Source organism: Malus sylvestris, chromosome 10 (assembly GCF_916048215.2).
Source record: "Malus sylvestris chromosome 10, drMalSylv7.2, whole genome shotgun sequence".
Taxonomy (NCBI): Eukaryota; Viridiplantae; Streptophyta; class Magnoliopsida; order Rosales; family Rosaceae; genus Malus; species Malus sylvestris.
The window spans coordinates 21,775,110-21,845,255 of record NC_062269.1 but is presented as its reverse complement, the minus strand read 5'-3'; the positions used below and the strand labels follow the sequence as shown (position 1 = coordinate 21,845,255).

General features: G+C 39.7%; 6 protein-coding genes, 1 long non-coding RNA gene and 1 pseudogene across 14 annotated transcripts; 1 reads left to right on the top strand and 7 right to left on the bottom strand.

Moving 5' to 3' along the window:
* The window catches only part of LOC126586820 (uncharacterized), a 1,925-nt pseudogene extending 826 nt beyond the window's left edge, over nucleotides 1–1,099 (bottom strand).
* Nucleotides 1,100–2,798: 1,699 nt separating this feature from the next.
* LOC126586815 (eukaryotic translation initiation factor 4B3-like) lies at nucleotides 2,799–5,337 on the bottom strand. The gene is made up of 2 exons (XM_050251766.1): nucleotides 3,982–5,337; nucleotides 2,799–3,159 (listed from the first exon to the last, which is right to left on the bottom strand). The coding sequence occupies exons 1-2, from the start codon at nucleotides 5,169–5,171 to the stop codon at nucleotides 3,051–3,053; spliced, it is 1,299 nt and encodes a 432-aa protein (XP_050107723.1). The 5' UTR covers nucleotides 5,172–5,337; the 3' UTR covers nucleotides 2,799–3,050.
* A 1,982-nt stretch (nucleotides 5,338–7,319) lies between these two features.
* LOC126586816 (probable magnesium transporter NIPA6) lies at nucleotides 7,320–11,599 on the bottom strand. 3 transcript variants are annotated; one of them, XM_050251767.1, is made up of 9 exons: nucleotides 11,017–11,590; nucleotides 10,770–10,826; nucleotides 10,579–10,669; nucleotides 10,324–10,484; nucleotides 10,091–10,218; nucleotides 9,855–9,992; nucleotides 9,244–9,336; nucleotides 9,000–9,123; nucleotides 7,320–8,227 (listed from the first exon to the last, which is right to left on the bottom strand). In XM_050251767.1, the coding sequence occupies exons 1-9, from the start codon at nucleotides 11,138–11,140 to the stop codon at nucleotides 8,133–8,135; spliced, it is 1,011 nt and encodes a 336-aa protein (XP_050107724.1). In that variant the 5' UTR covers nucleotides 11,141–11,590; the 3' UTR covers nucleotides 7,320–8,132. The 3 variants fall into 3 exon arrangements, with proteins under 3 accessions (XP_050107724.1, XP_050107725.1, XP_050107726.1); XM_050251768.1 differs by lacking the exon at nucleotides 9,244–9,336 and having other exon boundaries at nucleotides 11,017–11,594; XM_050251769.1 differs by lacking the exon at nucleotides 7,320–8,227 and having other exon boundaries at nucleotides 9,244–9,350; nucleotides 11,017–11,599.
* A 1,345-nt stretch (nucleotides 11,600–12,944) lies between these two features.
* On the bottom strand, nucleotides 12,945–13,734 carry LOC126586819 (peptidyl-prolyl cis-trans isomerase 1-like). Its single transcript, XM_050251771.1, has one exon. The coding sequence runs from the start codon at nucleotides 13,658–13,660 to the stop codon at nucleotides 13,142–13,144; it is 519 nt and encodes a 172-aa protein (XP_050107728.1). The 5' UTR covers nucleotides 13,661–13,734; the 3' UTR covers nucleotides 12,945–13,141.
* A 3,129-nt stretch (nucleotides 13,735–16,863) lies between these two features.
* On the bottom strand, nucleotides 16,864–21,398 carry LOC126586814 (uncharacterized). Of its 3 annotated transcripts, none has more exons than XM_050251763.1 (7): nucleotides 21,350–21,398; nucleotides 21,158–21,265; nucleotides 20,899–20,957; nucleotides 20,011–20,395; nucleotides 17,609–19,171; nucleotides 17,267–17,476; nucleotides 16,864–17,153 (listed from the first exon to the last, which is right to left on the bottom strand). In XM_050251763.1, exons 5-6 carry the CDS (start codon nucleotides 18,878–18,880, stop codon nucleotides 17,273–17,275), a joined length of 1,476 nt encoding a protein of 491 aa, XP_050107720.1. In that variant the 5' UTR covers nucleotides 18,881–19,171; nucleotides 20,011–20,395; nucleotides 20,899–20,957; nucleotides 21,158–21,265; nucleotides 21,350–21,398; the 3' UTR covers nucleotides 16,864–17,153; nucleotides 17,267–17,272. The 3 variants fall into 3 exon arrangements, with proteins under 3 accessions (XP_050107720.1, XP_050107722.1, XP_050107721.1); XM_050251765.1 differs by having other exon boundaries at nucleotides 20,011–20,390; XM_050251764.1 differs by having other exon boundaries at nucleotides 21,086–21,388.
* A 1,320-nt stretch (nucleotides 21,399–22,718) lies between these two features.
* On the bottom strand, nucleotides 22,719–40,658 carry LOC126586812 (uncharacterized). Its single transcript, XM_050251760.1, has 2 exons — nucleotides 37,673–40,658; nucleotides 22,719–23,106 (listed from the first exon to the last, which is right to left on the bottom strand). Exon 1 carries the CDS (start codon nucleotides 40,560–40,562, stop codon nucleotides 38,913–38,915), a length of 1,650 nt encoding a protein of 549 aa, XP_050107717.1. The 5' UTR covers nucleotides 40,563–40,658; the 3' UTR covers nucleotides 22,719–23,106; nucleotides 37,673–38,912.
* On the bottom strand, nucleotides 27,413–56,477 carry LOC126586808 (uncharacterized). Of its 4 annotated transcripts, none has more exons than XM_050251752.1 (21): nucleotides 56,202–56,477; nucleotides 55,912–56,085; nucleotides 55,303–55,398; nucleotides 54,994–55,063; nucleotides 54,753–54,886; nucleotides 53,833–53,973; nucleotides 53,595–53,719; nucleotides 52,539–52,707; nucleotides 52,340–52,438; nucleotides 52,069–52,146; nucleotides 51,924–51,983; nucleotides 51,629–51,786; nucleotides 51,192–51,390; nucleotides 32,661–32,746; nucleotides 32,460–32,564; nucleotides 31,453–31,530; nucleotides 30,048–30,136; nucleotides 29,667–29,815; nucleotides 28,118–28,239; nucleotides 27,919–28,026; nucleotides 27,413–27,535 (listed from the first exon to the last, which is right to left on the bottom strand). In XM_050251752.1, exons 1-20 carry the CDS (start codon nucleotides 56,307–56,309, stop codon nucleotides 27,996–27,998), a joined length of 2,271 nt encoding a protein of 756 aa, XP_050107709.1. In that variant the 5' UTR covers nucleotides 56,310–56,477; the 3' UTR covers nucleotides 27,413–27,535; nucleotides 27,919–27,995. The 4 variants fall into 4 exon arrangements, with proteins under 4 accessions (XP_050107709.1, XP_050107710.1, XP_050107711.1 ...); XM_050251753.1 differs by having other exon boundaries at nucleotides 55,912–56,079; XM_050251754.1 differs by lacking the exon at nucleotides 55,303–55,398.
* On the top strand, nucleotides 49,231–50,404 carry LOC126586822 (uncharacterized). Its single transcript, XR_007610910.1, has 2 exons — nucleotides 49,231–49,363; nucleotides 50,203–50,404. It is a non-coding gene; the product is annotated as an uncharacterized LOC126586822 (long non-coding RNA).
* Nucleotides 56,478–70,146: the final 13,669 nt, after the last annotated feature.

Sequence of the window (70,146 nt, the reverse complement as noted above, 5' to 3'; positions counted from 1 at the left end):
AAATTCATATTTGGCTCATCCCTATGGTGAAAGTCATTCTTACTTGATTGCCAATCACAGTTTACACTTGAGTGTAAACTTTTTTTTTATAGATATTCTACAATGTGTCAAATCGTGATTTGCGAAAGAATGAATGACACAATCCAACACGAACGCGATTTGCTTAATGAATAACTTACTGATGTGGGCATGCTGTAGCTTCCAAGAAGGGCATTGGCGGCATTGGAGGCAACGAGGGCAGTGGTGGCAGTGGCGGCAATCGAGGCATTGGGGGGAGCCTAAAAGGCGGAGGGCTTGCCGGCGTCACTGATTTAGGCAGAGGGTTAACCGGCGTTACCGGTGCAGGCACAGGATTAGATGACTTGGGGCAAAATGACATGGGCTGAGCAGGCTGAGTGAGCAAAGAGTCCACAACATACATCCCCATGTCAAACATTCTAAACACAAGTCTAAGATTTTGAGCAGGACCAGCACTAACCACACAGCCACTCCCTGTGCTTGAAGAAATCTGAGCATAACAGCCGCTCAAATCTGGTGTCCCATCAAACCCGATGGCATAGTTTCCAAACCAATTTGTAGTCTCTTCACTTGTACTTTAACTCCTACAAAAATCAAAGCATATAAGTTCAGCATTAAGAGTCTAAGTAGAGAATGTGATTAAAAAATTCTACTATGCTAGTGTATAGCGGATCATACTAACAAATCTACAACTGCGGATGTCTTACTTTCTTTCGGCTTCAATCGCCGAAAATAAATTAAAAAGGAGAATGTAGTATTAGGAATTACAGAGTAGGGAACTCACCGTAGATGGGGTAATCAAAGAGGGATCTTTCACCATCTTTGCATTGGTCACAGAAGACAGTGCCACTCACCATTGTATTTGCCTGAGCTGCATCAATGGCTACAAACAAAACCAGAATTGCTACAAGAAAGAATTTCTCCGGCCAATCCATGAGAGAGAGAGAGAGAGAGAGAGTGAAGAACTAGGAGTGAAAGCAAAATGCTTATATGCCAACTCTCAACTGCCAATATTTATGGTGAGTGGAAATGGAACACTATTTTTCAAACTAGGAGGGACAATTGATAGTACAGACTTGCAGAGGTACGTTTAAGGCTTGGTTCTAATAACCCCATATTCTTGGTTTCATTACAACTAATGTTTGAATCACAAGTGCCATGGACCAACAGTTAATGGCCTAAACCATCTACATCTAGAAATTAACTTAATGTGCATGAGTTGGAGATTTAATTGCAGTATTCCATGCATGAGTTTTGTCAAATAAGATGGCGGATTCAAACTTGGAACCTCTTTAAATTTTGATTGAAAGTCACAAGTGATACTTACGGTTCATGATAATTAATAAATTTAAGTACTGATTTTAAATTTACCAAATTTATGCTTACGGTTTACGGTTTACTTCCAATACTAGTTTCGATCAAATGTTTATTTTTTGTTGATTTGTATAACTTAGCATCCATGTGCAATAGTATTACAATCATTCTGTATCAAATCTATGCATGTGGATTCTAAATTATACGTAGTAATGAGACCTAAGTCTCGTTGTAAACCTAGCCAGTTACCTCCAGTTACGCAAGTCAAAAGTTGAAAACGCTTTTCATGTGAACTTCAACTGAAATTAATAGTACAAGTAAATTATAGGGTACCCTAAATTATATGAGTAAATATTGTTTTTTTTTTAACAAACAATATTATTTATACTAAGAGGAGAGGGTGAACTTAGCTCACAATGGGCTAGCAATAATGTGATTGAAACTCGCATTTTGAAAGAATCAGACCTAAAATCTCACTTACAAATGAAAAAGAATACCAATAGACTATTAATAAGTTAGACGAGTAACCATTGTTAATTTTGAGAACTGGCAAAGAAAACACTAGTCGGTGGGCCTGAGTTTTTGCTTTCTAGGCAATAAAATAAAAAGTCCATATTACCATTATTAGAGACGTGGGTCGGTTTGCCGCCAGATGTATCATATGAATTCCAAGCAGTTGCTGGTTGGAAGGTATTCGTTGGCCGTCAAAGTAAGCACCACACATTGATGAGATCATGAGAGAGAGAGAGAGAGAGAGAGTGATGATTTGCAAAGCCAGCCAATACACATCTGCAAAAGGTATGGCCTTTCTCTTGTGTCTGTCCATGTGATAGCTAGGGCACATGAAGACGGTGAACTTTTTATTTTGATGTGTGGGAGACGAAAAACACCTCGTTCTTTTTTAGACAGGACGTCCGTTTCAGTGTAAAAAGAGTTCAGAGTTTAAATTACAGTTTCTCGATGAGTCAGTCATTTAAGTAAAAAATGGACAATTAAGAATGAATCTCACATTAATGAGAGGAGGGGTTTTGCATGAATTTATAAGTAAATTAAACTACTCACCATATGAACGCTTAATTTTATAATGAAACCTCAACTTTCTTCTTCATGGACGTCGTGCATAGAGAATCACTGCCTCAAATTTTGCTCATGGTATCTATTACATTATTATATGAACCAGTTATTTTCAATATAGCAGAACAAATGCAGGAACCCAGAATACATAAATGCAGTAAGCTATAACCCTCGTCCTGTATCGTTCCCTGTTCATCTCGCACCAAGCAGACATTCAGCAACATATCGATCACACAAACAGAAACCTACAAAGTTATACAACATCTCATGTCAAAGAAAAGAAGAAAGTTATAGAGAACACCTGAAAACTCTAGATTTACTTGATCACAACTTCAAAACCAAATTCTGCACACCATGCACAAGCGCTCAACAAATGTGGGAACCGGGGGAGCTTTAAGGGTCAAAAATAATAATTAGAGTAACAGTACTCAATCTTAAATACAACATACAAACAAATCCTATGAGCAAAACTAGTATAACTGTTTAAAAAGCCTACAAAAATCGTCTCAAGTTCAATGTTATAACAGTTGCAGCAGGGAACATAAATTATAGAAACTGAAAATTCAACAGCCTCATGGATCCAAGCTCTCTAGTAACCTTAAATCTTTTCCCATGCCTTACACCGAACTTGTAAAACCTCCTCCTCAATTTTCATCAACATGCTCATTCCCTGGTTCAATATGCCCGTTCTCTGACTCAACATGCTCGTTCTGTGCTTCCTCAGAGTTGCTCCTAGTCTCACTTTTATCAGCACTGCACCCAAAGAAAACAATGAGGATCAAATTTTTAACAAAATCTGAAAATAGGAACACGTAGTTAGAAGCACATGCAATCGCACAGTGACAAGTTACAAAGTTGAAACTAACGGACGAGGAATGCATGGTTGCATGAGCCTTAAACTTTAAATGATTACGTTGAAGATGGTTATATCCTTCTAGCCCAGTATTCAGAAATTAGCTTATACTAGCAACCGCAATTAGTGCGTAAAACACCTTCTTTCTTTGTGCAAACAGCAGAAGGATACACATCTACGGATCACCGCTCAACATTCAAAATATGTAATAAGGTACAAAATGAAAAAGTGCCACTAATTTAATTTTGTCTATGCACACACATGAGACGGATCATAACAAAACACCTCAGAAGTGGATTTCAATTCATCAAACCACCAAGAATTTCGTAAACACCAATCAAGAAGATAGCAGACAATGGTCAGCAGAGTAAAATTCTTTTGAAATACAGAAACATTGTCAAGAGTTCAATAAGCTTCCTTTGGACATAGATGTGTAAATGAATGCCCTACATCTCCCCCACAAGGTTTAGAGAGTTGACCAAAACTATCCCTTTATACAAAGAAAAACTGAATGACACACACACACACACAACATAAAACCAATATGCGAAGTCACTGTTCCATCAAGCAACATTTCCCAAAAGCTCATTCAAACAATTCTAACAGCAACATACAATCAAAATCAACATGCAAAAGTATAGAAAGGATCAAACTTTACAACTAAGCATCCTAACTTCGAGTATTTCAGATTCCCAATCAATCATATTACTGAAATAACCAACCTCTGGGGCCGTGAATCAGCCGAATCAGGCTTCCTCCAAGCTCTCTCAGTTCGATCACCAGCACGCCCATTTCCCATCCCAAAACTCCTCCTCCCAAACGACTCGCTGTTCGCTATCTCCGTCACCTCCTTAATCTTAGCAGACTCAAGCTGCTCATCAATCTCCTTCCAGTCCTTCCCTTTCTCCGCCAACACCTCTTCCCTCGGTCTTGCAGCACCAAATGGGTTAGAGCCCTTGGGCTTCGGTGCAGTGGTCGAACCTGGTGAGGTCTCGTTGCTCACAGGCAAACTCCTCGGCTGCAAATTAAGCCTGGGCCTCGCAGTACTCTCACTAAGACCACCATTACTCTCCTCCCTCTTCTTCCCCCAAACATCAGAATCCGCACCACCGCCATTGGAAACGAACCCAACTTTTCTCTCTCTATCAAATCCAGACCCACCATTAGTCTCCTCCTTCTTCCTCCCCCAATTATCAGAATCAGCACCACCATTAGATGGGAACCCTACTTTCCTCTCCCGATCAAACCCGCCATCACCACCGCCAAATCTCCGTCCCTCCGACGGCATGGAGCTCTTATTCGACACCCAGCTGTTGGATTCATCAGCCTTCGACTGTGACCCACCAAAAAAACTACCTCCAGGTCCTCCTCTCTCCCTCCTCTCAAACCCATTTCCCGGCATCGATTTCTTCTTGGCGCCCCAATCATCAACCTCATCCGCTCTCGAAGGCTCATCTCGGTTCGATTCCCTCCCAAACCCACCTTCCTTCCTCTGACCCGAACCCCACTTCGACTCCGAAGACTCGTCACCATTGGAATACCTGCTGTTTCCCCGATCGCCCCCATAAGACCTGAACCCGCCGCCGAGCCGATTCCGATCAAGCTCCTCGGCTGTTCGCTCGCGCGGACCGGTCGGCAAATGCATCCGGTCCTCGGGCGTCAGGCCCAAGGGATGCTCCGCGGGCTTGGGTTTGGGCGCCCCAAAGTTATTGAACTCGGCGAGGGAGATGGTCTGTTTCTTCTTCTTGGGCTTGGTGGCGGCGGCTGCAGAGAGAGATGGGAAGTCAGCGGAGGGCGGCTCAACGGCGCGTTGTTGTTCCTCTTTGGCTTGCTGTTCGAGTTCGGCTTCCTGCTCCTCGGCGGCAAGGGCCCAGGCGCCGGGCTTGGCCCACGGAGACACGGTGGCCGCCATGGTTGCAGTGGTAGCTCTGTGGAAAACTGAAAAGGTGGCTCCTTTTTATTCTCTTGCGCGAAGTCGGTTTTCGGGGTTGCGTTGTGAAGAAGCGGTGAAGGGGTTCTACGAATATATAGGGTAAGGGATGGGGATCTGATCCGACGGTTGGTTGGAGTTTATGATTTTCCGAATCCGATGGGGAATCTGCGAGGTTTTTTATTTTTATTTTTATTTTTTTGGTTTTTTGATATGGAGAGGAAATCTGACTTATTTATTTTCAATTTTGGAAAATTTTATTTAAACCCATTTAATCTTTTTTTACACCCAACTTAAATTTTAAATGTTAATTTTATATTTTACCCTATTGCATAATTACTATTAAGTACAAAATGAAATTAATAATAAAACTCAAATTTATCAATAAACCCAAACACTATAATTAAACCCTACGATCACTCTTTTTTTATCCTAGGTTCATTCTAGCTAAAACCCTAATAGCTGTCATAGAGAAAAATAAGTTTTTTTTATTGATGGATGGTGATTTTGAAGTTTTGAATCCTCCAACCAAGGTATGACTCAATTTATGAATTTTTTGTTGGTTTGATTTCAATTTATGAATTGGCAAACCATGAGTTGCAATTAGAAAACCATGATCTGACTTCGATACGATGAGCAATTTCATTAGCCTTAATTGCAATTAGAAAACTATACGATTCTGCTCAACCTTGGTTGTTTCCAGTTTCTCTCATTGTCAATTCCAACATCTAGAAATGACTAAAGAGTACGGGGAGGACAACTTAATCACACAAAGTGAAGCCTTTCTCAATCAAGTAGTTCTTCGAAATTGCGAGGACTCTCTAAAGACACTTCAAACTTGTGATGACATGCTCCTTTATGCTGAAGAACTCAACATTCCAAAAAGGTGCATGGAATCACTTGCCACAAAAGCATCTACTAATCCTAATTTGTTTGGATGGCCTGTCAAGGAGCATGGCGGCCCCATGCAAAGTCCTGGTGGGAGTGTCCTGTGGAATGGAATAAGTACGGGGCCAGACCAAAGAAATCAAGTTCAGATTACAGGAGGAGCTTCCTCCCATCAAATTTAGCTTCTAAAAATCAAATGGGTGTAAAAATAAATTCACATATTGAATTGAGTTTATGGGGGTATATTAGGTATTAAATTTGGGTTTAAAGAGATATTAATAGTTTAATTAAAAATCAAATGAGTGCAAAGAGTAAGTTGAGTGTAGAAATAGGTTAGATGGGTTTAAATAAAATTTCCCTTCAATTTTTCCTTATTAGTATCTTTATGGTGTGAGGCGAAATTTCTCTTATGCAAGTAAAATGGTACTTGAAATGCACTTTTAAAGTTTTTGCATACAAGCAAACATATGATTCGATTACAACCTCAAATTTATTGTATACAAGTTAAAAACTAATAGTTTATTAGTATCTCTCATTACATATGACATGATTAAAGTCTAGAATTTTTTGCATACAAACAAACATGTGATCCGATTACAACTTCAAATTTGTCGTATTCAAGTTAAAGACTAATAATTTATTAGCATCTCTCATTACATATAACACGATTAAAACTTAGAATTCCCCGTATACAAACGAAAAGGGGACCTGATTACAACTTAGATTTTCTCATATACCAAAAAAGGGCTAACAAATTTAGTGTAATTTCTACACATTTTCAAATTTGAATTGGGAGTATATTTTTTTGTAATGAGGGGGATACCTTACAATCTCTGTTTCCTCTATCACGAAACAAAAGGCTAGTTGGTTCAACATGGGGTATTTTAGAACGGAGGTGCTAAAGTCATTATCTAAGAAAAATAAATAGAATTTTAACTTCGAAGGAGTTTAAAATATGCATTGACACACTTATACCCAAAAATAACTTATAATTTAACTGGTCAAGAGCGTTACCTTACCTCTAAGGTCTTTTTTGTTGAATTGAATGCATTCCATTATAAACTTATTCCAATTTTCCCATATGTGTCGATAGCCATAGGATTGAAATTGAAATGAGTGATTCCCCTTTTTCCCTTTTTCCCTTTTTACCTAGAACCCACTATTTATCATTTCTTATGGGCTAAAGCAATTTGGAAAGATTACATTCAAATTGTAAAATATTGCACAATCTGCAGATTCGGATACATGTAAATGGACATTTCACATTTGTGAGTGAAGCCATCCATGTCTTTTTTTTCTTTCAGAAAAAAGGTAAACTCATTGACAAGAGAACCCAAAATTGAAGAGTTTATACAAGATTTACATATTCCATGTAGTATTTGCCCGTTAAAACGTAACTCTGTCTATAGCTCTATTCTATAATCTATCAATGCCGGTATGACATACACACTAGAAAGAGAGGAAACAATCAAACTCATTCGGACATGAACGAGGATCATGAACGAAACTAGTGAATGAGAAGCTGAGCATCATTATGTACAGATGCCATTAGCCCGTCGTGAGAGATTGGACATTGCCAGTATCACAGGTCTCTCTATTCCCTGGTATTGATACAGAACTGTAACCCCACTCCTGACGGAGGAGGATTCAGGACTTAGCATTCAGAGGGGTGCCACAAACACACCTCACTGAGGGCCTCATCTGCTGGCCGATGAAGCACATAAAATTAACTCCGCAATCTGCTAATAGCTCCAATATCTGCCTAGAAGAAACCATGAGCTCCCCATCTGCAAACACTCTTTAAAGGGTGGTTCTATTGGCACCCAACACATGCTAAAGAAAAGAAATTATAAAACAGGCCAGCGATGGGATGGAGGGAAGGGGACGAATGGGGACGGTGGATGGGAGTGCAATGTTTGTTTAGAAGAGTAAGGGTAAAATGGTTAGCAATGTGCTGGATGCCCACAGACTCACTCCTATCAAAATGATAGTTGCAGCACAGCTTCATTGCTTGGGATTGCATTCTTCAAGATGATTGTTGCAGATTAATTGGTATCACGGTTCAGGATAATCTGAATTCTGTAAAGTGAGCAAACGTTCATCTTCAGAACTCTTCACTGAATCTCCTCTAATGTACCATGTTACAGTTCCTGCGATGAAGAGAAGAATTACTGTAAGTTCAAGTCAATACCCAATACAAAGATTTACCGTATACTAAGATTTAAAAGCACTGTGAAGAAGAGTTTCCTGGTACCAATTACAAGCAAAGAAAGTAAATATTATAGTCCACTGTAAGTGTAACTGTAACATGATCCTTAGTCAAACCAACGTGTTAATCACACTAACTCCTGAAACAGTTCAACCCGATAAAGAAACACCATGCAAACTATTTTTGTCTCTTTTGGTGCTCAACCAGAGTCGTAGTTACAATGGTGATGGAATGTTACCACATTGTAAATTTTATTCCTGTCCCATCATGAGGAAACCAAATATCTCGCAGCATCTGTTTTATGCTGTTTATTAGATCAGAATTTTTACTTGTTATATTGATTTGAATTTAAAGGAGAAATTAAGTATAAGAGTAAATTGTACAAATGGTCCCTTAACTTTAATCAAATTGGAGCAATGGTCCCTCAACTAAAAATCCATTATCATTGGTCCCTCAACTTATCAAAATGTGTAGCTATAGTCCTTTTCATCAATTTTGTCAAAATTTTGTCAAAATAATGGATTTTTAGTTGAGGGACCATAGCTGCACGTTTTGATAAGTTGAGGGACCAAAGGTAATGAATTTTTAGTTGAGGGACCATTGCTCCAATTGAGTTAAAGTTAAGGGACCATAGCTACAATTTACTCTAAGTATAATAAAGAGCCCCAAATCCCAGATAATACAGGTTAAGGAAACAAAGTCCATATATATACCTTGTGGTTGTGGAGCAGGTGGTTCCTGATCTCTTGTTGCATGGAGTATGATGGTTCCTGACAGCACAGTGATGAATCCACATATTTCAGAGGCTATGCTGCTTACATTCTGACCAGACCAATCCTGTATAGAATAAAGAAAACAACGTGAAATCGGAATCCGATGTCTTCATAATTGCATGACAAACAAGTAACAAACTAAGGCATCAGAAGGAAACCCCAGTATATAGATCAAGAAATCTACCTTGAACATTATTACACTAGCAATTATGGTCAGAGTTGTGAACATCACATAATATACTGGGGCAACAATTGCAGCATTGAATGTATCCAAAGCCTGAAACAAAGATGCTGGCAACATAAGTGATACCAGACTCAGCACGTAATTATTTATAATCCGAACTTCTAGAGAGATCTGAGTTTAAAGATGGCTGAAAGAGAATACCAACAAGATTATCATCCAAGCAGCATGTGATAAGCTGAATTTTTCAATAAGTAAACCAACTTAAACTTACTTTCAAATTTCAATTGAAAAGACTTTGAGAAATTTCCAAATTTATCAGAACGTAAATACTCTATTATGCTTTATCTACTGCTATTATATTGACAAGTTATATAGCAAATTGACACGTTATATAGCAAAAGTAGTATACATCAATTGCCCCTCCTTTATAGGCTAGGAACACGATGTAGTCAAAAGCTAAACAAATGGGCTGAACAGGATCTAAGAAAACAAATACAAATTAGGCATTGCAGGAAGAGCAGACATTTAGCAAAAAAATGGCTAGTCACCACATAAATGCTAGTGACGATGGTCTTGGAGGAAGGTGCCAAAATTAAAAGATCAATACTGACCTTGTTAAGGTAATTTAACTGTGTAACAACGCAGATTATTGCAACTGTAAGAAAAAACCATGTCTGTGGATAAGCTATCTGACTTACTCCCTCAAGGGTCAGCTTTATAGCAATTCCAATTGCCTTTATGCTTACAACCTGAAGTAGCACAATGTACAAAGCTAAGCACCTAACAATTTGAACATATAAGAACAAAATGACTATACGTACTTAGCAAACAAGAAAAGGATAGTTACCGTAAGTGAACCCATCAAGGAACAGATTCCCAAATAGACTAGTATGTTCGTTTGTCCATACTGAGGTTCAAAATGCAAGACCAAAACTAACACTAGGGAAATTGTAACTGCAACATAAATCAGAAAGGCTGTGTAGAAAGGAAAAACACGACAAGTTAAACAAGCCAATGAAGGTTTTCTGACAAGTAGCATTGAAAGAGAAAAGGACGAGATAGAAGTCATGATTCACGAACCTGTTTGGGTCGCCAGGACCCAGATTTCCTCTACAGAATTTAGACTATGCTCCTGAGGTGCATGGATCACAATCACAACTGATCCCACGATGCAGGTAAGACATCCCACAATACCCATTTTCGTTATTCGTTCCTTCAACAAGAAGTGAGCCAAAACAGCACTGGACAAATCCAACAAACCCGTAAGTTGGTAACACAAACTTTCAGACAATAATCAGCACAGAAATGAACTGAGTGTTATAAAAGTGCATTTACCTGACGATTATACTCAGTGCACCAAGTGGTGTTACAAGAACCGCCGGAGCATATACATAAGCCACGAAATTGGCAACTTCCCCAACAATCACTACCCAGTTGGAAAAATCGAAAACCGAATATCAATAACTCATATCTACTTAGGAATTCAGTCAAATTTTCTGCAGGGAAAGTGTTAGAGCTACACTTACTGGTGATCATGCCAGCCCACCAGAGAGGTTCTAGTAAGTATGTATACCCACCAACTCCTACACAACTCAAATTAGACAAATTATCAATCAAACAAATCAATGAGATCACCATAACAAATCAATCAGCCAGTTGGGTTTCTGGAACCCATCAATTAGAAGAATTTTTAAAAATTGAATCATTTGATTAAATATTTGTAATTTACTCCAGTTCACAATATTTTGGGGATTACATTCAACTAAAATTTACCTGCTCGGGTGCCGGCGGCGGCGGCGCTCTTGAGACCCTTCTTCTTCAGGATGAAGCTCGCCCCGATGAAGGCGCTCGACGCCATCGCCAGTATCAACCCCTTTGTATTCTCCGAAACCCCCATCGGTCTCTCTCTCTCTCTCTCTCTCTCTCTCTCTCTCTCTCTAGGGTTTCTCTCTCCTCTATTTCTCTATAAATTGCAATACGCCTCCAAAGCTCTCAAAGAGTAGAGAGAAAGAGAGAGCGAGCGATCTGATTGCGATTTGTAATTTCTACTAATTCTAAATATTTATTCCTGATTTATTTGCTAAGGTTGAAATCCTCTCTTGCTTGCGACTCGCAAGTTCCGTCGTCTTGTGGGAAGTTTCCGGTGGCCGTCCGGAACGAGGTAATGATTCCCTGCTTGGCGCGCTGGTTACCCCCATGTTGCGGGAGCAGATTCTCTTGGCCTGTGACTTGTTGCGGGGCCATACTGAAATGACGAGCGTGTCCTTCCTCTTCTGGCAGGCGCCACGTCAACGAGTGCAAATCTGCTGTGCCCAAAGTCCCTTTGCATACATCCAGATGTTGACAAGTGTCCTAGGACTTAACAACATGTTAACTCTGTTAACTTGACGGAAAAAATAAAAAAAATAAAATTAAGGAAAAATAAGAAAACTTCAACTCGCCTTCGCCGAAGTGGATCTCGCCGGCGGCAAATGGGTTTGGAAGCCATTTTGCGTTGGATCTGCTTTGGCGACGGTAGCAGTAGCTTTGTTCGGTCTTTCAATTTATTTAAATTTTAACGCTGTTAAACTCCAGTTATGAGGGAGAGGACAGGTGTCACATGCACAAGCTTGTGCACAGGCTGGGCAGTTGATTTATGGGCACAGCACATCTACTGCATGCATCCACTACAACGGGAGGGTTACAGTAAATCAGGTGATCAGTTGGATGACAGCGGCGGGCGGATGCGCCAAAAGGTGGACTGGGGGTTTTGGATTGGTGTTTGAATAATTTAAGTTTACTCTCCAACTTTCTGTGATGGTGTTTGGATTGTGTGAAAATTTAGATGCTCAGTTGTTCCTTCCCCATTGGATTTTGGAGTGTCCTTCTCCGCTAAATTTGTAGCAGGATTCTTGTTTTGTGTTTTTTTTTTTTTGTTGAGAGATAACAAAGACTGTATATATAACACATACGTGAGTGACCGTAGCATGCAAGGCAACCAAATCTCCAAACAAAAAGTAACACGTGTGGCAACCAAAGTATACACAAACACCGCAAGCCGTGGTGGCTATAGAATTACAAAAGGACTTCACCAAAACCACTGTTCATAATTCAAATCCAACTTTTCTTGCTCCAAAAGAGAATATTAATATATCTGAAATAAATATTGATGGTATGCATTGGATGGACCACCCCTAACGTTGACATAAGTCTACATTTATCACAAGTTGAGAAAATGACTAAATCATCATCTGCCTGCAAATAATCAAATATCTGACATCATCCAAAACCCACCCTTCCTATCTCTCCCTTCTTTTATGCAATAAAATAAAAGAATAGGAACACTAATAAAAATTATTAGAAATTTTTTAAATTTTAACGATAATGATAAAATAAAAAATAAATTAAATAGTACATTTTAGTTTTAGTGTAAAAATATAAATTTTAGTCAAAATAAACAGTACCCAAAACTTTTCATTAAAATTCTTTAAAAAAGAATTTACAAGTTCATAAACAAGTAATACAATAAGATACATTACTAGATTGTAACCACAAAAACAAGCTCTCCTCCAACATTTCATTTTCCAATACAAGTTATTGAAGATGCCAACAAGCACAACAATCCAAAATCATAAATTCATAAATTTGACTAAATTTCTAGCCACCCAAATTATCATAAACACAAGTGGATCAACAATTAACAAATAATAATTAAATGATAATTGAGAACAAGACCTATTTTATTTAACGATAATAGCTCATTTCAATACAGAATAAAGAGTCTGAGAGTCTCAGCAAAGAAACCACCGGAAGAGCATTATACGGAAAATTAGAAAATTAAAACCATAATAAGGTCCATAACCCAAACCCTAATACGACGTTTCCATCGTCCATACATCAGCTGCCCAAGCGGCGGCGTCTAGGATAGCTGGCCACAGTCGGCGATAACCACCGGCTTCGAGGTCATTCCCTGTCCAGATCCGACCTTCTCGATGTTCTTCACCACATCCAGACCCTCGATCACCTGCCCGAACACCACGTGCTTGCCGTCGAGCCACTCGGTCTTGGCTGTGCAGATGAAGAACTGAGATCCGTTGGTTCCGGGACCCGCGTTGGCCATGGATAATATTCCAGGTCCGGTGTGCTTCTTCTTGAAGTTCTCGTCGGCGAACTTGGCGCCGTAGATCGACTCTCCTCCGGTGCCGTTTCCGGCGGTGAAATCACCTCCCTGGCACATGAACCCGGGGATCACGCGGTGGAAGGCGGATCCCTTGTAGTGGAGGGGCTTGCCGGAGCGGCCGTTGCCCTTCTCGCCGGTGCAGAGAGCCCTGAAGTTCTCGGCGGTGCGGGGGGTGGTGTCGGCGAAGAGCTCCATCACGATTCGGCCGGCCGGCTGGCCTCCGATCGTCATGTCAAAGAAAACCTTAGGGTTTGCCATTGCGGTTCGTTCTAGAGGAGAGAATGAAGAGAGTGGGATTGGGGTTTGTGATGCGTGGACCAGATCACGAAGACGCGGGGGTTTATAAAAGGGTTTCTGCGGGGAATGTCTTGGTCAAGTTTGTTTCATCCGTTGGATTGAAAAACGTGGAGCGAATCCGAAGAGGGACGGGCTAACCGTGGTTGGGTCGGGTTTTTAACCGTGGTGTATTTTGGGATCCGAGGCTGAATGAAGTGGGTATGCTGGGTATATGCTTTTGTCATTTTTCGGATGAATTCAACTGTGATCTTATAATTTAACGTTAATTTTCATTTCAATAACGTATCATAACATGAGTTATTATTGAGTTAGAGTCTCACTTCTGAGTCTGATTTTTACAGTAATTTTCGTTCCATCGTTATAAAATATAATATTATAAAGTGACTCTTTCATAATTTCACTTTTGAGAGAAGATATCATTGTCGGATTTTTTTATCAATATCATATGATTAAGTGATTCAGACATTTAAAATTTTATCCAACGATTTACTTGTTTTGATCTTTTCAAAATTATAATAATATTTTACGGTTGAATGAAATTTTAAAAGTTCAGATCATTTGATTTGATGATCTTGATGAAAGAGATCTCTTCTCTACTTTTGAAACCATTTTTGCTTTCGGGTAAGGGTTCGTCGACACATGAGGAGAAGATACGACGCTATCCGGGGGTTTCGGGTGTGGATTTAATAAAAAGTTAACACTCACAATTTGACTGAATTACTGACCTTCTCTGGAGCAGATCCAACTAGGGGTGGGTTCGGTTTAATTCGGTTCGGTTTTTTGCCAAAACCGAAACCAAACCGAAATTTCGGTTCGGTTCGGTTCGGTTCATTTTTTTTCGGTTTTTTTCTGTTCGGTTTTTTTTCGGTTCGGTTTCGGTTCGGTTTCGGTTTTTTGTTTTTTTTTTCTTTCAAAAAATGAAAAACATTGAAATTTTAAATTTTAACGTATCCAACACAATCATAACACAAGCATTCTAACTATAATCAAAGACAATGAAAATAAACATTTAAAGTTGAACTAAAATCATCAATCAAGTCTTCCAAAGTCCAAACTAACAACATCACAACACAAAAATCGTACAAATGACTTAGAAAAGTTAAATTGTATGATGTTGTTCAAATATCAGGGTTGTTTGCTTGTAACTGCATGTTGACAACTTGATTAGTAAAAGAAATGCGTGGGTGGATTTATTTAGTGTGTGTTGGATTCTTTTCCATCACAAATTCCCTAAGTAATCTACCCGAAATAAATGTTTATAGATTCTGTTACATGTTATATGAGAGTAGATTTGGAAAAGAAAGCTGAGACAAAAGTAGACAGTGCTATGAAGATGGATGTAGGTACTTCAGGATGAGGTTTGGCTCCGGAACCTTATATGGGGGATAAATAATAGGTTAGGGTTTAAAGTTTTTATAGGACTTTTTTTTAATATTTTGAGCTTAAAGTTTGGCAACACATTGGGTTTAGCATATTTTAACTTACAAATTGGGTTTAGAAAATAATATCCAAAACAAATAATTAAATAAAAAAATTAATTTAATTAATTCGGTTCGGTTCGGTTTGGTTCGGTTTCTAGATCACTAAAACCGAACCGAACCAAAAGAATTCGGTTCGGTTTGGTTTTTTCAATTCGGTTCGGTTTTTTTGTTCGGTTCGGTTTTTTCGGTTTCGATTCGGTTTGGTTTTCGGTTTTCGGTTTTTTGAACCCACCCCTAGATCCAACAGTGGAGATTTCACGAGGTTATTCAGATGCCAACAAATATATGAAGCCAAAAGATCTGAAATTACGGATCAGGGGAACCAATTTTTATATTTTTATATTTATTAAATATGATTATACCCGTGGAGCATGGATCCACCAACCATGGAAATGTGGGTTGATGTGAGATTTTTAATGTGCTCGAAACATAGACATATACATCATATGTTATTATACGAAAAGATGAATACTTGAAGGAAAAAAAATCCTCTACTTATATAATAAAATATGATATACCGCATCATATTTTAGACATATTAAAAGATCTCTTTCGGATTGATCCAACCAACAAGCAGATTGATTAAGATTAGTTTGTTAATTTTCTTCATAATGGAAAATATAAATCAGAAATGAATAGAAGTAATATGGTTAAGGGGTCATTGTTCCTAAAAAGAGGAGGGCACTTTGTTTAGTAAAGTTAGGGGATTATCTTCAATATATTCCAAAATGGCAATTTTCGTTAAGTGCTTGGACATATATTCTCGTAGCATCATCATGTGGTCACCATTACTTGGACAGTCGTCTCAGTTTTTCTTTAAGATTTTTCCTATGAATCTCAAGTTTTGTCCTTCCAACTTTCTAAACTTGCGTATTTAGGGATATTATTTTTGTAAATTGATTTTCACCTCTTGGTAGCGAAATCAAAAGTCAGAATTGAAACCAGATGTGCAAAAAATAAACAAATGTATATAAAATTCTTTCACTGTATTTACACAAATATAGAAGTGGCACAGCAAGGACAATAAAACAATGTGAGGCACATCGCTGAGTATTGTAGTAACAATCAGAGTCTTTAAGGGAAAAGACTTCCATTTTTCTCAAAAATGAAAAATAGTCGTGGGGTTCACATCACGTCGAATTTTAACAATTCGAACTATTTATTTTTCAAGTTGTACTTCATAGATTAGCTTGTAAAATATTAACCAAATAAAAAATATCCTAGGCATCTAATTTAGTTCAAAGAAATTGACAACACACAATGCTCTTAAAAACATTGAAATTTCATTATGACTAGTAAATAGACAAATGGTTTCGAATTGAATTGAAATTTTGCAAAAATGATCTATGAATCAAGACTTACAAAATAGACGGTTCGAATCGTTAAAATTCAATGCGAAATGAATTCTACAATTATTCCCTATGTTTCCAAAAAAAAGAAAGAAAAAGATGTCTTTGTTTAAAGGGCCTGAATCTCATTACTCCGTCCCATGTATCTTCCCTTCAAATCAAAATTCGTGTAAATTACACGAGAGAGAGAGAGAGAGAGAGAGAGAGAGAGAGAGAGAGAGAGACTCTTGACGGAATCAACTTTGGCAAAGGGAAGGACAGGAAATTCGCACGCGACAATGAAAAATGGCCGACGGATTCAACAAAATCTTGCCCATCAATCATACAACACATCTTTCTTAAAAGCAATTCAATATATAATACAAAAAACAATGGCTCAACGAAACCCCACAATTTTATAACCAAAATGTGGAATATTTCTAAAGCCGTTCATCTGAGCCTTCCTTTTAAGTGATGCAGAGTTTTTACATTACATTGCAAAGCCTTACAGTTTTCGGTTTTCGCCTATATGCACAAGACTATCTCACAGAAACTCGTCAGCCTGTAATAATCCGGGATAAACGACCGATAATATCTGTTTCAAGGACTTCACAGATGGTTTGAGGAAAGCATGTCTCTCCGTCGCTACAAAACACATTACACGAAAACATCAAGTACTCACTGAACGTCCAGTAGCTTGGTAACAAACTACGTATTCAATGCAACTGGAAGACATGCAGATAAATGGGAGTTTTTACCTTTTACTAAATGTTTAACTTCCTTTGAAAAATCCTCTCCACACGACCTAGTACGGGTCTTATGCCACATATCTGCAGAACACAGAGTTCCAAGTGCAAGGCCATCTCCATTATTTGTAGCAGTAAGCAACAGATACTCTGGACTTCAATTTGAATCTCGTTTGATCTGTTAACCTCACACAGCTCTGTAACAATTGTAATTGCTTGGTCCTACATTAGAGATAATAACACATCCACATTAAAAAGGAACGCCACCTCAAAACTTACAAGTTATTGTAGACCAGATATAGTTTTGCATAACGAAACAAAAAGCTAATCAAAGAACAAAATTTATCGTCGTACCTGTAAGCCATGTAAGATCTCAGGCATTGGAAGCTCAGGAAAATGGTCAAGATCTACAAAACCAACCTCTTCTGCCCTTCTAGCAGCACCCTCAGCTTGTAAGGTCAGGAACTTCAAAAGGAGAAAAGTTATTCTGTAGATCTGTAGGGCAATAGAGTCAGAGAAATATGACTGAGAAATGTGACTGCCATTTACAGTTGCTTGAGTTTTAATAACCAGCGCAGTAGATGTGGTAGGGATGGTGGAGAATTTTGGTTTTGAAACACAACTGAGGGCAGAAAGGGCAAACCATCCACTTTTACTGTTGATAAATGAGGGTTTCTTGCAGCCATCAAATTCCTCTTTAAGGACAGAAGGACATAACAGAGGGGCACTAAGACTAGAAGGTTCTCCAGGCCTTTGAGTTCCCCTACTGATAAAGGCTAAAAGATGGATACTTTTCTCTCTCAACTGGGAATCCAATTCTTTCATAGACTTAACCCAGGAATTCCAATGTTTTGCTAGCACACACATTAGCATGAGAGTGTGCTCAGTTTCTTTAAGATCAGTAAGAGAAGTTTGTCTCTGCTGAGCCCGAGGTCTTTTCTTGTCATGATCATCAGATGGGAAATCCGGAGCACTTAGATAGTAAGAAATCATATAGTCTTTCTCTGAAAAGAAGTAAGGTAGTACTTTCTCCACAAGATTGGAACAAGCAGCACTGTCTCCTAATGACTCAACCATAGCTGTGATGACTGCCAAACCAAGTCCCCATATTTGCGGAGGCTTTTCCAGTTTCTTAGATGATGAGTTGGAATTTCTGTTATCAATAGTTTCGGAAGAAGACGTACCATCCAAGTATTCAGCGAACAAGAATCTCAGAGACGAGAGAAAGCCATAATTAATAAGCATTTCTGCACCCCGCCTAAAACGGGCAAGAGTAAAAAAGAAATTCATTATAACAGGCACAGACTCAAGAGAATTTTTATTTTGAAGCTTCAGAATCACACGCTGAAGCTGGAGGTGGTTCTGTATAATGGGGAACCAAGTGTTGGGAGTCAAGAAATTTCGAAGTATCAAGTCCATAGTAGTTAGGGAGAGGGTTCCATGCTCAGCAGTAGCAATACAGTTACAGAGAACTGGTAGTAGACCAAGACTCACATTAGATATTTTAGCCATGTCTTCGACAGAAATTATATCTCTTGCCCCAACCAAATGCAACTTATGACAACCAAACTCCACTGCTGAGAGAAGCAACATAAGTAAGAGCTTTACTACAGTGTCAACCCCCATAACTGATGGCCCGGTAACTAATGCTCTGAAATCACTCAACACTTAAAGGCCAGAACCTGGTGTTTTTAGTACGAGAATGCAAACAGATAAAGGCAGGCTTTTATGTGCATACATCATAAGATAGAGAAGCCATTCTGCTTGAGCCGCAAGGAAGTGAAAGATATCTTCAGAAGCGCTGGGTACTGGAGCTCATGATTCTACTGTGTTGTGGAAGCTCAGGCATATGTGATCTATGCATGAGAAAACAAGTTGATCAGGGATCCATCTCACTGTACTCTTTGTCTCCAGTGACTGCAGTAGCAGGTACACATGACTTAATTTCAAAAGAAATAAGATATTTGTAAAAGCAACAAAGTGACAAGAACTAAACTGTCACAACAAAAAAATTCATCGACCTTTAACACAAGGACAAAAATACCGTGCTGATCAGCATCTAGATGCTACTGTTGAAAGCAGGAGGCTTAGATCATGTGTCTTATCGAAGACAAAGTAGCCTTCACTATATGTCAAAACACTCAAAACCTCCTCATCTCGGTTTTTCTTGTCATATTCTTGATTTAACGGGAATGCAATGACTTCACAACCGTTCATTGTAAGATGAATAGAAATTAATTAAAAGAGTATTTCGAAATGAAATCCACATTCTCCAGTTACCATTACATGCTTTTACTATTCATACCCCGATTTTGAACAATACAAACTTGACACATCTTATATCATGAGAGTTACTACTCTAGCCGTAGGTCCTAGTTATTTGATTGCATTCTTCAGTACTTTAGTAGACATGACATAGGTATAGCATAGAGTTCACAGACTGCAATATCACTGATGCTGTTCAACTTCCAAAAGATTTGAAATGAGAAATCAATGTTTGAAATAGTTTTTACACAAACTTTACAGGTTCCTGTAGAATATTAGGCATTAACATTTGTTTAGCATCAGATGTAACATGTTTCAAAAACATTACATCTCTTACATCTGCATGATCCTTAAAATATCCAACCCTAAAATGCAGTTACAGATATTATCAGACCCCTTTCGTTGAGGGATTCCTCAACGGAAGGACACTGCATATCAAATTTCTAAAGAAAGCATCTAAAAGCAATTAGAAACTCTAAGAGAGTACTCACATCCTCCCCGTATACAGTTAAGACACTTCTTAATGCTCTCAGTGCAGAAAGCTTCGAACTTGTAAGCATCGCCATTGAGTTTGCAGCTTTCATGTGATGCAACATTGTTTCTGCAGTTGCCTTCGATTCTTTCCATTTTGAATAATCCCAAAGATCTAACCCCAAATCAGCACGTACAAATTTAAGATCAAATAAGTATGTATCTCTTCCAGTCACAAAAAGATCACCATCATCCTTGTGTTGGTAAGTCTGAAAAATATTTGATTCAATTAGGAACTGAGAGAGTTCTTTGAATGGTCCAGCACGGATTTCACGGCCTTCAAGCTGTCCTTGCAGATGATAGTAGAGATCACTAAGTATCAAATAGTTTGGCTCTTCCCCTGCACTGAAAATAAGATTATATATTATTCATACATAGGCACATACATAACACGCATTATTCATTGATTCCATTATCCACGTGGTAGTCTCAGCATTCTTTTGAGATATAACACAGGTTATTAAAAGAGTATATGTGAAACAAATAAAAAAAACCAAATATGGTATTCAAAGCCTATGCAAATTTAACCTCCCAAACTTATGACTGCATGTCACCACTTAGACGGTCTGTCAAAGACAAGAACTCAAAACTAAAGTATCACACATAACACAGCTCACACTATAAGAACACATTGACCGGAAGGGGCAGTTATAAATATCCAGAATCCTCAGGAGAGGTACTGTATAGAGGCAGTTTGTTGACTTACAAATGCCTTGTTCAAAAGTGGCAGTGCTAAAGGTTGTACCCAGTGCACAAGGCTCCCGCTTTACGCAGGGTCTGGGAGAGGTGAATGTCGGCTAGCCTTACCTAGAAATTCCAACTGAAATTAACAATAGCACACATGTTACCTGTAACCATGCTGTGAGTATTGAGCTAACAATTCAGAAAAAGCAGGATGACTTCTCAGCTGCCAATGAAGAAGGGTGAGAAGAAAGATAACAGCAATCAGATATGATGCAAATTATACAATCTCAATTTTACTAAAACGGAAAGTACTAAATAAGAGAATCTATGAAATTAGAAACTAAATTGAACCTTTTATGGGTTTCTCAGCATACAATCATCTTGGATTACAAATTAAGTAACACAATCAAGAAGGGAATGAACCTTATTTGACGTGTTACTGGACTTCTCAACTAATGACATAGACAAACTTCCTGCATCACCAATTGATAAGTTCACCATCACACAAGCAGTGATTACACTTGCAGCAACCTGTGAAGTTACAGAGGTATGAATATTGCATTCTAAAAATTAAGAAGCTATAAGCCACTTAGTATTAGGGTCCAGTGGTATTACTCTTCACTTGTAAGTGAGACGTCTTATTTTCGATTCTCGCCAAAGGCGAATTTGAACCACATTATTGCAAGCCCATTTTGAGGCTTAGCCACTCCCCCACCCCTTAGTGTAGATAATAGGTTAGTACTAATGTATGTCATGAAGCAGATTGAACACAATAATGCATAGGTGAGAAACTTTCTTATACAAAAAATGACTATTTCCTAGAGCAGTGAACTTAAGAGGAAAACCAAAAGCTTCAACTCATAAAACATAACCAACAAATTCACAGAATGTATGAAGATGAAAAAAGAAGTGATAAACAGCCAACCAAAGTGAAAACAAAACCAGAGACATAATTCACAAGTTAAAATTAATAGATTCGTAGAAAAATAAAAAATAAGACTAGAACTTACCTTTGCCCGCAAAAACAACTCAGGGTCATACTCACAATAGGTAAGTGACTTAGTCAGATTGCCCAAAACAGAGCTCTCACACCAGGCTAATAAAATAGCTTTAAGATCTGCAGCTTTTGATTTTTCTGATCTTACTGTATTTTGTATACTGTCTTGTGATTCAGGCAGTTGTTTTACAAATGACTCAGCATGTAACAGCTTTTTGTGCAGGAACATGTCATGCGCTATTATTTCCAATATGGCAGATTGGCACTGGTATCTGAATGACAAATCTTCAGCTTCTGTCTCAGTTGTATTTTCACGTGAAGGAGCTTCCACGTTAGAGGTTATCGAAATAGAACTGGACAATTTTTTCCAGAAATTTTCAGAGCTTTTGAGGCATTCCAAAATATTAGTGTACTGACCAGCACCTTGCCACAGCGCCCTTAGAAAGTTAAGAACATTCAGCAGCAATCGGGGATTGCTGCAGATTTAGAAAAAGAAAAAAAGGTTCAAACAGCTGAAAAGCGACCATTCTGAGAGATGACCATATCAATCCCAGAAAAGAAAAAAAAAAAAAAAGCACAATTTCAGGACTGCAAGGTAAATGATGAAAGACAAACCAAATCGAGAATTCATTCAGGAAAAAGTACATGTTGATGAGATCATTAGATTTTTCAATGTGATGCAAAACTGCATGAACAACACTTGCCTTTTCAGACTCAAAATCATTTGTTGGCAGCTTCAGACCACCACCATTACTCAGTTGGACATCCTTATTCACTTTGGTTGGTAATACAGCAACAAGAAAAGCAGGCTGCATGAATAAACAATTAAATAAGGAACAGCTAAACCATACAGCGGAGGAAATTGTTATCAGAATAGATCACAAAACTTGAATGAAAGGTTTCAATATAACTACATAAGTTTGCCTGGGGATGAAATGCATTAAAATTGCCACCATATGCACGCAAATACAATGCAATTCAATTAACTAATTCTTTGGTTGGGCCAAATCACTCTAAAACACTTTTTTTGTTTCTAAATTTTTGCAAAAGAATTTTTTTTCTTACTGATCAAACAACAACAACAACAACAACAACAAAGCCTTTTCCCACTAAGTGGGGTCGGCTATATGAATCCTAGAACGCCATTGCGCTCGGTTTTGTGTCATGTCCTCCGTTAGATCCAAGTACTCTAAGTCTTTTCTTAGAGTCTCTTCCAAAGTTTTCCTAGGTCTTCCTCTACCCCTTCGGCCCTGAACCTCTGTCCCGTAGTCACATCTTCGAACCGGGGCGTCAGTAGGCCTTCTTTGCACATGTCCAAATCACCGGAACCGATTTTCTCTCATCTTTCCTTCAATTTCGGCTACTCCTACTTTACCTCGGATATCCTCATTCCCAATCTTATCATTTCTCGTGTGCCCACACATCCCACGAAGCATCCTCATCTCCGCTACACCCATTTTGTGTACGTGTTGATGCTTCACCGCCCAACATTCTGTGCCATACAACATCGCTGGCCTTATTGCCGTCCTATAAAATTTTCCCTTGAGCTTCAGTGGCCTACGACGGTCACACAATACGCCGGATGCACTCTTACACTTCGTCCATCCAGCTTGTATTCTATGGTTGAGATCTCCAACTAATTCTCCGTTCTCTTGCAAGATAGATCCTAGGTAGCGAAAACGGTCGCTTTTTGTGATATTCGCTAGATTGCTCCGGTCATTAGTGTGGATAAGTATATAAATGGATAGAGATAGGAAAGCAAACACAAGATGTATGTGATTCACCCAGATTGGCTACGTTCACGGAATAGAGGAGTTCTCATTAATTGTGAAGGGTTTACACAAGTACATAGGTTCAAGCTCTCCTTTAGTGAGTACAAGTGAATGATTTAGTACAAATGACATTAGGAAATATTGTGGGAGAATGATCTCGTAATCACGAAACTTCTAAGTATCGGAGTGTGGTATCGTCTTGACTTGCTTTATCTGTCTCATAGGTAGATGTGACATCTTCTCTGGAAGTACTCTTCCTCCATCCAGGGGTGGTATCTTTAACTGGTGGAGATGCACAAGGTAATGTATCAATTTCACTTGAAGCTTACTTGTAGTTTCAGGCTTGGTCAAGCGCGATACAAACCATGTAGTAGGAGTCCCCAAGTCGCCGAGCTAGGTGATCTGCTGAAAGAGGTGACAGACAAGGTAAGCAATCAGAGCTCCGGCTGATTGTTCACATTCTCCTTATCTTGCAGGCAGCATGAAGGATAAAGAGAAGAAAAATGAGAAGAGATGATATGGGATACTTTTGCTTTTGAAGAAGTACCTTTCCACAGGCTTATTCTTGAACTGAGCTAGAGGGTTTTCTGGTTTCCTCCAGAGTATAAGGCCGACTGAAGAATTTGAGGGTCAAAACAAGTCCATCAAATCTAGAGTATGTTCGACCCTGCTGATATGGGATACTTTTGCTTTTGACAGAGTAATGGATGTATCGGCACGTGTGCTGTTACGCTTGTCTCCACATGCTTCCTTGTATCCTTCTCACTTGCCCTATCTGTTCCTCAGGCAGATGCGGTATCTTCCCTGGGAGCATAAGATGTTGAAGATGAGTACTCGAGAGCAATGCTAGGTAAGTAATCAGGTAAGGGATTCCAAGCAGTCAGTTCCTGGCTGGAAGCTTGATTCCAAGTGCTGACTGATTGCTCTCTTTCTCCTTGTCTTGCAGGTAAGAACAAGGCCAAAGGAAAAGACAGGGAAAAAGCATGATATGGGATACTCTTGCTTTTAACCCTGATGATATGAGATATTCTTGCTCTAGTATAGCTTGTTTGCAGAGGTATTATCGGGGGGGGGGGGGGAAGAAAGCTGAATATTTCGAAAGGCTTCGTTGGGAGTGCCCTCTCAGATATGAGGAAGGGTTGAGCATTTTTGCAGGTCTGCCTGTCCGTTGGGGATGGAGGTCGACATATATAAGAGTCTCCCTAACAACAAGTAGTAATGCTATTCCTTTACCCTGCTTGGTCATAGCACGGTAGTGGGAGCTGCCAGCTTCACATGTTTTAACTCTGTCAGAGCACTTTGAAAAAGTGGTCTGTGGTATCTGGAAAGCTGATGTTGCGTGTGAAGATTACAGACAAGCTTTATCCAAGGAGATCCGGCTCTTGAAGTTGGGAAAGTGGTGCCTCTTCGGTTTTCGAACAAGCAATCCTATCGAGGATCTGGCTCTAGAGATTCGGAGAACGATGCCTCTTCGATTTTTGAGAAAGCAATCATGTTGGGGGTCTGGCTCTCGAGATTCGGAGAGCGGTGTCTCTTCGATTTTTGAGAAAGTAATCATGTTGGGAGTCTGGCTCTCGAGATTCGGAGGGCGGTGCCTCTTCAATTTTGGAGCAAGCAATCTTGTTGGGAGTGTTTTCTCGAATGTGAGTAAAGGTTGGGCATGTTTGCTAGTCTACCTTGCCACGAAGCACAGAGGTTGACACACAGGGACTTTCCAATTATCCAGTAATGGTACTGTTCCTTTACCCTCTTCGATTTTTGAGAAAGTAGTCATGTTGGGAGTCTGGCCCTCGAGATTCGGAGGACGGTGGATTTTGGAGCAAGCAATCTTGTTGGGAGTGTTTTCTCGAGTGTGAGTAAAGGTTGGGCATGTTTGTCTACCTTGCCACGAAGCACAGAGGTTGACACACCAGAAGTCTTCACCAGAAGTCTTCGACAGAATGCCCATAATTTCCGCAAAGCTGAGTGTGCGTGTGACAGGTGCTGACAAGGCTGGAAAAGTAGGTGCCTCTTCGATTTCTGAGATCGGCCCTCGTGGTCTCTAAGCAGCCCAGCTTTTGAGAAAGCGAGCGCCTCTTCGATTTCTGAGATTGGCCTTCGTGGTCTTTGAGCAGCCCAGCTTTTGAGAAAGCAAACGCCTCTTCGATTTCTGAGATCAACCCTCGTGGTCTCTGAGCAGCCCAGCTTTTGAGAAAGCAAACGCCTCTTCGATTTCTGAAGCTCCGTCGAGTGCAGATTTTTATAGGGGCTGGCATTAAGTTCTAAAGCACACTTGAAATCCACTAGTAGAAGCTCCATTCTTGCACTTCTAAGATCTTGATTTGTCTGACCTCTTCTCTCTTCAACACCTTTGAAAATGTCTGGCCCCTCCGACCGTCGTTTTGACTTGAACTTTGTTGAAGAGGCAGCCTCGCCTTCTCCAGACAACATATGGCGCCCATCCTTCATCTCCCCTACTGGTCCTCTTACCGTTGGGGATTCCGTAATGAAGAATGATATGACCGCTGCGGTGGTGGCCAGGAACCTTCTCACTCCCAAAGATAACAGACTACTTTCCAAACGGTCTGATGAGTTAGCTGTTAAGGATTCGCTGGCTCTCAGTGTTCAGTGTGCAGGTTCTGTGTCTAATATGGCCCAACGCCTATTTGCTCGAACCCGCCAAGTTGAATCATTGGCGGCTGAAGTGATGAGTCTCAAACAGGAGATTAGAGGGCTCAAGCATGAGAATAAACAGTTGCACCGGCTCGCACATGACTATGCTACAAACATGAAGAGGAAGCTTGACCAGATGAAGGAATCTGATGGTCAGGTTTTACTTGATCATCAGAGATTTGTGGGTTTGTTCCAAAGGCATTTATTGCCTTCATCTTCTGGGGCTGTACCGCGTAATGAAGCTCCAAATGATCAACCTCAGATGCCTCCTCCTTCTAGGGTTCTGTCCAGTACTGAGGCTCCGAATGATCCCCCTCCGGTGCCTTCTCTTTCTGGGGCTCTACCGACTGCTAAGACTTCTCCTAAGCAACCTTTGTGAAGGCTCCCTCTTGTTTGTTTATTTTGACTTATGTATATGTACATATTTGTAGCTTATCGGGAATATCAATAAATGAGCTTTCCTTCATTTCAACGTTTGTGTTAAATACACCAAAGCCTTCTCCGCTAAGTTCTTTGAATTTTCTTTTGTTGAAGCTTTGTGAGTGGAGCATGTAGGTTGAGGTAATTGCAAGTGGACAAGGCAGCATTCACTTCAAAGACACGGAGTATTGAAATTAGGGTAATCGATTGCTAAAACAGCCCCAAGCAAAACACTACTAACACACTGCTTGCCAATCTAATCAAATATTTGTGAACGATAAGCTCGTACGTAGGGCTGCAAGATTGATTGGAAATTCCAATCCAAACCAAAAATTTCCGTTCCAAGTCCAAACATTTCGAAATCCAAAAATTTTGGATGGCAATTGGAATTCACCTATCCAATCTGAAAGTCCGAAATTCCGATCTGAATTTTCTCAAACTTATTACTATAAAAAAGCCATGCATATTCTTATTTTATCATGTTTATTGTTATATTTGGATATGCTTTATTTTGTATTTGTATAATTAGAAATGAAGAGTAATCATATGTACTATTTTATTTTATCTAATATGATTTTATCTCATAACACACATGCAGCGGCCTACAAATATTGCAAAAATTCAGAAAAAATATTGAATGGTGGATACATAAAAGTTTGAAAATTTTCAAAGTCTTGCAAAATGCAAGAGATACGAATTATATTCCAAAAAGAAAAAACAACGTTATAATTTGATAATGTACAGGTAAATACACAGTTACCGAAATGGAAGAACCATATAACTATAGTATTTACAAACGCAATGAAGAGAATGTAATCAATAACAATTGAGTATGGAGAAAGGCCATACAGGATTGCGAAAGAAAGATATCAAGGACACAAGCGCTGCAACAATAGGAATTGGTCTGCTAGCTGATGAGAAAACTGCTTGATGAAAAAATGGAGGACTGGAAGATATATCCTGAAAATAAACATAACTGAACATGAACTATGGACCTACAGTACAAAATAAAAATGCAACCATCATATTTCAAATGAAGAAAGATATCTATCACAGATGCATATAGTTGGCAAATACACAGAATACTCTATAAAATAGGTAAAAGAACACACAAGATTTCGTTATACCGTTCATTGCTCATTTTACTTTTTAAAGCAAGCTAGAGGGTTGGTTTATTTTTTAAACTTGTACCGTACATCAAGAACTCACTTTTGAACAGAAACAGAACACATCTGCGCATCATCTAATATAATCCCAAAAAATTGTAACATGTGCAACTTTAAAAGTCTTTCAAACATAGCATGCAATCAAAATGTGTATTCAACAAGCTTATTTCCAAATACCTTAGAAAATTTAGAGAGCATGATGAAAAGGATATCTAAAACGGAACATATAGCCATCTGTAGACCTTCAATCTCTGTTAGATCAATGAGCCGGCTGAAATAAAGTCTCTGCAGAAAAATGCTCTCAAATTAGTGATTAGAACAAAAACAACAGCAGGTCATTACCAAATAAGATTAAAAGATACATAACATAACCCACCTCCAGTGCTTGGGTAGTTTACTATGGATGGACGAATCAGACAGTAACCTATCCAGGATGACTTCATCCAACTTTTCAGAGTATGATACTGATGTAATAATTTTTTTCATCACTTCTAGCACCTGAACCAGTAAAATAATGTAAAAATTGACCCTCCCACCGTAATCGACATTTACAACACCAAGTTTCATTTCAGAGACCTCAATAACTGAGTAAATAGAGTAGATTAACTAGCCTTGAGAAGCGACATTCAGGTGCAGAAAACAATGTTCAGTACCATGCATGCATGCATTGATGCACATTGCGGTTCCCTAACATGCACACATTGATGCAGACAGAATTTCAGATATGAATTCTTTTACAAGCTTGGCTATTGGGCTCACGTGTATCAGCTTAAAAATATGCTTTCAACTTGATTCTTTTATTCTTTTCTTTTCTTCGATAATAAACAGAACAACACTACTAGAATGAGGTGAAATTAGGACAACAGAGAACAAGTAATCCATTAAAGGTACACAAGTCCTATACCAGCTTGTTATCTACTCAACAGTTCTGGAACATTATTCAAACTACGGAACAAAAGGAGAGAAAATCATTCAAATTTCTCCGGAAATTGAAATTCCGGCTCATTGGAAGTTTGGAATGTAGGAGAGCAGAGATTGTTAATTGGCACATCAATGACAAATTATAACCAACTAAACGTAGATACAGAAAGCCAAAAGGAAGGTACTCAACCTAGTCATCCCCCTAAGAACCAATTCTTCCCCCATTCCCACAAGTAACCAAAGATCATGTAGAAAATAACTAACTTCGCTTGAAATATCATTCCAAGGACCTTAATTCAAACCTATAGCCACCACATTAAAGGCTCACATAGTGGCATCAATGTCAAATCGAACACGAACGGAAAAAGGCCAAAGAGATTATCTTCCCAATGGAAGTCTTTACAACCACCTCTTAACTAAGCCCCCTTCCTATATAACTGTACTCTCATTCATTTTTATTTGAAAGACTCATGAGTCATATGCCTCATACTCTTTAACTGGTTAAGTTACATCAATTAAAGAACAAATGCAGAAGGCATAAGAAAGACAAAAGGCTTCGCACTCATTAACCAAATACGTCACAGCATAACAAGATACAACAAATAGGATATCAAATGCATGCAGGGCAAATGGATTTGACCTCGTAAGGTCGTACCCAGTGCACAAGGCTCCCGCTTTACGCAGGGTCTAGGAGAGGTGAATGTCGGCTAGCCTTACCCCCATTTATGAAGAGGCTGCTCCCAAGTCTCGAACCCGAGACCTACCGCTCGTATGAACAAAAAAAAAAAAAAAAAAAAAAAAACTTGATTTGCCAAATTTCTTTTCATTTCTATAAATCTAAAGGAATTTCATAATGATAAAATTACTCTCTTGTCATTTCTTGGCGTTTGATGGTTCAAGGCTGATATAGGGAGGCAATCCAATTAATAGGACCAGCTCAGAATTTATGTTAGTTATACACAAACCAGAAGGCTGAACCCCATCAGTTTTCATCAAGGCTGTACCTTCAATGTTACTCTCCAAAGAGTATGCTTCACCTTGAATTTCCAGTATTCATGGTTAACAAGAACATACTGAATGGAGAAAACAATTAAATCCAGGACAGCATCATTTTTTAATCCTGTCTCCACGAGATGCAGGGTAAAGTCCAGCACTGCAACGTTTTAAAATCATCCATGTCAAAGCAGAAAGCTAAGATATAAGAATAAAACAAAAAACAAATTAAAAAAAAATCCAGTACTTCCTATTTTATTGTATGTATCAACATATTTTAGTACAAAACAAATCAAGATGGAACTAGATGATGTTATACCAGCAAAAGCACATAACATCAATGCAAGAATTAGCAAAACAGAAGATGGCAAAATGAATGATTTAACTTATACCTGATATAGTCAATGAGCAGCAACTATCATTCTGCTCACAGTCAATTAATAGCATCTTTGCCAGTTTCCCAGAAAGAAACCATGTTCCACTGGAAACAAAAATAAAATAAACAAAGTGATAGAAAATATTAGAACAAAAAAGGAAAGTGCAAAGCCGAAGAAGTGCCATAAAGAGAAATAAATGTATGAGATGGAAAAAATGTAAGAGATGGACAATTATAACACAACTGGAAACAAGTAGATAATTGTATACCTCAATTAACTTAAAGGTAAGAATGTGAACAATTAGAGCGCTCTCATGAAAATATGTACGAGATGGACAATTATAACAGGAAAACAATTTGGCCCGCAATATACAACAACAATAACAACAAAGCCTTTTCCCACTAAGTGTGGTCGGCTATATGAATCCCAGAACACCATTGCGCTCGGTTCTGTGTCATGTCTTCTATTAGATCCAAGTACTCTAAGTCTTTTCTTAGAGTCTCTTCCAAAGTTTTCCTAGGTCTTCCTCTACCCCTTCGGCCTTGGACCTCTATCTCGTAGTCGCATCTTCTAACCGGAGCATCAGTAGGCCTTCTTTGCACATGTCCAAACCACCGTAACCTATTTTCTCTCATCTTTCCTTCAATTTTGGCTACTCCTACTTTACCTCGGATATTCTCATTCCTAATCTTATCCTTTCTCGTATGCCCACACATCCAACGAAGCATCCTCATCTTCGCTACACCCATTTTATGTACGTGTTGATGCTTCACCGCCCAACATTCCGTGCCATATAGCATCGCCGGCCTTATTGCCGTCCTATAAAATTTTCCCTTGAGCTTCAGTGGCATACGGTGGTCACACAACACGCCGGATGCACTCTTCCACTTCATCCATCCAGCTTGTATTCTATGGTTGAGGTCTCAATCTAATTCTCCGTTCTTTTGCAAGATAGATCCTAGGTAGCGAAAGCGGTCGCTCTTTGGTACTTCCTGATCTCCGATCCTCACCCTTAACTCATTTTGGTCTCCATTCGCAGTGAACTTGCACTCCATATATTCTGTCTTTGATTGACTTAGGCGAAGACCTTTAGATTCCAACACTTCCTGAGTTTCATCTATCAACACTATATCGTCTAAGCCTAGATGTAACCCTACAGTTATGGGGAAACTTTCGGTTTGTCCTTCATGAGTTCTTACGGCAGTCTTTGCTCCATCATACATATCTTTTATAGTTTGGATATATGCTACTCGTACTCCTTTCTTCTCTAAAATCCTCCAAATGAGAAACTTAAATAAAGCTCCACTTTAGATAATTGTATACCTCAATTAACTTAAAGGTAGGAATGTAAACCGCACATTTTTATGCATGCATGATAACAGCAGAACAAAGAAAGCTAGTCTTTTCTCAAAGCATTCACCTTGATGGATCATTGTGGCCATTCCTGAAACCAAATATATTTGCTTTTAAGGCCACCTCAGACACACGAGAAGGGGAACTGCCACAGTGAATGCATGTTAGAAAAACAGGTTGTGCTCAGGTCCAGTCTATGCCAAAAACAATACAAGCAATAATTATAGGCTAATATAACACTCTGAAATTCAAGATATATTATTTATCCACAAAAAAAAAAGTTCAAAATACATTGTATAAAAGATTGGGCTGTTAAGGAAACAGAACTTTATTAATAATAATATCAAAGCAAAATTACAAGCACAGTGAACAAGTCCACCCAAAAAAGAACAAACCTACAACAATGAGCCGTATCAAACATGAGAATCATAACATCAACTCTATAACAGATCAAAAGTAACTCACACCCAATACATAGCCAACAACACATTTCCAGTTGAAGACAGCTTTGAGTAACAGTTGCTAATCAATTGCATGCGACAAGGCTAAAAATTTATATTGAGATTAACTTAAAATTTTAAATATTTAGAATTGTTTGCATACAATGGGGGTAAGGCTAGCCGACATTCACCTCTCCCAGACCCTGCGTAAAGCGGGAGCCTTGTGCACTGGGTACGACCTTTTTTTAGAATTGTTTGCATACAATGGACTATCAACTTGTTCAGTGTATTATTCTTTCATCATATCAATAAATATTAATGTTTTTGTTTTAGTAGAAAATGCATTCCTGTGTGTCATCTGCATTTCCTCCTGGTGGAGAGGATATCAAAGGGGGAGGAGGAGGTTTGGATTGGAACTTGGGTGTGGAGTTAACGGCTCTGTACCACTGGAGCTACAAGTCCCCATCATATCCCTAGTTCTTTCAGTTTTACTTATTGCTATAATTTTACGAAATGAAGGCTTTAAATAATAGCATAAAGACTTTGAAACTTTCAAAACTTAATTTCATAATACCCTGATTAAAAAGACACACAGATACAGAAGAACTCAAAAGACAATAGGGGATAAAGTTACCATCTTAACATCTTTGCCAAGATATTTATACCCACGGACATCAGAGCGGCACCGTCCGAAGTAGGAGATAATTTTCTGACCAAAGTGCAAATGACCTCAACCAACCTGGATGGTAAAACAAGAATTGCCTATTACAAGACATGATAATATAGGCAAGAAAGAGGAAACACACAAGCACAAACAAAAAGGTTGCTTAATTACCGCATATTACTTTCTGTCTGCCCATTCATGCCCGTTGATTGGAAATGTGATGAGTTCCCAATGTCCATCAGAGCAAAACATACAGCCTAAATAAAACACCAATATTAAAAACTTGGTAAAGTAGAGATGGTTACAGAGATGGTAAGAAATTAAGAGAGGAGAGAGGAGAGGGGAAGGAAACAAGGCAAGGTTAGGATCAATTACAGCTAAACTATTCTCTGTCCACTCTAAACAGCACAAGAATTCAGAAGTTGGTGTTTTAACAGTGGAGGCTGATAAAATGTTATCATATTTATGGCAACCCAAGAGAAAACTATTTCAATATTCTGACTGCATCCACATTTGTTTAAAACAGCTTAATCAAGATTATTAACAAATGCTTTAAAATGCGAAGGCATTGACAAGGCCTTAGCCTTGACACGTTGAGGCATAACCCTTTGAAAACTTGAACTATAATAACAACAACAACAACAACAACAACAAAGCCTTTTCCCACTAAGTGGGGTCGGCTATATGAATCCTAGAACGCCATTGCGCTCGGTTTTGTGTCATGTCCTCCGTTAGATCCAAGTACTCAAGTATTTTCTTAGGGTCTCTTCCAAAGTTTTCCTAGGTCTTCCTCTACCCCTTCGGCCCTGAACCTCTGTCCCGTAGTCACATTTTCGAACCGGAGCGTCAGTAGGCCTTCTTTGCACATGTCCAAACCACCGGAACCGATTTTCTCTCATATTTCCTTCAATTTTGGCTACTCCTACTTTACCTCGGATATCCTCATTCCCAATCTTATCCTTTCTCGTGTGCCCATACATCCCACAAAGCATCCTCATCTCCGCTACACCCATTTTGTGTACGTGTTGATGCTTCACCGCCCAACATTCTGTGTCATACAACATCGCTGGCCTTATTGCCATCCTATAAAATTTTCCCTTGAGCTTCAGTGGCCTACGACGGTCACACAACACGCCGGATGCACTCTTACACTTCATCCATCCAGCTTGTATTCTTCTGTTGAGATCTCCATCTAATTCTCCGTTCTCTTGCAAGATAGATCCTAGGTAGCGAAAACGGTCACTTTTTGTGATCTTCGCTAGATTGCTCCGGTCATTAGTGTGGATAAGTATATAAATGGATAGAGATAGGAAAGCAAACACAAGATGTACGTGGTTCACCCAGATTGGCTACGTCCACGGAATAGAGGAGTTCTCATTAATTGTGAAGGGTTTACACAAGTACATAGGTTCAAGCTCTCCTTTAGTGAGTACAAGTGAATGATTTAGTACAAATGACATTAGGAAATATTGTGGGAGAATGATCTCGTAACCACGAAACTTCTAAGTACCGGAGTGTGGTATCGTCTTGACTTGCCTTATCTGTCTCATAGGTAGATGTGGCATCTTCTCTGGAAGTACTCTTCCTCCATCCAGGGGTGGTATCTGTAACTGGTGGAGATGCACAAGGTAATGTATCAATTTCACTTGAAGCTTACTTGTAGTTTCAGGCTTGGTCAAGCGCGATACAAACCATGTAGTAGGAGTCCCCCAAGTCGCCGAGCTAGGGGATCTGCTGAAAGAGGTGACAGACAAGGTAAGCAATCAGAGCTCCGGCTGATTGTTCACATTCTCCCTATCTTGCAGGCAGCATGAAGGATAAAGAGAAGAAAAATGAGAAGAGATGATATGGGATACTTTTTCTTTTGAAGAAGTAACTTTCCACAGGCTTATTCTTGAACTGGGCTGGAGGGTTTTCTGGTTTCCTCCAGAGTATAAAGCCGACTGAAGAATTTGAGGGTCAAAACAAGTCCATCAAATCTAGAGTACGTTCGACCCTGCTGATATGGGATACTTTTGCTTTTGACAGAGTAGTGGATGTATCGGCACGTGTGCTGTTACGCTTGTCTCCACATGCTTCCTTGTATCCTTCTCACTTGCCCTATATGTTCCTCAGGCAGATGTGGTATCTTCCCTGGAAGCATAAGATGTTGAAGATGAGTACTCGAGAGCAATGCCAGGTAAGTAATCAGGTAAGGGGTTCCAGGCAGTCAGTTCCTGGCTGGAAGCTTGATTCCAAGTGCTGACTGATTGCTCTCTTTCTCCTTGTCTTGCAGGTAAGAACAAGGCCAAAGGAAAAGACAGGGAAAAAGCATGATATGGGATACTCTTGCTTTTAACCCTAATGATATGAGATATTCTTGCTCTAGTATAGCTTGTTTACAGAGGTATTATCGGGGGGAAAGAAAGCTGAATATTTCGAAAGGCTTCGTTGGGAGTGCCCTCTCAGATAAAAGGAAGGGTTGAGCATTTTGCAAGTCTGCCTGTCCGTTGGGGATGGAGGTCGACATATATAGGAGTCTCCCTAACATCAAGTAATAATGCTATTCCTTTACCCTGCTTGGTCATAGCACGGTAGTGGGAGCTGCCAGCTTCACATGTTTTAACTCTGTCAGAGCACTTTGAAAAAGTGGTCTGTGGTATCTGGAAAGCTGATGTTGCGTGTGAAGATTACAGACAAGCTTTATCCAAGGAGATCCAGCTCTTGAAGTTGGAAAAGTGGTGCCTCTTCGGTTTTCGAACAAGCAATCCTGTCGGGGATCTGACTCTCGAGATTCGGAGAACGATGCCTCTTCGATTTTTGAGAAAGCAATCCTGCTGGGGGTCTGGCTCTCGAGATTCGGAGAGCGGTGTCTTTTTGATTTTTGAGAAAGTAATCATGTTGTGAGTCTAGCTCTCGAGATTCGGAGGGCGGTGCCTCTTCGATTTTGGAGCAGGCAATCTTGTTGGGAGTGTTTTCTCGAATGTGAGTAAAGGTTGGGCATGTTTGATAGTCTACCTTGCCACGAAGCACAGAGGTTGACACACAGGGACTTTCCAATTATCCAGCAGTGGTACTGTTCCTTTACCCTCTCTTCGATTTTTGAGAAAGTAATCATGTTGGGAGTCTGGCTCTCGAGATTCGGAGGGCGGTGCCTCTTCGATTTTGGAGCAAGCAATCTTGTTGGGAGTGTTTTCTCGAATGTGAGTAAAGGTTGGGCATGTTTGCTAGTCTACCTTGCCACGAAGCACAAAGGTTGACACACAGGGACTTTCCAATTATCCAGCAGTGGTACTGTTCCTTTACCCTTGTGGGTAATAATATGGTAGCTAGACCTTCAAAATTTATGTGTCTAAACTTTGTTAGTGTTGTTTCTTTGCTATTCTTTTACCCTTCTTGGTCAGAGCGATGTAGTGAAAGCTGCAAGCTTCACGTGTCTCAACTTTGTCAGAGAATTGGCAAAGTTATCTGTGGTACCCATGAGCTACTGTTGCGTGTGGGAAGTGGGCGATTGAACAGTACGATTCATGTGCTTTCTACTTCTCCAGAAATCTTCGACAGAATGCCCATAATTTCCGCAAAGCTGAGGGTGCGTGTGACAGGTGCTGACAAGGCTGGAAAAGTAGGTGCCTCTTCGATTTCTGAGATCGGCCCTCGTGGTCTCTGAGCAGCCCAGCTTTTGAGAAAGCAAGCCTCTTCGATTTCTGAGATCGGCCTTCGTGGTCTTTAAGCAGCCCAGCTTTTGAGAAAGCCAACGCCTCTTCGATTTCTGAGATCAACCCTCGTGGTCTCTGAGCAGCCCAGCTTTTGAGAAAGCAAACGCCTCTTCGATTTCTGAGCAGGTGCCTCTTCGATTTCTGAAGCTTCGTCGAGTGCAGATTTTTATAGGGGGTGACATTAAGTTCCAAAGCACACTTGAATATCCACCAGTAGAAGCTCGATTCTTACACTTCTAAGATCTTGATTTGTCCAACCTCTTCTCTCTTCAACACCTTTGAAAATGTCTGACCCCTCCGACCGTCGTTTTGACTTGAACCTTGTTGAAGAGGCAGCCCCGCCTTCTCCAGACAACATATGGCGCCCATCCTTCGTCTCCCCTACTGGTCCTCTTACCGTTGGGGATTCCGTGATGAAGAATGATATGACCGCTGCGGTAGTGGCCAGGAACCTTCTCACTCCCAAAGATAACAGACTACTTTCCAAACGGTCTGATGAGTTGGCTGTTAAAGATTCTCTGGCTCTCAGTGTTCAGTGTGCAGGTTCTGTGTCTAATATGGCCCAACGCCTATTTGCTCGAACCCGCCAAGTTGAATCATTGGCGGCTGAAGTGATGAGTCTCAAACAGGAGATTAGAGGGCTCAAGCATGAGAATAAACAGTTGCACCGGCTCGCACATGACTATGCTACAAACATGAAGAGGAAGCTTGACTAGATGAAGGAATCTGATGGTCAAGTTTTACTTGATCATCAGAGATTTGTGGGTTTGTTCTAAAGGCATTTATTGCCTTCGTCTTCTGGGGCTGTACCGCGTAATGAAGCTCCAAATGATCAACCTCTGATGCCTCCTCATTCTAGGGTTCTGTCCAGTACTTAGGCTCCGAATGATCCCCCTCCGGTGCCTTCTCTTTCTGGGGCTCTACCGACTGCTGAGACTTCTCCTAAACAACCTTTGTGAAGGCTCCCTCTTGTTTGTTTATTTTGACTCAAGTATATGTACATATTTGTAACTGATCGGGGATATCAATAAATAAGCTTTCCTTCATTTCCGCGTATTGTGTTAAATACACCAAAGCCTTCTTCGCTAAGTTCTTTGAATTTTCTTTTGTTGAAGCTTGTATGTTGAAGCTTTGTGAGTGGAGTATGTAGGTTGAGGTAGTGTTCCCTTAATTTCCCGAGTGAGGAAAACTTCTCGGTTGGAGACTTGGAAAATCCAAGTCACTGAGTGGGATCGGCTATATGAATCTTAGAACGCCATTGTGTTCTGTCCTGTGTCATGTCCTCCGTTAGATCCAAGTACTCTAAGTCTTTTCTTAGGGTCTCTTCCAAAGTTTTCCTAGGTCTTCCTCTACCCCTTCGGCCCTGAACCTCTATCCCATAGTCGCATCTTCTAATCGGAGCATCAGTAGGCCTTCTTTGCACATGTCCAAACCACCGTAACCGATTTTCTCTCATCTTTCCTTCAATTTCGGCTACTCATACTTTACCCCGGATATCCTCATTCCTAATCTTATCTTTTCTCGTGTGCCCACACATCCAACGAAGCATCCTCATCTCTGGTACACCCATTTTGTGTACGTGTTGATGCTTCACCGCCCAACATTCTGTGCCATACAGCATCGCCGGCCTTATAGCCGTCCTATAAAATTTTCCCTTGAGCTTCAGTGGCATACGGCGGTCACACAACACGCCGGATGCACTCTTCCACTTCATCCATCCAGCTTATATTCTATGGTTGAGATCTCCATTTAATTCTCCGTTATTTTGCAAGATAGATCCTAGGTAACGAAAACGGTCGCTCTTTGGTATTTCTTGATCTCCGATCCTCACCCCTAACTCGTTTTGGCCTCCATTTGCACTGAACTTGCACTCCATATATTTTGTCTTTGATCGGCTTAGGCGAAGACCTTTAGATTCCAACACTTCTCTCCAAAGGTTAAGCTTTTCATTTACCCCTTCCTGAGTTTTATCTATCAACACTATATCGTCTGCGAAAAGCATACACCAAGGAATATCATCTTGAATATGTCATGTTAACTCATCCATTACCGACGCAAAAAGGTAAGGACTTAAGGATGAGCCTTGATGTAATCCTACAATTATGGGAAAGCTTTCGGTTTGTCCTTCATGAGTTCTTACGGCAGTCTTTGCTCCTTCATACATATCCTGTATAGCTTGGATATATGCTACTCGTACTCCTTTCTTCTCTAAAATCCTCCAAAGAATGTCTCTTGGGACCCTATCATACGCTTTTTCCAAATCTATAAAGACCATGTGTAAATCCTTTTTCCCATCTCTATATCTTTCCATCAATCTTCGTAAGAGATAGATTGCCTCCATGGTTGAGCGCCCTGGCATGAACCCGAATTGGTTGTCCGAAACCCATGTCTCTTGCCTCAATCTATGCTCAATGACTCTCTCCCAGAGCTTCATTGTATGACTCATTAGCTTAATACCCCTATAGTTCATGCAATTTTGCACATCGCCCTTATTCTTGTAGATAGGCACCAAAGTGCTCGTTCGCCACTCATTTGGCATCTTCTTCGTTTTCAAAATCCTATTGAAAAGGTCAGTGAGCCATGTTATACCTGTCTCTCCCAAAACTTTCCACACTTCGATTGGTATATCGTCTGGGCCTACTGCTTTTCTATGCTTCATCTTCTTCAAAGCTACAACCACTTCTTCCTTCCGGATTCTACGATAAAAAGAGTAGTTTCTACACTCTTCTTAGTTACTCAACTCCCCTAAAGAAGCACTCCTTTCATGTCCTTCATTGAAAAGATTATGAAAATAACCTTTCCATCTGTCTTTAACCGCGTTCTCTGTAGCAAGAACCTTTCCATCCTCATCCTTGATGCACCTCACTTGGTTTAGGTCTTTTGTCTTCTTTTCCCTTGCTCTAGCTAGTTTATAGATATCCAACTCTCCTTCTTTGGTATCTAGTCGCTTATACATATCGTCATAAGCCGCTAACTTAGCTTCTCTCATAGCTTTCTTCGCCTCTTGCTTCGCTTTTCTATACCTTTCACCATTTTCATCGGTCCTATCCTTGTATAAGGCTTTACAACATTCCTTCTTAGCCTTCACCTTTGTTTGTACCTCCTCATTCCACCACCAAGATTCCTTTTGGTGTGGGGCAAAGCCCTTGGACTCTCCTAATACCTCTTTTGCTACTTTTCCGATACAACTAGCCATGGAATCCCACATTTGGTTAGCTTCCCCCTCTCTATCCCACACATACTGGGTGATTACTTTTTCTTTGAAAATAGCTTGTTTTTCTTCTTTTAGATTCCACCATCTAGTCCTTGGGCACTTCCAAGTCTTGTTCTTTTTTCTCACTCTTTTGATATGTACATCCATCACCAACAAGCGATGTTGATTAGCCACGCTCTCTCCTGGTATAACTTTGCAATCCTTACAAGTTATACGATCCCCTTTCCTCATTAGAAGAAAATCTATTTGTGTTTTTGACGACCCACTCTTGTAGGTGATCACATGTTCTTCTCTCTTCTTAAAGAATGTGTTGGCTAAGAAGAGATCATATGCCATTGCAAAATCCAAGATAGCTTCCCCATCCTCATTTCTCTCCCCAAAACCATGGCCACCATGAAAACCTCCATAGTTGCCTGTCTCCCTGCCCACGTGTCCATTTAAATCTCCTCCTATAAATAACTTCTCCGTCTGAGCAATTCCCTGCACCAAGTCTCCAAGGTCTTCCCAAAATTTCTCCTTCGAACTCGTATCCAACCCTACTTGAGGTGCGTACACACTAATCACATTGATAAGTTCTTGTCCTATTACAATCTTGATTGCCATGATTCTATCTCCTACCCTCTTGACATCTACAACATCTTGTGTCAAGGTCTTGTCCACGATGATGCCAACACCGTTTCTCGCTCTATTTGTGCCCGAATACCATAGTTTAAACCCTGAGTTTTCTAGATCCTTTGCCTTACGACCAACCCACTTAGTTTCTTGTAGGCACATAATATTTATCCTTCTCCTCACCATAACTTCTACTACTTCCATAGATTTTCCCGTCAAGGTTCCTATATTCCACGTTCCTAATCGCATTTTGCTCTCTTGAACTCTACCCTTCTGTCCTAGCTTCTTCACCCTTCCCCGTCTAATAGGATCAAAGTACTTCTTTTGTGTGTCCCGTGTAAAGTTGATAGGAGCATATGCTCCCAAACAACTTTGAGTGGAGTCGTTCGAAAAGAAGTTTCTATAGCCCCCTTGCTCATTTAACACTGCATCCGGGTGCCGATGGAGATGCAGCGACCCTTGCTCACTTATCACTGTGCTCGGGCCACACAGCGCGCCACTTACGGGTGACACCCTAGCTTTAGCGCGATTTCGTTCTGGATTCATTTTCATAAGGATTCGACGTAATCATGGAGTGCCGGATGTCGACTACCTGACGCCCTCCCCCTCCTCCTTTATCCGGGCTTGGGACCGGCAATGTAAGATAAACTTACACGGCGAAGTTGTTGAACTATAATAACAAAAATATAAAAAAAAATTACCAACTGTCATTCAACCATTAAACATATAATTCAACCAGACCATCAAACTTGAATAGGAAATCCAAACAAGCATAATCAAAAGGCAATTCCAATAAGGGAAAATCCAATTCACTCATTCTAGTCTTCTTCGTCATCATAACAACGATCACCATGCAAAGTACCACCAAGTTATTGGAGTAAAAAGGCGGTTTCTGAACCTTTTACTGTTAGTACCTTAAACTATGTCTTTTTGGGCATGTTTTATTTTGTTTTAAAGTGTCATTTTATCCCAAAAGTCGTAAACCTTAACGAAAAGTGTATGCCTCAGCCAATTAGCATATGCCAAATCGAATAAATGCTAAAAAAGGATGAAAACCATAAAGACTCCAGCAATTAATGATGAAAACCATACTGTCACAGCCCGTCCCGGGGTTTTATTTATCGAGAACGTGAAATGACGGGATTACCCTTGACGGTTACTAAGGTATGTGTGTGTGACCTATTAATTGGACTAATTACACATATTCCATAAGCTTTTGGAAAATTATTTAAGTTAGATTAAAATTTGGGTTGTAAATTTGTGTGGTTAGGGAATGAAGTAGTGATTTGTTTTTGAGTGGACCACACAACACACACACTGGACAACCCTCTCCTTTCCCCTGTGCTCTCTCTCTCTCCTCTCCGTTTTAGTCTCACTCTCTCCCTCTCGAACTGTATGGACCAAAGCACAAAACCCTCAAAACGTCGCGGATCGACGCCAAAAAGGTAAGGTTCTTCATCCTTTCGACCTCCTGAGTTGAATGGTACAATTTTTAGAACGTAGAACCCTCGAAATCACGTTGAAAACCCGAGGTCCGATTTGAGTACTGTTCATGCATTCGTGATGTGTTGATTTTCAGGGAATTCTAAGCTTATAGTGAGCTTAGTGAGGTCCTAAGGAAGCTCGGAGTACTTAGTTTGAAGGTTTTGGACGTCGGGATCGTTGAGTTCGAAGCTGGCCGGTTTTCTTGGAATTTCTCCGATGAGATTTCATAGTTTTTAGAGCCTTAAAGTAGTGTAACGTGAATCTACATGCTTAGGGCTTCATTTTGATATAAAATACGTGAAAAATTGTTGAGAAATGACGGAAAACAAGGAGATTGAAAAATCTCCAGATTTCCGGCCACCGAAAAAACCAGTCCGGCGAGCCCAAGGTAGGAGACGCGCGTGGGGGCGCGTAGACCTGTGCCCATGCTGGCGCGTGCAGCCTCAGAATTTTTTTCTAAAAATACCTCGACGTTCGTGACGTCGAGTAGGTCACTGTGGTATATTCATATACCCAAATTGAGCACGGTATGAGAAGTTATTACGAATTGTCAGTTATGTGCTTTAATTAACGTTTTTATAGTTGTTTCGCATATAGGTGATACCTATCTCGAGGACGAGTGCATCCAGGGACGTCACGGGGGTTATGACCCTTCGACTTATCAGTGAGTGGGCAATATTTCTGTTTATACCTATATACTATTGATATTTTTCCCAGAAATTGAGTTTAAATGAAAATACGTTTTAAAATGCCATGCATGCATATTATGAAATATATGAATTGATAATTGATGCATATATATATATATATATATATATATGTGAATTGGTGTTGTGGACGCACAGGTAAGTATCAGGTGAGTTTTATGTTATTCATGTGAATCATTGATGATGTGAATCGTGTTGAGAGCTCATAACCTGCACCTCTGGTGTTAGTGCTTATATTATTCACCGCACCGCATGCTCACCTTGGATCCAAGTAGGAGCATGTCGTACAGACCATGAAAGGGTTCCGACATGTTAGTCGTATAGATCACTAGAGGTGGCTCCGACTGGTAGGTGATCTTAGATTATGCACGCAGATGATTGATGAGAGTAGCACTAGAGCGTATTAGTACACCATTCTTGTCGTACAGACTACTTCAGGTAGTTCCGATTTATGTGCAAAGTAGTGCCGTATAGGTCACCGTGGTGACTCCGGTTGGTTTGGGATAATGAGCTATGGAATTAACCGTACAGGACCAACTGCAGGGTCTCCGGTTGATTCATTATGTCATCTGTGATATCGATGCATCCATATTCTATTATTGACATTTATAGCATGGCATATTTTCTGGATTTGATAAAGATTGATGATTTGAGATATATGAGGATTTATATACTATTATGTTATTTTCTGGGAAAGTATACAGGTTTTACAGTGAGGGGTTAGAATTGTTTTGAGGAAATGTTTTCGAAAAGCCTTGGTTTTATTGACCCACTCAATTTTGTTTTGCGCCCCTCCAGGTTCTAGTTAGCAGTTGGTGGCTCACGAGTTTTTCTTCGGCGTTCTGACAAACTTTCTGCATGTAGGACTCACATGCGGGTGTTGTAATTTAATTATAGTCCTACTTGACTGCACCTAGTATTTATGCTTTGAACTTGTGTATTGCACACTTAAACTCACTCTAGCATGTTAGTTGGATATTATTGCTAGTAGTTGGTTTTTTATTCCTTCGTATTTCTCATATCTTTTGTTTCCGCATCGCACTTTTGGTTACGTCACGCTCACGTGACGGCCAGCACGCCTTGATTCTAGGATCGGGGTGTGTCAGTTTGGTATTAGAGCCTAGGTTGCAGTCCTGTATAAATTGTTAATGTTCTAATGATCTTTTGGTGTTTTCTGTCAGAACTATGCCGCCTTGTAGGGAAGCACGTCGTGCTGCTGAGTCTAATTTCCCTGATATAACTCAATTAGGGGAAGCGATGGCCCATGCCTTCCAGAATGCAATCCATCCTCCTCCTCCTCCTCCTCAGAGAACACCCCTGGAGACTATGTACAACATGAAATTGGACCGTTTCATGGGTAATGAGGGTCATAAAGGGGCAGAAAAATGGTTAGACCATATTGAGAAGACTTTCCAGGTGATGCAGAGTCAAGGGAATCTTCCTGCTAATAGATGGGTGGAGACCACTACTTGATTTTTAGGACGAGAGCCAGCAACTTGGTGGGTTAATCAGACTAAGTTTATGTCACCTGAGATGGCAGCTGACTGGGAAGTATTCAAAGAGCATTTTATGAAAAGATTTGTTCCTCCGGAGTACATTGATCGTAAGAAGCAGGAGTTTACTCATCTGAAGCAAAAGGATATGTCGGCGCATGAGTATTACAGGAAATTTACCGACTTGTCTCGTTATGATCCTGATACAGCTGGTAATCAGGCAAAGATGCTTCGCCGTTTTAAGCTGGGAACTAAAAAGAAATGGCGGACTTTTGCTAGTGCACTTCCTTGCACCGATTATCATATGTTTTCTGAGATTTTGGTTCGGATGGAGGATTCCAACAACCTTCCTAGTAACAGTGAGGATGATGAAGATAAGAATGCTAATCAGAAGAAAGAGGATAGGGGTAAAGGTATCTCCACTCAGGGACCCCGTAAGACACAGAATTTCAAGAGAAGTGGAGCGAGCTCGAGTTCTTCCAGTGGAGGATTTAGTGTCACAGGCCCGAGGAGAAATGGAAGATTTGTTGGTGGACCCAGGTTTCAGAGACAGAGAGATTTTGGTGGTACTGGTGGTTCTGGTGCTCCGTTGTGCCGCAGTTGTAATTTCAGACATCATGGAGAGTGTAGGAGAAGTGGTGGTGCTTGCTACACTTGTGGACATATGGGTCATAGGGTTGCCCAGTGTCCCCAAAGTCAGCAGAGATCTTAGCAGTATACTATGCCACCTCCAGCGCCGATTCAGCAGAACTTTGGATCAGGCAGTTATGGTCAGATGGGTCGTGGTGGTGCTTACCACTACCAGGGTGATACTGCTCCCTATACTCCCGGACAGTATCAGTATTCCCAGGATCCTTATTCTCAGACTGGGTATTCCCAAGACCCTGGAGGTTATACTTCTTATTCTTCCATGCCAACTAGTGGATCTCAGTGGCATCAAGGAGGTCAGCCCCGACAGGGAGAGGTTGCTACTAGCAGCGCAGGACCGCCTAGGCAGTCTAGCCAGTCAGGACAGGGACGTACTTCTCAGGGGCGAGGTAACCAAGGCAACAAAGGTTGTGGTGGACGACAGCAAGCTCAGGGACATGTTAATCACATCTCACTGCAAGATGCTCAGAATCATCCGGACTTGATTATGGGTACGTTAAATATCCTTGGTCACTTTGCTAGAGTTTTGATTGATTGTGGTGCTACACATTCTGTGATTTCTCATACGTTTGCTCAAATGACTCAACCTCACCCTACACCTCTAGGATTTGATTTAGAGTTTGCTATGCCTAGAGGGGACAAATGTTACGTTGATAGTGTTTACCCAGGGTGTCCAGTGATGGTAGATGGTGTAGTTATGCCAGCTAATCTTATCCCGTTAGATATTGTGGATTTTGATGTGATTTTAGGGGCAGATTGGTTGCATTATAATCGTGCCCATATAGATTGTTACGGGAAATCTGTTACTTTTCATCGTCCTGGATTACTAGAGGTTACTTTTGTAGGTGAAAGCAGTGGGGTGAGACATGGTGTTATCTCTGCCATGAGAGCAAAGAAGTTATCGAAAGGTTGTCAAGGATACTTAGCACATGTGGTGTTAAATGATGTTGTTCCTAGCAGTGTGGAGGAAGTTGGAGTAGTCAGGCACTATCCTGATGTGTTCCCAGATGATTTGCCTGGATTGCCGCCAGATAGAGATGTGGAGTTTTCTATTGATTTGCTTCCAGGTACGGATCCTATATCTTTGACTCCATATAGAATGGCTCCAGCTGAATTGAGAGAGTTGAAAATTCAGTTACAGGAATTAACTGATAAAGGTTTCATTCAACCTAGTACTTCACCTTGGGGAGTTCCAGTGTTGTTTATGAGAAAGAAAGATGGAACTTTGAGATTATGTATTGATTACAGGCAATTGAATCGGGTAACGATTAAAAACCGTTATCCCTTGCCTCGTATCGATGATTTGTTTGATCAGCTTAAAGGTGCATGTGTGTTCTCTAAGATTGATTTGAGATCTGGTTATTATCAGTTGAAGATTAAAGATGCTGATGTACCTAAGACGGCTTTCAGAACCCGTTATGGACATTATGAGTTTTTGGTGATGCCATTTGGATTGACTAATGCACCTGCAGCTTTCATGAGGCTAATGAATGAGGTATTCCAGCAATATCTTGATAGGTTTGTTATTGTTTTTATCGATGATATTCTGGTATACTCTAAGTCTAAAGCAGATCATATTCGACATCTTAACTTGGTATTAAAGAAATTGAGGGAGCATCAGTTGTATGCCAAGTTTAGTAAATGTTAGTTTTGGTTGAATCAAGTGGTATTTTTTGGGCATGTAGTATCGGCACAAGGAATTCAAGTAGATCCTCAAAAGATAGCAGCAGTGGAGAATTAGGAACAACCACGAAACGTCACTGAGGTACGGAGTTTTCTGGGTCTAGCAGGTTATTATCGATGGTTTGTTCAAGATTTTTCTATGATTGCTTTGCCACTAATGAAGTTAACCAGGAAGGATGTTAAGTTTGATTGGGATGAGAATTGTGAGCAAAGTTTCCAGCAGGTGAAATATTGCCTCACTCATGCTCCAGTATTGGTACTTCCTGATGATAGCAGTAACTTTGAGATTTACAGTGATGCTTCTTTGAATGGTTTGGGATGTGTTTTGATGCAGCATAATAGAGTGATTGCCTATGCTTCTTGACAGTTGAAGATTCATGAAAGGAATTATCCTACTCACGATCTTGAGTTGGCAACCATTGTTTTTGCTTTGAAGATTTGGAGGCATTATCTCTATGGTGAGAAGTGTAAGATCTTCACAGATCATAAGAGTCTTCAGTATCTTTTCACTCAGCATGATCTTAATCTTCGTCAACGAAGGTGGATGGAGTTATTAAGTGATTATGACTGCACTATTGAGTATCATCCGGGTCGTGCAAATGTGGTAGCTGATGCACTGAGTAGGAAACCTCAAGGTCGACTCAATGCTTTGTATGCTTGTCATGTTCCTCTTCTTGCAGATTTGAGAGCTACTGGAGTAAGGTTGGAGTTAGAAGAACAAAGAGAAGCTTTTCTTGCTAGTTTCCAAGTCAGGCCAGTCTCGGTTAATCGTGTACTTGAAGCTCAAATGGTTGATGAAGAGATCTAAGAAATGATTCAATTAAGAAATGAAGGGAAAAAGAAAGACCTCAGGATTCGAGAATCAGATGGCATGCTTATGCAGGAGAACAGAATGTATGTGCCGAATAATGAGGAATTAAATAAGGAAATTTTGGATGAAGCACATTGTTCGGCTTATGCGATGCATCCAGGAGGAACTAAGATGTACCATACCATTCGACTATTTTATTATTGGCCGGGTATGAAGAGGGAAATTGCAGAGTATGTAAGTAGGTGTATTGTTTGTCAGCAAGTCAAAGCTAAAAGAAAGAAGCCTTTTGGTCGGATGCAACCACTTCCCGTTCCTCAGTGGAAATGGGAAAATATAACTATGGATTTCGTGTATAAGTTTCCGCGTACATGAAATGGATTTGAAGGTGTTTGGGTGATTGTAGATCGGCTTACTAAGTCAGCACACTTCATTCTTGTGAGGGAAAAGTATCCTCTGAATAAATTGGCTAAGTTGTTCATCACGAAGATTGTGAAGTACCACGGAGTTCCAGTGAATATTATATCTGATCGAGATCCAAGATTTACTTCTAAGTTTTGGGTAGCTTTTTAGGAAGCTCTTGGTACGAAACTGCTTTACAGCATTGCTTATCATCCTCAAACCGATGGACAATCAGAGAGGACTATTCAGACGTTGGAGGATATGTTGAGATCTTCAGTGTTACAGTTTGGTGATTCTTGGCATGATCGCCTAGACTTGATGGAATTTGCCTACAATAATAGTTTTCATTCGAGCATTGGTATGTCACCATTTGAGGCACTTTATGGTAGAGCTTGTCGCACGCCATTGTGTTGGTCAGAGGTTGGTGAAAGAGTGCTAGAGGGCCCAGAGATTGTGGATGAGACTACTCAAAATGTTCAAGTGATTAAGTCCAACCTGAAAGCGGCCCAGGATCGACAAAAGAGTTTAGCATATAGACATGCTACTGATCGAGTTTATGATGTGGGTAATTTGGTATTCTTGAAATTATCACCTTGGAGAGGTGTAGTGCCGTTTGGAAAGAGAGGCAAACTAAGTCCTAGGTACATAGGATCTTATGAGATCACTGAAAGGATTGGTGAAGTTGCTTACATATTGGAGTTGCCTCCGGAGTTATCTAAGGTACATAATGTGTTTCATGTCTCGATGCTTCGACATTATGTTTCAGATCCTTCACATGTGATTCCTCCTCAACCTTTGGAGATTAATCCGGATTTGACGTATGATGAAGAACCAGTGACTATCTTGGATTGGAAAGACAAGGTTCTAAGGAATAAGACAGTGAGCTTGGTAAAAGTATTGTGGAGGAACCACTTAGTAGAAGAAGCTACTTGGGAGACGGAAGATCAAATGAGAGAGATGTATCCTAGATTGTTTTATGAGTATTAAGTGGCTTGTTTGGTTGCATGAATTTCGAGGACGAAATTCTATAAGGGGGAAAGATTGTCATAGCCCGTTCTGGGATTTTATTTATCGAGAACGTGAAATGACAGGATTACCCTTGACGGTTACTAAGGTATGTGTGTGTGACATATTATTTGGACTAATTACACATATTCCATAAGCTTTTGGAAAAAATTTTAAGTTAGATTAAAATTTGGGTTGTAAATTTGTGTGGTTAGGGAATGAAGTAGTGATTTGTTTTTGAGTGGACCACACAACACACACACAAGACAACCCTCTCCTTTCCCCCGTGCTCTCTCTCTCTCCTCTCCGTTTCAGTCTCACTCTCTCCCTCTCGAACCGTACGGACCAAAGCACAAAACCCTCAAAACGTCGCGGATCGACGCCAAAAAGGTAAGGTTCTTCATCCTTTCGACCTCTTGAGTTGAATGGTACCAGAACGTATAACCCTCGAAATCACGTTGAAAACCCGAGGTCCGATTTGAGTACTGTTCATGCATTTGTGATGTGTTGATTTTCAAGGAATTCTAAACTTATAGTGAGCTTAGTGAGGTCCTAAGGAAACTCGGAGTACTTAGTTTGAAGGTTTTGGAAGTCGGGATTGTTGAGTTCGAAGTTGGCCGGTTTTCTTGGAATTTCTCCGATGAGATTTCGTAGTTTTTAGAGCCTTAAAGTAGTGTAACATGAATCCACATGCTTAGGGCTTCATTTTGACATAAAATACGTGAAAAATGGTTGAGAAATGACGGAGAACAAGGAGATTGAAAAATCTCCAGTTTTCCGGCCACCGGAAAAACCAGTCCGGTGAGCCCAAGGTAGGAGACGCGCGTAGGGGCGCGTAGACTCGTGCCCATGCCGGCGCGTAGACTCGTGCCCATGCCGACGCGTGGGGGCGCGTGCAACCTCATAAATTTTTTCTAAAAATACCTCGACATCCGTGACGTCGAGTAGGTCACTGTGGTATATTCATATATCCAAATTGAGAACCGTATGAGAAGTTATTACGAATTGTCGGTTATGTGCTTTAATTAACATTTTTATAGTTGTTTCGCATATAGGTGATACCTATCCCGAGGACGAGCGCATCCAGGGACGTCACGGGGGTTACGACCCTTCGACTTATCAGTGAGTGGGCAGTATTTCTGTTTATACCTATATACTATTGATATTTTTCCCAGAAATTGAGTTTAAATGAAAATACGTTTTAAAATGTCATGCATGCATATTATGAAATATATGAATTGATAATTGATGCATATATATATATATATATATATATGTGAATTGGTGTTGTGGACACACAGGTAAGTATCAGGTGAGTTTTATGTTATTCATGTGAATCATTGATGATGTAAATTGTGTTGAGAGCTCATAACCTGCACCCCTGGTGTTAGTGCTTATATTATTCACCGCACCGCACGCTCACCTTGGATCCAAGTAGGTGCATGTCGTACAGACCATGGGAGGGTTCCAACATGCTAGTCGTATAGATCACTAGAGGTGGTTACGACTAATAGGTGATCTTAGATTATGCACGCAGATGATTGATGAGAGAAGCACTAGAGCATATTAGTACACCATTCTTGTCGTACAGACTACTTCAGGTAGTTCCGATTTATGTGCAGAGTAGTGCCGTACAGGTCACCGTGGTGACTCTGGTTGGTTTGGGATAATGAGCTATAGAATTAACCGTACAAGACCAACTGCAGGGTCTCCGATTGATTCATTATGTCATCTGTTATATCGATGCATCCATATTCTATTATTGACATTTATAGCATAGCATATTTTCTGGATTTGATAAAGATTGATGATTTGAGATATATGAGGATTTATATACTATTATGTTATTTTCTGGGAAAGTATACAGGTTTTACAGTGAGGGGTTAGAATTGTTTTGAGGAAATGTTTTCAAAAAGCTTTGGTTTTACTGACCCACTCAATTTTGTTTTGCGCTCCTCCAGGTTCTAGTTAGCAGTTGGTGGCTCACGAGGTTTTCTTCGGCGTTCCGACAGACTTCCTGCATGTAGGACTCACCTGCGGGTGTTGTAATTTAATTATAGTCCTACTTGACTGCACCTAGTAGTTATGCTCTGAACTTGTGTACTGCACACTTAAACTCACTCTAGCATGTTAGTTGGATATTATTGCTAGTAGTTGGTTTTTTATTCCTTCGTATTTCTCATATCTTTTGCTTCCGCATCGCACTTTTGGTTACGTCACGCTCACATGACGGCCAGCACGCCTTGATTCTAGGATCGGGGTGTGTCAATACTGTGTTAAAAGTAACCATCCAGCTAAATAGGTCAAGAATAAGAAGAGCCTTGTCATTTCTGTCAAAATACAGCTCCTGAGACAGGTGCATGAGCAATACTAGCACCCCAGATTGTGTATACTGTACAAAATAGGCATGAATTAGCATGAAACAGCAACCAAATTGAAAATAGAATTGGATATCTTCTATTACTCTCCTTGAATATACTGTTTCACAACCCAATAAGTAAGACTACATGTAACCTATTATCTCAGAAAAAATCTTGTCACTGCTAATGATGTAGATAGTGAAGGAAGATGAAATAAAAAACGATATTGAAGGAAGATAATTTAGGAAATAAAATTTTGATGCCGCACGTGTAGTGTGTATAATTGGGACATAAAAAAAGACAAAATTTAACCCTTTGAGGATAGGTAAGAACTTTTCACATGATAATTCCTGAAAATGCCTATTCAATTTTCGAACTACACTTGAAAGAGTATTTCACAAAACTTTGAAGAGGAAGGAGAAAAACAACACAGAGATAAATGCACTAACATTGGAAAATGCTCTTTAAAGTATAACCTAATACCTGTGCACTTACAAGCAGTTGAAAGTCTAGTGATATTTCTCAAGAACATACAAAATTCACCAATACAAAGCAATTACCAATATTAGTTGAAGTAATTGGCCATTTACCTCCCATCGTACAAGAGCGGTATTTCCACTAACTAATCTTAAAATATGTCCACAGGTTTTACTGGGAATGACCAGACCTTCAAATCCAGGAACATGCAACGGGAGGTGCGTCTCCACAATTTGAGACCTGTCCTCCCCAAAGGAGCCATTAATCTCAACCAGGGATGATATACCCAGAGACTTATCCAAAAAGTTATACCTGTTGACAGGATGATTACACAACATAATAATTAATTGTTTAGATAAACGAATATAATTAATTGTTACAAAAATTCTTAGTATTATCAAGTTCAACTAATAAAGCAAATACTTCCCGAATGAGGATTTCGATAACCAAATTAAAGTTTAACCCTACACCCATATAGTGATCAGGTCTACACTCATTTTGTTTATCAAAAACCAGAATTTGAACGACCATGCCAAATAATTCTACTCACACACATTCTGCAGGCCAAGTTCCTTCACAAAGTGATGATAAAAGGCGAACTAGTTCCACAGTCCTGAAAGGAAATTCACCCTCTAAGTTGCAAAGAAGACACCGGATAGGGCCATCAATAAAACTTTCACGATCCCAAAACTGGATACAAAGTGACTCCTGCAAAATTCAGAAGAACTGCCATTTAGAATTGAGTAACAATTACACTATTCAAACAAAAATCACAATTTGAACTTTATAATTATAAAATATTTATATTGAAGTCACAGATGCTGAAATATAACAAGTGTCCAAACCTCTCCCTGATAAATTTTGCAAAGAATATCCAGTATTAACTTCAGAGATTTATCTTCCAGCTGCACAAAACAAGGACAGAAGAAATAAGAAATACATCCAAAAAAATGCTAACAAGGTTTTAGCAGAGGTCCATTATGCATTTACCTGAAGACTGATCGCATAAGAGGCAATAAATGCAGATACAAAAGTTCTCAACACACTACGGTAGCCGTCAGCAGGCCCCTAAAGAAAACAAAACACAAAAATGATCACTCTTTAGGAAATGAAAAGACTGAGGGAAGAGATGCAAAACTCGTTAACACCTCAAGATGGATCCCAAGAGACGAAAAAACCAAGCAGAAAACTTGAACATATGGGGCACCCCTAGAAACTGATCACTCTAAACACATACACTTACAAATTGAGAATAACTTACATCTGGTTCCTTCAATACATCACTTTGAAGGATTTCAACACAATCATTCAACAATGCAGCCTCGAACGCTTGACGAACATAACCAACATGATCAATCTCCTGGAAAATAAAATAAAATAAAACTAAACTAAACACATTAATTATTTGTATTATTCATGCAGACTGGAATCAGAGACAACATATGCACAGAACCACATACCATTAGTACATTGCTCTCTTCACTACCTGGAAGTGACGAAATCAGACAAAGAAACACAGCCCAGGCTAGAATTAATGGACCTGCTTCTTTTGTTTCAAAAGCATTGAATGTTGAAATTATCGCTTCCATCTCTTGGACATCAGCCAAAGTAAAAACAAATGTGCCCTGCCTGAGGAATAACACAAGTGTTCTAACATTTAGAAAAAGAAAATAAGAAAGGATATAGTTAAAGGATGTATAAACTGGAAATTTTAATAATGGACACAAAGAACAGAGCCAACAATAGCATATAAGCCCTACGGAATCAACCATTGATTAGAATGATACTGATGAAGCTTAACAGTTTGCATTTTAATAAATAAAAAGAAAGTTACCCAGCACAATTTAGCTTATCTATATCCATAGTTGCCTTCATGGCATTTTAAAATTGCAAATAAGATTATCCTATGGTCCTCCGATTGCAAACCTAAAAATATAGATTGTCCTGAATTCCCAGTCACAGTAGCATCACAGGCTTGGCTAAAAGCATGCTTATAGATCAGATAGTAGTGAAGGTTCACTCAAATCAGGATTCTGTAGTTTGGGTATGGAAACGTTCGACCTTGTAATGGGTCAGTGATTCTTAGTTATATAAAAGTATCAATCATATTGCATTCACATGAAAAAAATAATAATAAAAGAACAAAATCGTATGTGCTTGGTTTTCATGGTTAGCAGAATTTTCTGACCCGATAGAAACCAATACTTAAATCCACCTTTGTTATTTTAACTCGGTCCTGTCTAAATTACAACACCATGTCTTAAAGATGAGGCAAACTAAAGGCATGGGGCGTCTGCCTTACAAGTGGATTCCACCTCAGGACAGTTCATCCCTTGGTCTCCGCCAAAAGGAATCTTCATTGAGTAATGACATAAGCCAAAAAATATTGCAACAAATGTGAACTCCACAATTTAGATATTTAATGCAAAAATCAACAATTTGACCAAAGATATTTACTGTCACTAGATCATGACTTGCAGAGTAAATACATAGATGCATCCTAACTAGCTAAGAACCTGAAAGGGATTGCATCGTGAACCATCTGGAGAAGACTTTCCAGGTCCAGGGTTTCTATAAGGATTAGAAGCAGCTGGACTTTGGTTTGATAAGAAGAACGTAGTGCTTCAGTTGATACTGCCAGCTTTTCAAAGTTATAAGACCCAGATAAAATTCCCAGCAGGAAAAATGTATTGAGCTTGGACTGGATAAGAGAGTACTTCATAAATGAATTCTGTGACGAAGATAACAAAATACCTTATAGAGCACGCACAAAGTTTTCCACCTTTCACCATTACAAGTACAAAATGACTCATAATAAGCAGGGAAAAGAATGTCCAAAACCAAATTGTCTTCAATTAGTGTCTCCTCAGCCCACAAAGTGAAAAGATCAATATCCTAATAAAGCAACCAGACAAGATAACATCAGGTTTTGTAACAAATACATAATTATTCAATCCCAAAAAAATGTGCATGTAGACGTGTACACATATGTCGAGACGCGTATTTGTACATGGGCATCAACGTAATTTCAAATATAAATAGGAAACTTTAGATTGTCAAGTATGATAGGATAGTCCCACTTGCTGAAGCTAAAATTTGTTTCACATCTTCTGTCCTACAGCCTCGCATGAATGTAAGACAGGGACAACTAAATAGATGTTCCCCACCCAAATATATGTTTCTTAGGCTACTGCACATCACATGCGAGCAGAGACTTCATAGTTGTTAATAACTGGCTTTAAACTTCCCCCAACTGTGTCATAGCAATGACTCCCACAGTCCAATTAGGTCACTACAACCTCTGTTTTACTTAACATAACCTCCTTCAACACACTATCTCAAATAACAATATGAAAACCTAGTAAAAGATAAAATACCAAAGAGTTACCTTGTCCATTGTGTCAGCTTCCTATCCCCCACTACTGACATTGTAGCCAAAGATGGTCAACAATGCAGTAAGATGTAATTTCGATGTCAATGAACTTCATAATTTGGCATAGCACATCCCATAAAAACGAAAAGATCAAAAGGGCGCCTGAAGCGGGGAAAACAACCTAATTGCTACACTAGGGAGTAGGGATTTATAAACTTAAGGGGTAATATCATATTTTCCATCTAGTTTAGAAGACTCAAAATCAAACAAAGTCCGTTCTTGAATTGGGATTTATGCATACCATTTGTTCAGGGTGATCGGAGGAGAAAAGGACTTGCAGCACATTTATCAGCTTCGCCTCCATTCCGTCAGAAATCAACTTTAGTACTTCCTCCTTAATAGCATTAGCTTCTCCAGAGACGCTTCCAAAAGACACTGTATTAATGACCAATTCTCAAACATTTGTTGAAGTTCAGCTCTAAAAATGTATCCATGATGCCATAGAAAGTTTAAATGGAGGGTGGGATTGATGATTGACTTACAAGCATGTGTGAGAATACTCCTCGTGCACTTCAGCAGGCACTGGCGTTCAACGTAATAGTGAATAATCACCTGCATGAGGGAATAGAAGGGGGAAAACAGAAACAAATTAAGTGAGACAGACCACTAGCTATAAATGTCCCTCTTCTTTTTTCTTTCCCTTTTGTGGTAAAAAAGTGTCTGATTTATGTAAGCAGCAAATAATTTCGTTTGCACCGAGCTCATCCAACCCTCACACCAAGTACTTAGAACATAGGAACTGTTATAGCATCCAACACTCATATCAGCCAGGCAATGAGAGAGATACTAACTGCATGAAAATACTCGTGCAGTATAGAGTCAAGAGCTACATCTTTGTTCTCAAGAGACCTTTCAACAAGAATGTACAATTGCACCTCATCCAGACACTGAGACAAACAACAAAATAAGTTTCGTAGCAAATGGAGAATCAATGACCATCACTATGTTATACAGAATATCATTATCTATCTGCTTCCAACAACATGAGAACATGTAATTAAATCAGCCAAGCAGCACCCAATTGTTGAAAATGTTATACAGAATATCATTATCTATCTGCTTCCAAAAACATGAGAACATGTAATTAAATCAGCCAAGCAGCACCCAATTGTTGAAATTTTGCATGTGGATCATTCCAAGCTCAGAAAAAGTCCCATTATAACATATTTCATTATTCCTAAACTGCTTGATTAGTTTTACAAGTCAGTAATTGAGACTCGAAAACGAAATCAAAGTTCTCGCTGAGCCCGAAAGCAAAAAACAAAAACTTTTACACTAGGCCGAAGTTCAAATTCGGAATTTTAGTTGATTTGAAAATCCAAAATGTATGTATATATATCCACCAGATGTACACACATTTTAGAAGTAAAAGTGGGATAAAAGCAGCAGTACAAACTCACCAAATAGGAGCTGATTTTCAAAGCTTTATCTTTCAATTCAGGCTTTATATTCAACTGATGAGACCAAATTTCCACTTGCTGTGAATTCAAAGCCTCCCTCGAATTCTCATTGGGCGGCTTGAAGCAAGACACTGTGTCCACGAACCATGCATGATTGTCCTTCAATGTCTTTACCTTAGTAAAATACCAATCAAGTTCAAAACTTTTCATACATTTTTATTCATATATATATATATATATATATAGAGAGAGAGAGAGAGAGAGAGAGAGAGAGAGAGATGGGGGTTTACCAGAATGGGAGGGAGGTCGGACGACAGAGAGGCATTTTCGAGCTCGGTTAGTAAGAGAGAGAAAGAGTCCCACCAGAGGGAGGCGTCGACGGGCTTAGTGCTTGCCATTGACGGAGCTTCGAAGCTCAGAGAGGGTGAACTTAAAACCCTAGAAGAAGAGGGTTTTTCAGTTTCAGAATCGGAAACCCTCCCATTATTTTGTGATTTTGTGATATTTTATTCTTTTTCGCGCTTCAGAAAAACTGTATCTGCGAAAATTTGGACTTCAAAACTTTGCTTGTATTTCAATTGAGATTTTGTGGTATTTTAATTATTTTAATGAATTTCGGTGTATTCAATCAAGATTTTAAGTGATTCTCTGAAATTCAAGATGTATTCAATTAGAATTTTAAGATTGTTTATTAAAGTCTTTAGAAATCCGAATGTATTCAATTAAGATTTTAAATAAGTTTATAACAGTTGAGTTGTATTCAATTACAAATTGATTTTAAAGAATTTGAGAAAGTTGAGAAATTAGAGGGAATTAGAGAGATTTCGTAGTGTATTTTAAAACATCCACAAATCTCACATCTCCCCATAAGATTTCGAAGAAATTGAATCAAAATTTTATATGGAATCTATACAAATCAATTAAATTCCATAAAAATTCATGAATTTATAAATCTATTAAAGTCTTTTAAATTCTCAATTGAATACACCTCCTTTATTCAATTAAGATTTTAAATAAGTTTATAACAGTTGAGTTGTATTCAATTACAAATTGATTTTAAAGAATTTGAGAAAGTTGAGAAATTAGAGGGAATTAGAGAGATTTCGTAGTGTATCTTAAAACATCCACAAATCTCACATCTCCCCATAAGATTTCGAAGAAATTGAATCAAAATTTTATATGGAATCTATACAAATCAATTAAATTCCATAAAAATTCATGAATTTATAAATCTATTAAAGTCTTTTAAATTCTCAATTGAATACACCCCCTTTGGTTTAGTTGGGTCAGAAGCGATGAAGAATTAGATTTTCGATTGGGCTCAGGTTTGGGCTTGGTGCGGGTATATGCTGGGTTTTTGAATGTTAGCTTTAGGGGCCTTCAAAATCATTAGGCCATTTCTAATAGAAAGGGTTAAATGTCAAAAAATTAAAAAATAGTAAAAAAACGTAATTGAAAGAAATCTGAATCTCCTTTTAGAATAAAATGATCAACCTCTTGATAGGAAAAAAAAATCAAGACAATTTATGAACTAAAATATAATTCCACAGAAACCCTCATTTTTTTTTTTTTGGTTGAAAGAACAATTCATAGAAGCAGAAGGGCACCAGGCCAAACAACATAAAGAGAGCTTCCCCGAAAGCCTAGGGAGCAAAGACCAAGATAAACAGGACACAATGCGACGCCATCCCGCAGGACACCAGCGTCGTCCCATCTACTTGTGCAAAAAGAATCCCGACCTTTACAAAGGAGGACAAGGAAGACCGTCTTTGTTCAAAATACCTACAAGCGAAGATGGAGGTCTAACAACCCAGCTGAAGCCGCACATCTCCGGTGATATATTCCTCGCGACGAAATCTGCCACCCTATTTGTTGCTCGCAGAACCCAAGACCAGGAGCATGATTGAAAACTCCTCCCAATCTCCAGAACAGGGATAAGATTTGGGAAAAGGTCCCAATCACAACTCAGAGAAAGAGAATTAAGGGACCGCATAATAACTTGCGCATCCGATTCAATCACCACCTCCAGCAGTTGTAAATTTTTTGCCAATAAACACCCTTCCAGAACGGCAAGAGCCTCCACCATCTCAACAGTAAATGCATGCACCCTCACACTCCGCACCACGTTACAACCCGAGTAGTTGTCTCTGACCACAATCCCAATATTACCGCATAGAAAGTTTCTCCTCCAACAAGCATTAACATTTATCTTCCTCCAGTTAACAGGGGGAGGAGACCATCGAACAAGTCGATACACACCACGAGCAAGGGTGATTCTATCAGCACCTGATGGTCGAATAAACGAAGAGGCCAACTTAAAAGAATCCATGTCAGTGACTATAACCCGAATAGTTCTGAAAGGAGAATGATGAACCTCATTGAAAATTGCATCACATATGGCCCTCCAGATAAACCAACACGAAAAGACCAAATAGGAGATAGTACGTTCGAGGTCCACCTTATTGCCCAGATTTTGATTTCCAACCGAGTACAACCACTCGCCCAAAGTTGTGACAGAGCTTTGATCAATCTAAAGGCTCAATGGACCTTCCTTCCACACCCTAGATGCCCACAGGCAAAGCAGAAGAATATGCTCCATAGTCTCCTCTCGTTCTGCACAAATGAGGCAAAGTGGGGAAATAACACACCGACGTCGATACAGGTTAAGTTTGGTGGCACAAGCATCACAGAGAGCCCTCCACAAAAAGTTTCTCATTTTTGGAGTGGCTTTACAGCTCCAAACCCAAACCCACACTTTTCTAGTGTGATCGAGGTATCTCCCCAATATGATATAGGATGGTAATAAAAAAATGGAAAAATAACACAAATTGGCCATTTCCTTAATCTTAGGTCCAAAATAAAAAATTTTGGGATATGTATAGACCATGCACATGATATGCATAACAATATGACAGGAATAGGATTTTCCTAAAACTTGAAATGACTAAATTTCCCTCCAATATAAATGGGTTATTTCATCCAACCCAGTCAACATTTACTCTGTTCTTGTTCGAAAACCACAACCCTCAGCTCGACAAACCCCTTACCTAAACGGCACAACCCATTTTCTAACTGACGACAAGATTTGAAATCCTTGTCCAATTTTTTGACCCATTTTCTAGCATTTACTATTTGTCTGAAAATCTCTCTTGCCCAATCCCCAGCTCGAAGAACTTTAATAGCCAAACGGCGTGACCCAAATTCTGTCCAATTTTCTAACCAACACCAACTTTACAATCATTTTTTTATAAGTTTCGTGGCCAAGGCGAGTTTGGTATTTATGGATTCAAACAATACTAATGGCAAAATAATAATAATAAAAAAAGATACGTTTTGAATTGAATTTTCATTATTTGAACTTAGGTTTTCCCAGTTTGAAAATTTAGGGTGCGTTTGTTGCACCAAACTATCTCGAACTGGACTAACTTCAGAGATTAAGTTGGACTGGCTTGTCTTGGACTAAGGGCTGGTTTGGTATTGATGTGCTTTGAAAAAAAGCTGCTGTGAGAATAAGCGGCTGTGCTGTGAGAATAAGCGGGTGTGAAATAAATCAGCAGAGCGTTTGGTAAACTTTTTTGTAAAAGTGCTTTTGGAAAAAAAAGCAGTCTGATAGTGGGTCTTTTCATTAAAGGAGCACTATAGCTCCGTGTGCTTTGAAAAAAAGCCAATTTTCCAAAGCTGCAAATAGCAGCTTCAGCTTTTTCCTTTGATTTCAGCTTATTCTCACAGCAGCTTCCAAAATAAGCCATTTTTTTTCAGTTTACCAAACACCTAAAACCCTCATAGCTTTTTTTCACAGGTGCTTTTTTTTTAAGCACCTCACTCCCAAACTAGGTCTAAGTAGGACAAGAATAGTGAAGTGTTTGGTGCAGTGCCAGACTAAACTATGAACTAAATTTTTTTCAAGACCCACCACACTATTTTTTTTATATTGTTAATTCTTTTTTAAATTATAAAAATAATAAACTAAATATTATATTATAAAATATTTTCTGCCATTATTTTTTAGAAGATAATGGATTACTCTGGAAGCAGCTACTTCCCCTTTTCTATCTCAGTACAATTGCTTCCCATTTCCCCCTCTCTCACCACTTTGCAGACAACACAACTCGCCCTCTTCACTTTCTCTCACACCTTTACTTCCTCTTTCTCCTTCTTAGTGTAGAGGTATCGGTGCTCATCCCACTCGTCGTCGACAAAAGCTCCCTCTCTCATAGCCAAGCAAATGAACAAGTCACACAATCAACAGAACCCATGACGCAATTTGGATTCTGGTGGTACTAGAACGATTGATGTGCAACTCATGGAACGATTGGGTTTCAAATGTAGCGATTTTATAATTTTTTTTTGTTTTTTTGTTTCGAATTCTGGGTTGGATTTTTGAAAATGGGTTTTGAATTCTGGGTTGAATTATAGGTTTCAGATTCCACTATCTGGTTTTGAAAATGGATGAGTAAGTGAGGAAGAAGTAGATGGGAAAGGTGAAGCGAGGAAAGTGGAGCTGATTGGTCTTAGTAGTCCGCCCAATTTTGGGCGGTTTAGGTAAGACCCTTTAGCGAACCCGTTAGTCCATGCGAGTCCCACTTTGTCCCACTAAAGTTAGTCCCCACGGGAATCAAACACAGAATTACACAAACACTTAATCTAGTCTAGTCCAGTCCCACTTAGTGAGGGCAAACAAACGCCCCCTTAGGGTTTTGGGTGCGATTGACTATTTTGTACAATTAATTTGAGGAAAATTAACGGATTAGCTTTAGGGTTGTGGAATTGCATGTATTTTGAATTTAATTTTGTTCATGGTTTGTTCAATCTTCATTTATGCATATTGTGTACATATTTTGTGCATGTGCTTTTGATATTGATGGAAATTAATTGATTGAATTTGGTTCATGAATTGGTTCATATTTTGTGCATGTGTAGATGTTAGGCATACTTGCTTGAATTTGGTTCATGAATGGGTTGAATTTGAGCATATAATGTGCATATACTATCCATATCATGTGTGCATGTTTATGTTATTACTTTCATGTGTGTATAAAACTTATGTTTGTCATTGTTGGATTCAAAGGCTCTGTGGAAAATCTTGCAGGTCGAAAGTCAAATAGTATCATTTGTCAGAACTTGTGTGCCCGTTGGACGAGTTATTTCCTGCTACTATCTTCTGTGTCTATCAGACACCTTAGAGTGTCTGTGTAATATAAAAGGCTGATTTTCAAAAGATCAACTCAAGAAATTCGAGGATTCTTGTTTTGGCCATTTGGTTGACGTGGACTGCATTGATTGGTTTGACCAGCTTAACCACTATGTTATCCTTAAGGCTATTAAGGATAGAGTGATAGATGATTATCCTTCATGTTTGAGGAAGATGTCGCAACTTTCAAAAGTTGCGAATTTTATTTGATCAACGAATTGAAGTTCGGAGAATTCCCCCCAAACAAAAGGAAAATGAATGTCATATTAAAGAGATGTATTTCAGGGTAAAGAAGAAGATAACCCTAAAACAATTGAAGGACTAATTCAATGAGTGCCAAAATGAAGATGATTTGTACAAGCTAGGCATGCTGTTCTTCGTCCACTTTATTATTTTGGGGAAGGAAAATGACTCATCCATTGACTACCATCTGCTTGAGTTGGTAGACAATGAAGAAAACTGGGGTGACCTATCATTGGGGTTTGGCGTCCTTCCAATTGTTGATGTCAATCATGACCACCGCTGCTTTAACCAGTACAACATTCTAAAAGAAAAAGAGTAGAGAAATCAAGGGCTGGTACCCAGGATTCCTATAACCTAAAGGGGTTTTTGTATGCATTCCAGGTAATTTCTTTTCCCTTTTTTGTTATAAGTTTAAAGTACTTTACATTTGTTTCCGCTGCAATTTATTTACATTATAACTTTCAATTTTGCAGATTTAGTTGTTTGAAACTTTGTCATACCTAAAGACAAAAAGAACTTAAGGGTGTTGATGGAGAACCCTGAGTTATTGCCTTGAATTTGCCATGCGGACACCAATGTAAATATGTCGCATGAGAAGCTGAAGAGGGTTGAATTTGCTCAACAAACGACACATGTTATTTTCATATCATCCCGCAACAAGTTCTTCCAATTTTAATAAACTTACTGCACTTTAAATAAAATTGATCGTACTAACTTATGCAACACCAATTTTGTCGAATGCAGCTTGTAGTCCAGCCCATTACTTCCACCGAGGCAAAAAAAGCCCTTACTGAAGTAGAATGTTTGACGAAGTTAAGCCTTTTATGAATGTAACACCAGAGCGCGAATGTAAAGGTTTTGCCAATGTTGATCATGACTCCAAGGTGACTCCTTCATCGAAAGGCAAAAGGAACACGAAGGCAGGACACCAAAGGAAGCGAGTGTTGCCATCAATTTCCAATTCAGCAGTTTGTACATTATAGTTTGAATTTAGACACATTGTTTTATTATTTTTGTGAATGGATCTCATTTTCGGGGGTAATTTATGAAATCTTTGTTTTTCATACGCATGATTATGAGTTTATTCCAAAGAGAGAGTTTGATGAGTTTGCACAGTTGATTGAGCTCTAGTTGAGGGTAATTTTGGAGGAACTAGAGGTTGAGCAGGGTGCCCGGGGGCCCTGGCTGCCGAGGTTGAGTGTCTACAGGTTGACGCAGCCAGCCAATCATTTCAGAAGACCTTGAGCCCTGATAAGTCGGTAGGAACAACATCGTTTGCATAACCCCACACCTCTATTACCGAACAAAAGTCCTTTTGCAGGAAATGACACAGTCGTATCGACATGAGATGTCACTTTTCTGACTTTTGATGTCGTCTTGTTCAACATAGTATGCAAAGGATGTCACCTAATCACTCATGCATATATTGGAGTTTAAATTGGATGGTAACTTAGGAGAAGGCCAAGTTGTGTATCTTTGAGAGGGAGACAACGACATGGAGGTTAGCAAGCATAATGGCCAAAATGAGAAAGGCGTCGACGTGAACAAAACTACCAGTCCGTCTAATTTCGAGCTGCTTCTCAATGAGGGATGCGACTGAAACGCAAAGGAATGCAGCTCGTGCACCTTTTCACCCTTCTCCAAAGCTAAAAAAAAGAAGATAAATTTCCGATAGTCGAGCTGAGGATGTCGGAGTTGCCCGGATCCCCTGCGGATTATCCCCAAGCATGATGTGGAGGTTTTCATCGATGACAAACTGGGCCCATTCGCAAAGGTACGTCCACTTTCAGTGGTATTTCAAACAATTGAATATTCAACAACTGTCCAAATTGGAATAACAACATGTGGTTTTTTTTTTTGTACCAGTGATATAATCGACTTATACACATTGACTATTATGGGTTGGGATTTTTTTGCCATACTCAACTATTCGGAAGGTACTCTGCACAGCAACGTAAGCATTTTTTCTGAATTTGTAACTACTTTATGTTTACCACATTATAAGTGATTATAAGTGTTTAATATTGCCTACAATGCATTTCACCTTGGATTCAACACATCAACATCGACCTTTACCTTCTGAGGAAGTGAGTGTTAGAGCATCCTAAATTTTTTTGGGAACGATGTACTATTTTTTCTGGGAAAGTTTTATGTTCTTATTCTTACCCTCGATTCTATTTACTTATGTTTGTAATATGAATTCTTTGTCATTTACAAATAGGCAGACATGTCCTTTGTTTTTGTTTTTTGTGAGAAATTTTTTAATTTTGTTGCAATGCATCGGTGCAAGCAAAAATGAAAAAAGAAGCTACGGATTTTGAGAACGCTAAAACAAATTTTAAGGCAAAGGTGAAAGAAACTTCGATTTTTATGCCTTCGTGGCACTTGGTCAATGTCGCATTAGGCATGCAAGCGTGACACCACACATGCGTGCATGGGAGGATATCGACAAAGTATTCATCCCATGTCCCGTAAACGGCGATAACTGGCTATTGGCTTATGTCCATCTTGTACGTCGCACCATCACGATTTATGATTCACATTTCTCGAGGTCAATGTGGGCAAAAGTGAAGAAACAACTTTTGCATCTTTGTTTTGTAATTCATAGTCTTCTGAAGGTGACAAGATTCGACAAGGTGCGACCTAATTTAAGTCTAACCCAGAAAACAATGGATAAACTGTTTAGCATTGATCATGAACCAAATATGGGCAGCAGGACAATGAATACGTTTTTTTTTTTACTTGTCTTTAACTTCATCATAAATATTGAGTGTGTTGTAAGGTGCACTTATTGTTATGTGGTGGGGCAGATTGCGGAGTTTTCTTGCTTAAATTTGCCGACTAACTTATCCACCGGCTTGGCCATCGACAACGTCATTCCGAAGACATGGGGTTTTTTAGACTAAAGCTTGCGATCGAGTTCATATGAGGTAGTGCGTTTCTGCAAAGTCATATACAGACAACATTTATTTGACTAGTTTTTCTTGTTATAACCAAACAATTCTGTTTCTTCAACTATCGTACATTTTGCGGTTTATTTGCTTAAATGTAATCATAATTTTAGTACTTAGTGGAGCGGTGTTTGTCTTGCCATGTAAATGTTATCGTAATTTTAGTAATATTAGTAATTTTAGTATGCAGTGTGCATATTTTGTGTTGAGCATGTAGTGAGCATGTTCTGTGCATCCCTTGAGCATGTACTATGCATGCCTTGAGCACGTATTGTGCATGCTTTGGGAATATTTTGTGCATCCTTTAAGCATGTACTATGCATATCCTAAAAGTCCTAAGATTAAGCAAATTGCTCATTTTTGTGCATGTCCCAAGATTAAGCATGTCACATCCCGGCCCAGGCCCTCACCACATCCCGGGCCTCAACTCCACTGTAGCACGATATTGTCCGCTTTGGGTCCCGGTCACGCCTTCACAGCTTTGTTTCCGGGAACTCACACGAAAACTTCCCAGTGGGTCACCCATTATGGGATTGTTCTCGCGCGAACTCACTTAACTCTGGAGTTCCGATGGAATCCGAAGCCAGTGAGCTCCCAAAAGGCCTCGTGCTAGGTAGAGATGAGAATATACATATAAGGCTTAAAAGATCCACTCCCCTGGACGATGTGGGATGTAACAAAGCAAATTACATAGATGACATTGAAGTAATGAAACATTTAGGTCCTTCCCAATATCATGGAAGAAACCGGCACTAAAGTCTATCCAAACTAGGGGCCTTTAAGGTTGTAATAGCATTAACAACTGATCGAATTTCTTCATCTATAATTAAAGAAAGCAAACATTGATTTACCTCGAAGGATGCAAGGTTCTATAATATCCGCTCATAAACGTTAACAAAAACTTCCCTTTTCTATTTACTAACCAAGTGTTTAAAGGTACCTACACAACTAGTAAACAGATCCTTACCACAAACGGTGCTATGGCAGTGCCAAACATCTTTAACAAAGAACTTGAATCTAGGGTGGAGCAACCATGATTTAAGAAGTTAATAAAATTAGACATGTCACCACTCACACTTTAGTTCCCCCCCAACTTTCTCAGACATGATAATGATGTTGTTAAAGTCACCTATAAAACACCAAGGCATAGTTTAAGTTTATAATTTCTTGCCAAAGAGCAAGCTGCAACTGCTTTTTAGGGTAAGCATACACAAAAGTGATGAAATGTTGCCTCTTATTACTCAAATCTTGCACCCAACAATGAAAAAAAAATCTAGAAGTCAAAGCAATGGTATTAACTTTAATAGTGATATAATTCCAGCAGAGGCACAAATCACATGTTCTACCAAGAAGTTTACAACAAAAGACTTCATCAAAAAACCTACCAAAGAAATTCTTTTGGATTTTATCTATACCCATCTTAATCTCTAACAAACAAAAAAGATTCATCTTGTTCAAGTTACATAAAAAACTAAAGTTACTCCTAAATTCACTTCTATCAATGCCCCTACAATTCCACACTAGGTACTTCATCCGTCTATTTCTTCCAGATAGCTAATCCCCACCTCATTTGCAAACTCTTTCTAGATTCTTTTACTTGGACTCAAAACACCAACTTTAGGCATAGGGGAAGCCACACTCCCTTCAACGGCATCCCCGACAAACTCACCTCTAGAATCAACATTTGTACTAGCTCTCACAACTATCACATCTTGATTATAACAAATCAAAACACATATAACAAGACTCACTCTTAATAAAAAAAAAAAACTTCATGACCATACCCACACACAATAAATAATCACAAGGTTCAACAAGAACATAGACAACAATTAAATTGCCAAAGAGCAGGAGAACAACTAACTCCCCACCAAAAATCAAATTAAAAAACTTAACATTAAACAATAGCTTACAAGGTCAGCTCTAGGAACCCATTTGTAGTTAGCTACCTTACCATATTCCTTTTGCAACTTGTCCTCTATAGCTACCTCAGCACCAGCCTGTTGCCCAGGCTTTTCAACTTTAGCATTCTCTTCTTCGTGGAGAACCACCGTTAGGAAACATAACATGACATCATTTTGAAGAGCATCCATAACATCATCCTCTACTCGAGTATCCTCAGTATAGATTAGAAGCTCATCCTTAAAGACCCTGTCAATTAAGAAACAGCTATCCTCATCTCCTAACTTAGGTCAACCTCAACTAGAACCTTGACAAAGAGCCCATTTAGACCAAGAATGACGGCACCTTTTCGAATGATATTGCCCGAAGGCTTAGTGAAGACCTTGATAATATTAGCCTCCTTGTATTACACCGGGACACACGGAAGCCTTGCTTAAACAATCAAGTTGTTGATGGTATTCATGTCACTAAACTTAATGGTCTACCGCTCAAGGTGAAAATTTTGCACCGAATATACCACAGACAATTTTCCACCACAACATTAAACTAGTTCTTATCATAATGATTCGGATAAAATGTGTTCTTGACTTCATTCTTCCAGAGAAGACCAAGCTTCCACTTGATAATCCTAGCCTCTAGGTGTTACCCGAACATCTTGCCCATAAGAACTTTGCTTTGGATGTACTCCACATTCAAGGATAAACATAACGAAGTACTCACCTTGGTGACACCACAGTCATGGTGAACGTACCAAAAACCTTTTCAAAATGGGTTCCTTCTAAGTTGTCGAATAGGGAAAGGGTTAGCCCATCTAGGAATGTGATGGTTAACATAAAACATAGGCCTCATGGGGTGGGAAGAGCTCGAAGTAAGGGCTTGAGAATTGGTCATAAAGGTAATGTAACATCCCACATCGCCTAGGGGAGTGGATCCTATAAGCCTTATATGTATATTCCCATCTCTACCTAGCACGAGGCCTTTGGGGAGCTCATTGGCTTCGGGTTCCATCGGAACTCCGAAGTTAAGCGAGTTCGGGCGAGAGCATTCCTAGGATGGGTGACCCATCGAGAAGATCTCGTGTGAGTTCCCAGAAACAAAATCGTAAGGGCGTGGTCAGGGCCCAAAGCGGACAATATCGTGCTATGGTGGAGTCGAGCCCGGGATGTGGTGGGGGCCCGGGTCGGGATGTGACAATTTGGTATCAGAGCCAATCCCTGGCCGAAAGTGTGCCGACGAGGACGTCAGGCCCCTAAGGGGGTAGATTGTAACATCCCACATTGTCTAGGAGAGTGGATCCTGTAAGCCTTATATGTATATTCCCATCTCTACCTAGCACGAGGCCTTTTAGGAGCTCACTGGCTTCGGGTTCCATCAGAACTCTGAAGTTAAGCGAGTTCGGGCGAGAGCATTCCCAGGATGGGTGACCCACTGGGAAGTTCTTGTGTGAGTTACCAAAAACAAAACCGTGAGGGCGTGGTCGGGGCCCAAAGCGGACAATATCGTGTTACGGTGGAGTCGAGCCCAATTTGTGGTGGGGGCTCGGGTCGGGATGTGACAGGTAAAGTTAGGAAAGAGATAATAAATAGAAATGCAAGAGAGATAGAAGGAATTAGGGACAAAAGTGACAACATAGAGCAACCCAGAATAAATAGACCACCTTAGGGAGAAGGCAACCGTCATACAGGCACAAAAACCAAACGAAATAATTAAAAAAAACTGCACAACATCAGTCATGATGCCCACAAAGAGTCAGGATTGGGTTTAGGATGGCCAACTAAGGAGGAGTAATAATGATTAAAACCTAGCTTAAGTAGAAAACATGGAGAACGGGGCCCCAAAAATCCCGAGAACACAACCGACCCACGAAAACTTTAGCATACCCATCCTTTACTATTTTTACCTTTTTAATCCTTGATTGGATTGACGAAGGGTAAAAGTTTAATTTATTAGAAGTAATTTTAGAAAGTTTAGAAGTAATTTTAATTTATTATGCAGGGGTAAAAGTTTGGACCTTTTTTGTATTCAAGAAACTAAGGTCTCGTTGGACAAGGTCCCTACTAGTTGGTATAATCATTTTTTGATAGTTGGGTTTTCTATGATCCCGTTAGTAGAACGGGGGGTTTATGTCTTCTTTGGAACTCCTACTTGTTAAATATTAATGTTGTGGCCTTGAATTCTCATTATTTTCATGTGTGGACTAAGGAATTATCTAAAGATTTAGAGTATGCAGCTACGTTTCTTTATGTTTCACCCCTAGAAATCTCTTCAACCTAGGTTGTGGGAGGAAAACATGTGCATTATCTAAACTAATGCATGTGCATGTGCTGAGCATGCAGTGTGCATGTCCCAAAGTCCTATTTTGGTCCCTTGATTAAGTAAATGGCTCACTTCCCAATAATAAAATACATATATAACATTGAAGTAATGAAACATTAAGTCCTTTTTTATGACAAACCATATAGTGGCTCCAACGACTAGTGCCTTGTAGTAGTCAATTGTCGCCCACTTCTCATTCACATCCACTTTCATTGCATAATGGCGAAATATCTCAAACCTCTCACGAAGTCCCAACCGATAACCTTGGTTGTATTGCTCGCCCATTGCGTTAATGTATGCAGGGGATGACATGAACTTCTCAATCTCTTTTACTGCGATCCTCTTCACGGGTCAACGAGCCTTTTTCAATTTCTACTTCAACGATGTGAGGTTCTTTGCATGATTTTCCTCATGCTTAGTAATCCTCCCTACAATGGTTTCAAACTCATACAGCTCCCACGTGTTAGAGATTTCAATAATTATTATATATATATATTAATATATGTTTATACCATATTTAGGGCCTCATATTTAGACCTCGTATAAATACTTGAGGGACTTAAATGTAATTATGTAATAAAGGAAGGGGTAAATATGTAATTAGGGGAGGAGCCCTTATTCTATAAAAGGGCCTCCTCACCCTCACAAACCCTAAGCTTCCTCACACCCCCTAAGCTCTAAGCTCTCTCTCTCCCTCTTCAACAGAGAAATACAATACAATCAGTGTGGACGTAGCCCAAACCTTGGGGTGAACCACGATACATCTTGTGTTATTTACATTACCTGCAAATTCACGGTTGGATTTACGTTGTACCAAGACCGCCCCGGTTTTGTGCATCAACATTTGGCGCCGTCTGTGGGAATCGATACGAAAAGTTGTGTTGGTTCTCTTTCATTTTTTTCACCTCCATCGTGAATATGCAAAATCAACACTGCAAAATCTACATAAACCCAGAAACCCAGAAACTCCTTAGGCTTTTCCAGAAAACCACCACACCAAAAGTCAAAAGCAAAAGCACGCCAAAAAGAAAAGGCAACAGCATCAAAACCCAAAAAAAAAAGTAAAAAGGGAACCAACCCAAAAGCATCAGTGGTCTATGCTATCAGCTGAGCAATTAACTTTCCTTTCCCTTACCTCCTTCCTTCTGGATATACAAAATAAGACTAGGATTCTCAACTTCTCTCTCTCTCTTCCACAGCGAGAAAGATGAAAGATTTACAGCTTTTGCTGAACCAAACCCAAAAGGTTCGACTGCAGAGAGCTTTCGAAAAGCTCGGGTCTTTGTCTTCAAAAGCAAATTCCAACGCCTCCGTCACCGTCACGTAACCACCACTGGAGTTCGTCGTCACCAACGTCCTGGTCGTTCAACCATCGCAGAGAATGTTACACGTCATCCACGGGATCCACCACGACACCAGCGCGGGAAAGCCAGTACGGATACGCCGTCGACGACAGTGCGGGGGACCAGATCGAGTGCACGGGAAGGTACTGCAAATCGTGCAGCTGCGTGTTGCGCGCTAGGTTTGCAATGATTCCCAAAATGGTGCAAGTTAACGACAACCAATGAAAACTTAAACGGAGAAATTGAGGAGAGAGGCGGACATTTTGAAGATCAATCTCCCCAACAACTG

Coding starts and splice junctions, on each gene's coding strand:
- LOC126586815 (XM_050251766.1), bottom strand. CDS start 5,171: ATGGCGGCCACCGTGTCTCCGTGGGCCAAGCCCGGCGCCTGGGCCCTT. Junction 3,160..3,981: donor GCTGATTCACGGCCCCAGAG/GTTGGTTATTTC, acceptor CTTTGGGTGCAG/TGCTGATAAAAGTGAGACTA.
- LOC126586816 (XM_050251767.1), bottom strand. CDS start 11,140: ATGGGGGTTTCGGAGAATACAAAGGGGTTGATACTGGCGATGGCGTCG. Junction 10,827..11,016: donor CGCCGCCGGCACCCGAGCAG/GTAAATTTTAGT, acceptor TGAGTTGTGTAG/GAGTTGGTGGGTATACATAC. Junction 9,993..10,090: donor CCTTGATGGGTTCACTTACG/GTAACTATCCTT, acceptor GTGCTACTTCAG/GTTGTAAGCATAAAGGCAAT.
- LOC126586819 (XM_050251771.1), bottom strand. CDS start 13,660: ATGGCAAACCCTAAGGTTTTCTTTGACATGACGATCGGAGGCCAGCCG.
- LOC126586814 (XM_050251763.1), bottom strand. CDS start 18,880: ATGGGGGTTGACACTGTAGTAAAGCTCTTACTTATGTTGCTTCTCTCA. Junction 17,477..17,608: donor AGATCTTACATGGCTTACAG/GTACGACGATAA, acceptor TCTCTAATGTAG/GACCAAGCAATTACAATTGT.
- LOC126586812 (XM_050251760.1), bottom strand. CDS start 40,562: ATGAAAATGAATCCAGAACGAAATCGCGCTAAAGCTAGGGTGTCACCC.
- LOC126586808 (XM_050251752.1), bottom strand. CDS start 56,309: ATGGCAAGCACTAAGCCCGTCGACGCCTCCCTCTGGTGGGACTCTTTC. Junction 53,720..53,832: donor CTTTGTGCGTGCTCTATAAG/GTATTTTGTTAT, acceptor AACTTTGAAAAG/CTGGCAGTATCAACTGAAGC. Junction 32,565..32,660: donor CAGACAGAAAGTAATATGCG/GTAATTAAGCAA, acceptor TTTACCATCCAG/GTTGGTTGAGGTCATTTGCA.